Raw genomic sequence first — 69,966 nt, forward strand, 5'->3', positions numbered from 1 at the left:
CTCCATTTGCATACAGTATGTTTGAGTATTATGGACCCCTTACATGCAGTACTTGTCTCATAAACTTGTGAGGAAAGCACTTTAATAAAATCTCTAAGAGGGAAAAGATCTCAGGAGCCACCTGGTCCAACTGATACCAGAACCAGAATTTCCCCTGCAATATGCCTAAGAGGGGCACCACTGCATAATACCAGCAGTACAGAGAAACTCGAGAAACCCACTCTCCAAAAAGGCCATTCCACCTTTGGATGGCTAGAACTCTTAGGAAATTTTCCCTTATATCAGACCTAAATTCACCTCTTTACAACTGATCAAACCTAGTTTTTTATCTTCACAGCCAAGCAGAGTAAGTTTAATCCTGACACTACTTGGTAGTCCTTCAATTACTTAGACATCTCTCATTTCCCAATCTCTTCCCCCCACCCCCAGTCTTCTTTAGGCAAAATACTCCCATTTCCTTTGACTGATCCTTATATGGCAAGAACCCAGAGCCTCAAACCATCTGGTTCTTTGCACCAGCCCTCCCCATGTCTGGAAGGCACCTCCACCTCACAGAATCCTTCACTTCAATCTGCAGTTCAAGTACCACCTTGTACAAGAATCCTTAACCAATACAACTATTACCTCCTTCTCTAACTACCTTGTGATTACTACCTTACACTTTTTATTCATTTTACGTGCATGCACACACACACACATACACATACACATATATAGAGTCTCCTTTGATAGCATATAAGGTCAGTGAAAAACCACAATTTTTTTTCACTTTTTTATCTTTGTATTCCTAGTATGTAGGACAGTGACAAGCACATACTAGATAACTAACTCACAATTGTTAATTGACTATTTGATTGATCATGGGTGCCATTTTGGACACTTGCCAGGTGATCAATTTGTCCTTTCTGAAATGTGGCACCCAGAACTGGACACAATATTCTAGATGTTGTCTGATCAGGATTGAGCAGGGCAAGACTATTACCACCATCATCCTAAATGATTGTAGCAACAATGTTGCTAGCAGCTGTTGTAGAGGTGAAAGACCAACAACAAGAGCACACATGAGGGCTGCTAGCACAGGTTCTTTGGCCTGCTTTTCTAAGGAAAGCAACTTTAAGGGGTTTACAATCTCACTTTAATTAAACATACATATATCATTCACTTAGTTCAGGGGAAAAAATCAGCACCCTGAACTTCAGAGCAAATACAAACAAATTACAAACAAAGACAATATAAACAGATCAACAGACAGGTTTCTATCTGACCATAGCATACATAGTTACCAGAGAGAGAAAAGCACCAACATCTGGGTTTTCAAAGTTTTGGGGTGGGGGAGGTTCCTTGATGGCTACCCAGAGTCTCCACACCAACACTCTTCCAATGAGCATGCCCCCAAAACAAAACGCCAAGATCATATATACCCTTCTAAGGGCCCTGGAGCTTAGTACCTACTTAGCAATATAGGGCCTGGGGCTTTCTCATTTCTTAAGCATTTCATCAAAGACCTTGATTCAATCAAAGACTCCCCATTGAAACAAAGGCAAGACTCATCAAAGGCACTTGATTACCTCAGTGCTGAGAAGCACTCCAAAACAAAAGGTAAAAGGTCTCACTTTACCTGCCCTGATTGAAACAAAGGCAAAACTCATTAAAGGCACTTGATTGCCTTAGCATCCCAAAAGAGAAAACAGTTTAAAGAAAAAGACTCCCTCTTCTTACCATTACAATGATTTGCCTTTGAATTCAGTCTAATTTTGCATCTACTTTCTTAACTGCTCCGTCACACTGATTGACCCTCTGCCATGTATATTGACATCATTTCATTGACCTGTTCTACCCACAATTAACAATGACCTCTTAAGCGACAAAGCTAATGGTCACTTCTTGGTCTTTATACTTCTTGTTCTCTGTCCCATTTGACACTGCTGACTACCTTCTTTTGAATTCTCTCTAATCTGTGGGTTTTGTGACACTTCTTTCTCTTCATTCTCCTACCTTTTTGCTAGATCTTCACTCTGATATGCTGTCTAATATTGGGTATCCTCCAGTCCCCTTAGTCCTGGCTTTTTTTTTCTTTCTATACTGTCCCACTTGGTAATCACATGAGCTTCCATAGATTTAATTATCATCTCTATACAGATGACTTCTGAAGTTCAGTAGACCTTGGTCTCCTCTAAACTCTAATCTTGTATCATTGCCTTTTGATCATTTCTAATCAGATGTCCCACAGACATCTCAGACTCAACACATCCAAAACAGAACCCATTGTCTTCACCCTCCTCCCCCAAATCTACTCTTCTTCTAAATTTCTCTATTACTATTGACAGCACTATTATCCATTCAGTCACCCAGGAGTACAACTTCAGTTTCAGCCTTGACTTCTTACCCTCACCCTATATATCTTACTCATGATGCCAAATCTTGTCATTTGTTTCTCCACATCTTTTGTACATTTCCCATTCATTCTATTTACACACTTCTCTAGTCCGTGCTCTAATAATCTCTGGCCTGCATTACTGTAGTTGTCTCCTAATTGATCTCTCAGCCTAGAGTATAGATAGCACGATTTCAATCCACCAACCACACAGCAGCTAAAGTCATTTTCCTAAAACACAGGTTCAATGATCATGTTACCCCACTACTCAGTAAATTCCAATGGCTTCCTATTTCTTCCAGGTTCAAATATAAACTCCCATGTTTGGCACTTGAAATTCCTCACAACTGGCCCTTTCTGCCTTTCCAATGTTTTTCACAGTTGCCTCCCTCCATGAATTTTCTGGTCTGGCCATACTGTTCTTTTTCCTTTTCTTCATACATGATGTGCTGTCTCCTGGTATTGACATAGCATGCCTTTGTATTGGCTTTCCCACCATGCCATAATGTTCTCCCTTCTCTCTCTTCTGCCTATCAGAATCTCTGCTCTCTTTCATGCCATCTGTAGGATGGAAAAGTTAAATTCATGGCTCCAAGGTCATGAACCTGTCTGTGAGGAAGGTAGGGCCCACAATAAAAATAAGCAAGTTTGGAGGAAGCAGCATAAGGGGAAATGAAGATGAACTCATCTATTTCGAACATCTCAAGCTTGAGTTGATAATGAGACACCAAATGTGTGACTGGAGACTTAGCGTGTTTTGATTTGGGTTTTACCTCCCCTTTCAGCCCCTGTATACTTTTGGCTGGAAGGGCCAACTAGCTATGAAAAAGCCACAGGAGAGGCAGTAGGAAGAAGAAGGACCTAGAAAAATCACTAATTAAGTCATTAAAAGGGCAGGTGATTGGGAATTTACTCCTTTGTTTTGGTAACTGGGCAATGTATTTTCTCCTCACAGAAGTCCTCCACCCTGTCTGCCCACTCCCAAGTATCTTTGTTGTTATTTGTTGTTCTGATGCTTTTCAGTCACGTCTGACCTTTCATGGTTTCATTTGGAGTTTTCTTTGCAAAAATACTAGAGTGGTTTGCCATTTCCTTCTCCAGCTCATTTTACAGATCCGGAAACTGAGGTAAATAGGGTAAAGTGACTTGCCCAGGGTCATACAGCTAGTGTCTGAGGCCAGATTTGAACTCAGGAAGAAGAGTCTTCCTTACTCCAGGCCCAGCACTCTATCCATCTTCCCACCTAGCTGCCCCTCAAGTACCTTTACCCTCATAAATTAATTATATAATTATTGATCGATTGACCAGTCAATTGATCCTGGTTACCCTTTTGGACACTTCCCAACTGATCAATTTGTGTTTTCTAAAAAGAAAAAAGTAAAAATAGCCTACATTCCCCCGCAGCCATCGTCCCTCCCATGGGTTGTGGGTTAGGATTTGATCGATTGGTTGATTAGCCCTTCCGTAAAAGCTAGGGCCAGAATCTGTGGGCTACCCCTTGTTAGAATACAATTGTACCTGAGCAAACTATCCTCTGCACTAGTTTTTCAAATAACTGAATTTATGCCAGAATTCTTAGTTATCTCTCTACTGAGTCAACGGTTGCTGTTTGTCCTGCATTCTTGAAGGGGACCATAACATCAGGGAGGTGATGTCATGACATTCAAGTGAATTGGATTTGAGTGAGGGAGGGTTGTGCAAAGTCACCAGCCTCACTTTCTCCTCCAGAGCCATCTGGGTCCAGTGGCCAGATATGGATCAGGATGACTGGAGGTGGCCCGGGATGTAGTAGGAGTCCTTGGCCTTGACTGAGGCAGCACCCATTCAGTGATTAAGGCTTTTAAAAAATGAATGAAAGAATGGCATCTTAAAAAAAAAAAAAACCATATGTGGGAGGGAAAGACCCTCAGGGTTTCTGGCCAAAACAGTAACAATTGTTATTTATGTTCATTCCCAGCCAATCAGGGCCCAAACAGTGACCCAGTAGGGCTTGGTCTGCCACCAGAGTGATTTAGGGTTAAGGCTGGTCTTTAAAAAAAAGTTTCAGAGATTAAAATTTATATTCCCTTTGGGCAGAGCACCAGCAGGTATCAGGTGTGATACCTGATGTGGAGAGAGAAGAAAGAAAGAAATAGACAAAGAAAAAAAAGAAAAAGAAGAAAGAAAGAGAGAGAAAGAAAGGAAGGAAGAGAAAGAAAGAGAAAGAAAAAAGGAAGGAAGGAGGAAGGAGGGAAGGAAGGAAAGAAAGAAAGAGAAAGAAGTAAGGAAGAAAGAAAAAGAAAGAAAGGAGAAAGAAAGAAAGGAAGGAAGGAAGGGGGAAGGAGGGAAGGAAAGAAAGAAAAAGGAGGGAGGAAGGAAGAAAGAAAAAGAAGAAGGAAAGAGAGAAAGAAAGATAGGAAGAAAGAAGGAAAGAAAGATAGGAAGAAAGAAAGAAAGAAAGAAAGAAAGAAAGAAAGAAAGAAAGAAAGAAAGAAAGAAAGAAAGAAAGAAAGAAAAAAAGAAAGAAAGAAAGAGAAAGAAAGAAAGAAAGGAAAGGAGGGAGGAAGGAAGGGGGGAAGGAAGGAAGAAAAGAAAGAAAAAGGAAGGAAGGGAGGAAGACATACTAGTAAAAATTGACTGTATGTGTTTATTTCTTCTTTACCCCGGTGAACTTACCACACTTGCTGATTGTAGAGATTTAAAGTTACAGTAGTCAGCCAACCAAACATTCTCATTCCTTTTTTTCCTTCCTTGCTGAAGTATTGAATTGACTTAATGATATGTTTATGATGATGCCACCACCAAGCTCAGAGAGTTCCACCAGCATCAGCAGTTTATTAGAATGTGAGATTTGTACCAAAATGGCCCAGGGCAATGTAGAAGGTAAAAAGAGAGCTAAGAATCTGGTTGTTAAAGAATGCCCCTGTAGGGAAGGAGGGCAGCTGCTTGCAGGGGAGACTTGCTTCAAGAGCATTGACCAAGGTAGTAGTTTTCCCATCTTCGAACTTTGTTAATGACTTTTTTCCATTTGGATGGTGTCATCCTCTCAATGCCTTTCCCAATCAAGTCACTGAAAAGTATATACTGGTAAGAATAGAGGTGGTCAATGGACCGCAAACAAAATTCCTTCCTGTTGTTAATGATAAACCATTTCAGAGAAGACCAGGCAGTATCTAAAGGATTTAGGTAATTATAAGGGGATGGAAGAGGAAGAAGCTCATGCCCAATAGCTTTGGCTACTTCAGGACAACAGGAAATGCTGGTTAAATTAATAACTGATGGTGAAGTGAAAGGTTGAACTTCTTTGTCTTCTATGACTTCATTCTGCCTTCTTTCATTTATCTGTTTTTTCTCTCTGACCACAATGACACATTTTCCATAGGCCTTTTTCACTACACTGCAGAATTCAAGGAAGAGACCCTCTTCCTGTCTATTACATAGCTCATCTCTTAGGAACATTCGATATCTCCAAGGAACCCATCCTTGACTGCTTCCAGCATGTACAACACTCCATGTTGGGTTATGTGTGAAGTTTTCATCACCCAGGTTTTCTCCTGTGACAAGATGTTCAGGTATATCTGTTTCCCCTAAAAAGATGGTATTAAATCCATCAGATTGTAGGCTTCTTAGACTTTTTATGTACTGGAGACATTGCCTCCTCACAATGCTGTCAAAATGATTCCTGTGAATAACATGTTTTAAGAGAGGATTTGCAAAGCGAAGCATGGTGGTTTCTTAAGTGTTTGAGAAAGCGTGCATGGTTACATCTGCAGAGACTTAGCAAGTGTGGGATCGTGATGACCTCATAATGGTCTTTATGACTGCTGGGTTATTTCCGAGAATCACCAATGTTTTCAGGGTTGCAGTAGAATGTCTCCCTACCTGTGTGATCTTGGGCGAGTCTCTTAACCCCAATTGCCCTGCCTTCTCCCCTCAAAAAAAAAAAAAAAGACTATCTCCCCACCTGGATATCCCCCAAGCATTTTAAATCCAACGTGTCCAAAGCCAAGCTTATCTTTCTTCCAAATCCCTGATTCTCTTAAGTTTATTATGAAGGAAGCCTGTGGCACTACTATTCACCCTGACTGCCATGTTTGAAAGTTGGGCATCATTATCTCCTTTAACCACTTAATTACCATTTTCTGTCAGACCAGCCTCTGACATTTTTCACATCCAGCCTTTCCTATCTGCTTTCCTTGCGTCAATCCAGTGCAGGCCATCGTCACCACTCATATGTATTATTGTTGTAATTCCCTAGTAAATATTCTTGCCTCTCCTCTCTGTTCCTTCTATTTATCCTTCTTATCACTCTCAAAATAATCTTATGCATTAATTCATATCTATACATGTCACTTCTAAAAAGAAAAGAAAAACCTACTTATTTAGGATGTGGTGGGATGCCATATCCAAAATGACTTCGATATGAAAATAAAAGACATAAAAGAAACATTCAGATTAGGTAGGTTCTAGGGTAGTCTTTAATGGTACTAAAGTATTAATCAAAAGTATTTTGCTTAGCATTTAGGGGGTCTCTACAATAAATATTGAAGGAATTGCCTCCTCACAATGCTATCAAAATGATTCCTATGAATGACATCTTAAGAGAAGAATTGAAAAGCAAAGTAATGGTTTCACCACCACAAAGGAAGAAGACATCAGTCTATCTTTCTGTTCCTATTTATATTACTCTCCTTCCTACACCCTGTACTCCAAGCAAACTTAAATACTGCACTACTTAACTATTGGAGTGTCTAGGTAGTGTAATGGATACAGTGCCAGGCCTAGAATCAGGAAGACTCATCTTCCTGAGTTCAAATCCAGCTTCAGACACATACTAGCTGTGTGACCATGGGCAAGACACTTAACCCTATTTACCTTGGTTTCCTCATCTGTAAAATGAGCTGGAGAAGGAAATGGCAAACCTCTCCAATATCTCTGCCAAGAAAATCCCAAAATGGGGTCATATAGAGTCAGACATGACTGAAAAAATAACTAAACAAAAAAATTACTCAACCAGTTCTGAATCTAGTCTCCTCAAACTCATTTCTCCATCTTATCCACAAGGTTGACGTGAGAGGTTTTGTAAAATGCTTTGTGGATATTTAAGTAAGCTATACAATACTTAATATCATTCATTCCTCTAATCTCCTGACCAGTATAATTCGGTCAAAAGAAGCAAGCATGGGTATTCAAACATGGAGCTGATGAAGCCAACCTGGATGGTGCTTTGTGATCACCACTTCATTTTCTAGATGTTCAATGATCACCCCTCTAATAGTACATTCTAGAATTTCACTAGGAGCCACAGTTGAGCTCATTCCCATATAATTTTCAGACTCGCCTCCCTTCTCCCTCTTTTTAAAAAAATCTTGATCTTTACCCTTCTCCAATTCTAGGGTACCTCTCCCATATTCAACAGTGTGTTTCAGATATCACTGACAGTGATTTAGCAATAACATCATCTATTTCTTTCAAAGTCTCACAGTGCTGTTGGTCATACCTAGTGACCTGAACTTATTAAGGGTGACCTCTTCTCATCTCCACATTTACTTACTACTTACTCCCAGCCTGAATAACCTCATTTATATTTTTCCTTGTTTTTCTGAATTCATCATATTCGTCACTTCTTATGGTAGAAACATTTTTCATGTTATATTTCTTAATTTTTGTCTAGCCTTTCCCTAATCGATGAATAGCCTTTTTGTTTCTTTTTTCCTTTCCTTTTTTCTTTTTCTTTTTTTGCTAACACAAATAGCTGCTTAAGATGTCTGTTAATTTTTAACATTGCTTTCGAGCTTTGTCCTAGAGTATCATTCGTGACCAATTTAATCATCAGAATGGGATCATAGTCATCTGGTTGACAAGTCCTACAAGGGGGGTTCTTTATCATGTTTTTGATACATGCCTTATCAACAAGACAAACCTATGTACTGTTCTGAAGGCAACATGTACTTGCTTTAGTATTGCTCAACAGCAAGTTACTAACAACCACTAATGTCTCTTCTTCCTCTGACCCTTACTGGTGATAACTCACCTGAGAGCACCTGTACATCATCATTCCTTAGAAGACAAAGAGCTACTTCCTCCTAACAACATCAAGCTTTCTTCTCTTTGGGAAGAGCCTCATACCTTTTACTTCGCTTCAAGGGCTCAATGGTTACCTTTTATAAGAACACTGGGGGAGGGAATAATTTCCAGCTCAATACAAATGATCAAATTTATTAAAAATGACTTCTATATATTGAGGAACTAATGGTAACCTTAGAGACATGAGTATTCTGTCAGTAAAGAACAAACCCTAAAACCTCAAAAAAGAATTGTATTGTCATTTGGCCAAGGATAGAGAGCTGGAATACATGTCTCCCCTCTTGAGTCTCTGTGAGGTTACATTACATAGATATCAAGGACAGACAGACAGCAAGTAGCTGTTAGGAAGTTTCCAGAAAAGGTAAGGTTGCTTGAGATGTATATCAGCAGGTAGGTATAAATTTTCAACAAAATTTGGGCAAAGCCAAAACACAAACTACTGGGGAACCCAAAAGCTCTTTGAGTGGACCCAAGATCTGGGTGGGCAGACACAAAACAATGCTCAGGTAGGAACTAAGTATTCCTTACTCTGGCTTCCCTAGAGGGTTTCAAAGGTCAGCATGACCTCTCCAGTTAGCCTTGGGTTAGATAATTTCCAGCCACATAAAGCTAGGTTCAAGTTATATTAATAAGTAATAAATTATTTTCCCCACAATGCCTATAAATAGGATGAAATTGGGTTATTTTGACCCAAGGCCTTGCCAGATCCTAGAGAGCAAGACAGAAAGCATTGCTGTTACTGTTTTTTCCTTCATCCATCAGGAAGAGCCTAAAAGGAAAATAAAAAGCAGCACTGCCTTCCTACCTGCTAGGAAGATAACCAAGAGAAATCAAGCAAAGAGGAGACACCCCTCAGAATACCAGTCTATCCTTCAGCCATACCCACTTACTTCAAGCCTAGCCAGGTAACATGCAATTATTATCTTTCTTCTTAGCATCTCTACAACCTATTATTAAGCACCTCCTGAGGGTAGTTCTATGTTAGACCCAAGGTCCAGTGCTAGTCCCTACCTTCCAATGGATAAACCAGTTTTGAATCAGTGAGGTCTATTAACAATAGAAAGCTATCGCATCCATCTATGACTCTTTGCTATCTGTTTTTTCAAAACTTGCTGTTCTAGCTGAGGCTAAGCAGAGGAGGAGCAAGTTATTATCCCCTTCCCTCCCTATTTCAAGGAGTTGTCAGCTGATAATTATGATATTACCAAGAAAGGCTAAGTATACAGGCTCAGTGCTATGGCACAGACAGCTCTCTGACTCCCAAGTTGAGGGGAAGGTGCCAAACAGCCCGGGGAGAGGGAGTTTCCTTATTCAGAAGTTTCCTATATGGAAGAGTTGCTGGGGGTACTCGGTGGCTGGGGTGCTTACCCCTCTATCTCCTCAGGGCATCACCTCAGCCCTGGAAACACCCTGTCCCCTTTCCTCATCACCACCCTCCCCCCTCTCCCCAGTCCTGGATGTCTATATAGAGAAGCTAGGCATTTTTCTTGGACTCTTTGAATTTTTATATACACCTCTACTTCAAAGCCTTGAGGAAAATTTCTTAAAGCTTAGATTTGGTTCATCACTAAGGTCTCCTGGGAATAGGGTGAGGGAGGGGGTGTAGAAAGATACTCAATGTACAATATAGATCCAGTATGGGACAGCTATTTTATTTCCTCTACACAAGAAAGGCTAAAAACAAAGACTTACAGGCACACATTGACAAAAGAGTTAAACAAGCACCAGCAGTTATAACTGAACTTCTCTCATACTATTCCAGGTTGAGATTTAACATCAAAACATGATGCAGGCGCAGCTAGGTGGCGCAGTGAATAGAGCACCAGTCTTGGAGTCAGGAGGACCTGAGTTCAAATTCAGCCTCAGACACTTGACACATTTACTCGCTGTGTGACCTTGGGCAAGTCACTTAACTCCAATTGCCCTGCCTTTCCCCCTGGGGGAAAAAAAACATGATGCAGTTTGTGGGACTGCTGAATAAACAATTTACATTTCATCTCGCTCTGCACTGTCTGAACTGCTCCTAGACAGGAGTGGAACTCTTCTGCTTGCCCATGCTCACCTTCTCTGATGCAGAAATTCTCCTGATGCCAGTCAGCCCTTACTGATGGATCTTCATGCCTCTCAGACTAACAATATTGCCTCCAGGGTTGCCTGCATCTCAAAAGCATGGTTCAATCTCAAGGGAAAGAATGTAAAACAAAAGAGGCAGCCAGGGTTTAGAAGTTCAACTATGGGTTTGTCTAAGCCAGCACAAGTGGCATCTGCCATGTGATTTCAGTTTACTATTTCTGCTGGAGTAGGGGCAGGGTAGTCCATTTTCCATCCCTCATGGGAAGCTCAAGCAGGGAAAGCTACTTGTCACACATTGACTCAAAGGAAGAGAGACAGAGAGGGCTTTTTAAAGTATATTGAATAAGTCACTTCTCCTGGCTCTCTGACGCCTCTTTGAAATAGTGTTCCTCCTACTTCAGCCAGCCATCATGAAGTAGAGAACAAAGCAACACCACCACCCCACTTCCATTCCCCAAGCTTTGTTTATTCATCCCAAATCGACAGTCCCTTAGCTTGAAGTCAAGTTTTTCCAGAAATGACCAACATTCAGGTTCAGCACTCATTGGAGTGTGCTAAATAATGCTTGTCTGACTTCTTGGTGATTTTTCTGTTTAGGGTTGTTTCCCTAAGCTGTTGTTTCCCTGCTTTGGTCCTAGGCTCACCTGGATTTGCTCCAGAACATCACTATTATTTATTTGTCAAGTCTTGAAATAAATCAAAGCCAGGAGTTGAGGAATAAAGCCTCTTTAATTGAAATAATAGGGTAGCAAACCTGCCATCCTGTCCCCCTGTCCTGTGTATGTCCCATGAGTGCAAATCATGTTGGATTTATCATTAACAAAGTTGAATAATCATATATGTCAAGTATAAGAATAAGATTCAGAATTTTCTGACTTTTCAGTTTGTATTTGAATTTCCTAAGTATATCAACATGACAATTTGCTAACCCACATCACAAGGCAAATATAGGTGATAAACTGAAGTTCCTTCCTTTTCTGGAATCTGAATTTGAGGCCGATGAATGAAATAGATGAATGCCAGAAGTTAAATGATAGTGGAGTCTGTGCCAATTTAAAAGGCACCTTTTAGCCTTAGCTTATATAACTATGTTGGCAGATATCAAATTCATAACTAAAAGGACAAATTCTAAAAATCATATTCTCATAGATTCTTTTTAGATTCTCCTTTCAGCCTGTTGTTGGTAGCATCCAAATATCTAGTTTAGATAGGGATAGGAGTAGCAAGGAGTATGGAAAAATGTAAATTCTCTAGTCTAGAATTTTCCAATTTGATGTTCTTCTCAGAGCTATAAGGTTTGAGCTAGCTCTCAGTACCTGACCAGGACATTGATAAAGCAAACTTGAATTGTATCAAGATCTATTTTGCAGGAGATTTTAACAGAAAAAGGAATATCTGCAGGTAACCTGAACTGGAGACGCAAATCTGCTAAGAAACTGATCTGAGACACCACCCATACCAGGGGACGAGCCATAGGATATGTCACAAACCAGATAACTTTACAAGATGTCCAAACCCTAAGATACGATGGACTGATGAAATGGACAAATGGGAGTCCATTGCTTCTGATGAAACGGACCCTTCCCTTTTTACTTCTTTCCCGTGTTCCTCTGTTGGGTGTTCTGTTCTGCTTGTTTGTTGAAAACTGCTCCCACCAAGCTGTTGTCAATGTGTTGATCAATCTCTCATATTATTGAGTGTCATAACAGTTAGTGATTCACTGAGAAGAATCAGAGGGGAGAATGACAGAAAATTGATAATATACCTGTTAATAGCAGAAAATTAATACCAAATGTTACTTGCCGTTCCCTTAATGATCTTCGTAAATGTCAGAATTTCAGGAATGTCCTTACATTCCATCTAGGTCCTTTCATATACAAATATCCTTAAGATAATTATTCTTGATTGGGTTGAGTTAAACCATACCCTCAGTCTCCCCACCCAGAGATTTTACCTTTTAAAGGAACCTAGCTCAAGCTGAATCTCAGCTTCTTCTTCTTTGCGCCCTTCCACTGGGATTCAATGGCATGAAGGGCAAAACAGCCAGAATGAAGTGGTTTTCCTTGCCTGGACTGCCAAGCACCACTAGGGTCTCATGACCAAGACTTGCTACCTCATACTGCCTCCTCCTAAAGGTAGAAGAAGCTTTTGCATGGGTCTTGGAGTTGGGAAATCTATTAAGCTTTGTACTCATGTGACATCTTCCAGGTTGGCAGGTTTACTACCCTGTTATCTCAATTAAAGATGCTTTATTCCTCAACTCATGGCTTTGATATATTTCAGGACTTGATAAATTCATACTTAATGAGCTGTTTTTGGTGCTTTTATCTTGGAGCTTTTTTTTTTCAGCTTGACTGTGAGATTTGGATGATAAATATCTTCCAAGCGCTTTTCATTCTGGAGGATATTGCTGGCCAACAAAAAGAAGAATATGATGCCATATATACCAAAGATGGTGAGGATATACCAAGTGGCACTTGTCCCATCTGGAAATGTCAAGGCTCTGGTGGAGTTAGTATGGTTCTTTCCTTCTGTGAAATTCTCAGTCAAGTGCTGTAGTACGGCATTGATTTGGGTCTTGTCCAAAGCTACTTGAGGGATCCATTCAATCACTAGGAATGATAGAGACTGAAATGAGATTATTTCTTTGGCTACAGTTTAATGACTTCTACATCAGTAATCCCTTATGTGGAATGTTTGGTGTATTTTCTTTAGGGGGATCAATGAGCAGAAAAAGGGCATGTGGATTATTATTCTAGTTTATAGATAGAAAACTGAAGCACTGGTAGGTTTAGGGATATGTTAAAGACCACAGAGAAGACATGGCCACTGTGGATAGAACTCTCTTCTCTTTCCATTTCACTTGTTCCTACTTGTGCTCATGTGCATGTGCACATGCACACACACACACACACACACACACACACAAGCACATGCATGCTTCTGTGTGTGTGTGTGTGTGTGTGTGTGTATGTGTGTGTATTTTTTTTCTCTAGGAGTAAATTGAGTCATTGCCTACTTATGGATTCTCCTGTCTTGAGGCCTCTCTCCAATGGCACCAATTTGGACTGATATCACACCCCATAGATTAATGGAGGTAAAACATAATTTTGGTTTCAACTTACTTCATAAGCAAGAGTCATTTCTCCTACTTTGGTTGTGTGGGAATTTTCCCGTGGAAGTTTTCAGATGTTCAGATGGCAAATAACCTAGCAAGCATAAATGTTATTAGAACAATGTTTTCAAGTGAGCCAGTAAGACTTGATTTTGAGCAACATTAGAAACAGTATAGTCAGTATATAGTATTGTAAAGAATCTGCCAGACAGATTATAGTCTAATTGCCCAAATGTATAGTGAAAATAGTAGATTCTTAATAAATGCTTGTTATGTTGCCTTCTTTAAAAACAAACGAACAGCAAAAAAAAAAAAAAAAACCCTCAGATAAACCAGAATTACTATATTGGAGATGATGTGCAGTAAGCAGTATACACACACTGACAGTAAAGTTAATCATGTGTCTATTTAATGAGACAAGATGTGGAATAAATAACTTTCCATTCACATGGTTGGCCAGTGAATATCTTCCTCTTTCTCAAAACAGCACCAACCAAACAATCCCTGAAATTAGTGAGTTTCCCACTATACCACTGTGGTGAGTAAAAATATTGGAAACCCAAAAAAATGAAAAGGAAAAGACAAAAAATGTCCAATCACTTATTGCTTGTTGCATACTTTTGTTTCCAAAAGTCTACAATTATCTTGGGACATACGTAACATTTATTTAACTTTTTCTGAGTTGTAGAATAAAAGCAATTCTAGGAGATACATCAGCACTCTCAACATTAATAGAGATGTTTTTATACACTGAATTTTAATTTTAAAACTAGGGCATTCTTAACATGATAAATCATCTCTATATTAATGGTAGCAATACAGCATAATTACCTCAGACAAATATCAGTTCAAACATAAGTTTATAGGATTTACAGCTGGAAGGAGCTTTGAAAATCTTTTTCGCCAGCATCCTTGAGATGCAGAAACTTATCCAGGGTAACACAAGTCATTAGAAGCAAAGATAGGATTCAAATCCAGATCTTCTGATTTAGTCCTTCCATACCTTCTGCTACACCATGTACTAAATTCTAAACTAATACTATATAGTACATGAGAGGTAACGTACAACTTGTTCTTTATGTCACATACTATTTATGATACATACAGATGAGAATACTGTTGATAATAACAATGTATGTAATGAAAAAACCCAATCAATATCCCTTTAAGATAAGTAAGAACATTTTCATTCCATTTCTGAATATTTTCCCTTAGCCAGCTTCTCTTTTGAAGTTGAGGATTAGCAATAATACAAAGACAAGAAGATTAAAGAGTGATTTGTTTTTTCTCTTATGAATAACTGCATTCATACTACATGGTTTCCTGAGCAAGAAATAACATGATACTCCTAGAATCAGTTCATCAAGTGACTAGATCAATTTGCATAATTAGAAGCTAGAAGACTAAATACTGTTCCCTCTAAAAGAAGGAGGACAACTTTCCCATTCTGGGTCTGAACTAAGCCAGAAACAAAAATAATGTTAAAACATACTTGTCTTAAGCCATCCCATGTCTCAGCCTCAGGTTTCAGTGAAGTGAAGCTTCACTTCTCAATATGGGGATGCTAGACTTTATAACCAGGATCTTTCCTGAAATTCCTCAATCCAACACATGTCCACAGGTGTAGTAAAGAAGGTACTGAGGTTTATATCACATATCCTAGCAATGCTCAGGATTGCTCAGGAAAGATGTTTGCATGGAATGTGGAGTTTGGTAGTCAGGAAAAAGAAGTTCAATTTAATTTATCCTGCAGAATGGCCTGAAGATCAACTCTAAGACAGAGTCAGTCTCCTCCCGCCTCATTTACCTAAGACTACAAACATACTTAACTTTCCCCTCTTCTAGGACATAAGACCTTGACCTGATATATTCTCACTCTTGTTTGCTTTCTGTATTCTAAGATGTTGGATTTCTAAAGCTGTCTCTATTCTCTGGATCCTCCTCTTTACCACCCACCCATTACTGAATTTCTTATAATCTGCAGTAGTTTGGTACTATTGACCACCCTCTCTTCCTCTCAAATGAGGATTATAAGATCATTTAGTCCATCCCTAATCTATAAATCAGGAAAATAAGTGCCAGAGAGCTCAAATTATTTAACCAAAGTTGTGCAACTAGAAAGTATCAGAGCTGGGATGTCAACCCATGCCCTTTGCTCCCCACTGTACCACACTGCTTCTATGATATCTATTTTTGTGATTCTCTTCTTGCCTCGGTCTGCTTCTTCATCATCCTTGCATCATGTCTCTTCATCATCTACTTGTTAAACAGAGGTGTTCCCTGAGGTTAGTAGTCTTCCTTTATCTGTCTCTACACACAGTCCTTCATTAATCCTGTCTACTCCCATGGTTTCAGTTTATCAGTTTTATGCAGAAGACTATCTCATGTACAGATTTCCTTCCCAAAATTCAAGTCCCATATTTCCAACTGCTCCGGAAATTTCTGCCTAGATTTTCCCATCAGTACCTGAAATTCAGTTGGTCTAGAATTGAGCTCATCATTATCTTCTCTGATCTATCCTTCAAGTCATTTTAAGCTCCCTTGATTCACCACCCTGATTATATACTTGAAAACCTTCAGTGGGTCTTCATTGTCAACCAAATTGATTACTAAAGTCTCCACAATCTGGCTCTGATCAATCTCTCCAGTCTTATCTCTTCCCCTTCATGTGTTCTGTAGTCCAGACAAATTGGACTCCCCCCCCCCCATCTCATCCTACTCTTTTCTGTATTCCTGCTTTCGCTCAATTTCAATCCGTCCTCGTTCCCGAAATGCACTACTTGCCCACTGCCATATACAGAAGTCTTTCTATTTCTTCAAGGTCCAGCTTCTGATAAGAGAAATTTTAGTGGTAGCCTGTTTACTGGACATCCTGCAGGACTTGGAATCTTCAAAACTGGATCTGAATACTGCCTCTGACACTTATTTTCCACGTGACCCTGAGCAAGTCATGCAGCTCACTCTCTGAGCCTCAATTTCTTTATCTACAAAATCTACCTCCCACAGGATTAGGAGCAGCTAAGTGGCATAGTGGATAGACTGCTAGGACGATAGTGAAGGAAGACCTAAGTTCAAAGTCAGCCTCAGACACTAGCTGTGTGACCCTGGACGAGTCACTTAACTCTGCCTCAGTTTCCTCTTCTGTAAAACGAGCAAACCACTCAATGTCTTTGCCAAGAAAACCCCAAATAGGGTCATGAAGAGTCAGACATGACTTAAATGACTGAACAACAAAACCCGCAGGGTTGTTGTAAAGATCAAATGAGATAACTTAGGTAAAATTATCTACAAACCTTAAAAAACTGTGTAAATATTGGCTATTACTAGCTATGTCCTTCAAATCACACCACTTGACTTTTCTGTTTCCTTACCTATAAAATAAGGGAGTTGGACTCAATGACTTCTGAGGTCCCTTCCAGATCTATGATCCTATGAAGTTTACCATTAAACTTTCCATTATCCCTCTAGTCTAGTTGAAAGTGATTTCTTACCTTCAAATTCTCATTTCACTTGGGTTCTGCCTTTTTAAAAGCTAAGATTTTTATCCTTTGTCTTGAATATGAGTTTAAGCAACTTGGATCATAGATTTCAAGCTGAAAGTTAATTTGGAGGTCATCTAGCCAAGGCTCTTTGTTTTCAACAGATGAAGAAAATGAGGCTGAGAAGTTAATTGGCTTACCTGAGGTCACACAGGCAATAAGATGGGATTTGAAATCAGGTCCTCTGACCATAAATCAAGTTTTCTTTCAACTATACAATGCTCCCTTGAAGTCTACCATAACTTTTTTTTCCATAGCATCTTGACTTTCTTTGTCCTCACCATAATCTCCTTATGACACAATTATTTATATATATGGTTTTGTACTCCCATTAGATTGTAAAAATGTGAGAGTGAGATTTGTGTTGCATCTATCACTGTTTCTCCAGAATCTAACACAAAGACTTGTACATATGAATAAATAAATGAGTGAATGGATGGGTGATAGATTGCTAGACAGACAGATAGATAGATTGATAGATACAGTTTAGGGCCATAGTTGACTTTCCGTATAGGTAAAATACTATTGACTTAAGAACACTTTGATGGGGCTATCATTCTCTTACAGCTGCGAGTGAAACCTTTGATAGAGATAAAACTCCCTTGAATAGTGTTCTTCTAATGGAAAGAAAAAGTCTAAGGTTCTATACAATAATAAGGAAATTGGGGAAAAAGTGTTGTTGTTCAATTACAGGAATATCTTTTCCCTTTCCGTCTGACACACTCACTGTTTATAAGGTTGGGAAGCTAGATGAGGTCAGGAGACGAGTATGCATCAAGTAGGCATTATTATGCATTGCCTTTAATACTGGCTATTTATTATCAATGCATGCTTATATAAAAATGGAATCATACAACTCATATCATACTAGAAGGCCAGGGATTTCTTTCCGACAAGTGTAAGCTGCATTTTTCCAAAACCTATTCAGATCTTCTGGTTCAATCTAGATAAACACTGACTTACTCTCATGTAAGCAAAGTCATTCACATAGCAGATATTTAACTGAGCTGTTAAAAAAAGTAGAAAACTATTTAATATCCCCATAAATCTTTCCCTTCTCCTATACTGTTAACATAAAGGCAATTCCTAAAAAAAGAAGACTCCAGCCTATTTTGTCCCACAGAAAATTAGTGAATATATGGAAGGCTTCTAAATTTGGTATAGATGTAACTTCAAGCTTGGAGTAAAGTTTCTATTTAATCACTGTCAATCTATGTACATATATCCATATTGTGTAAACAGCTCTTTCTGAATATGTGTTTATATATGTGCATACACATATACACACACATATATATACATATACACACATATATGTATACACACACACACCTACAAATGTATGTATGTGAATGCTTCAAGGACCTATAACTTCATCAATGTGGGAACTCCTTGCACTGGGGCACATAGCCAGTCATCTATTACATATGGCCTTATAGAATTGTCTGAAGCTGAGAGATTTTAGGTTATGCTTCCATATTAAAAGTATTTGAGGTAAGATTTAGACTAAGCTTTTCCTAAGTACAATATTAGCAATACATTCATGACAGTATAATGCCACTCTAAAATATACATGTGTACACTCACACACACACACACACACCCATAACAACAGACTTAGTGCTGGCCTTCTGTGAGGCACCATTTCCCACTAAGGGGCCCCAAGGCTCCGGTGCAATGTAGATCAGGTACTGGACAGCTATTTATTTCCTATATGCAAAAGAAAGGCATAAAACACAAAAGATTCATAAGTATACATTAATAAAGTGATAACCTGTAACTCCTTTCTCATTCTCTTAGGGGTCAATACTTAAAACATCAAAACATGAACAAATGGCTTTTGTAGGACTGCTGAATGGCCATTTCATCTTGAGTCTGCATAGTGTGAACAACTTTGTCAAGTTCTATATTTTCGGGCAAACCAGAGCATAGATTGGCCTTATCTTCATATTGGTGGTCATCTTCTCTCAATGTAACTGCAGAACATACTTCCTGTTGCCAATCAGCCCTAACTGTAAAATTCGGGGACTCCCTACCTCTCAAATTTACAAGGTTGCCTTTAAGTTTAAAAATAGACATCTTGGGATCACTATTCAGTAATCTATGCCAAAGGAAAGAAACACAAGCCAATAGGGCATCAGGGAGCTGAGGTCCAGGCTCGAGTTCTCCTAGGATGCATGTGTGTCCATTGCCACACGTAAAATGTCATCATAGTTTGAATCAGGGGTGGGAAAATCCAAGAGAGAAGCTCTTCAGAATATTCAAATTCCTGTAGAAAGGAAGAGAGAGAAGAAAAAAGAGGAGAGGATTTTGGTAAGATGGCAGTGTTTTAGGATGCAAAAGATTCTAGATTCTCCCCCATCCCCAAACAAATACTCCATTCAGAGCTTAGAGATATATCACTCCAAAAGGTCATAGAAAGAATCACCTTTAGACACACCCACCCAACCTAGGAATACACAGAGAGACCCCTTGAATTCTGCAAAGATACCAGGATAGACAAGCTAGGGAGGTCAAGAGTCAAACATAAAGGATAGAGCACAAGAAGTAGCTCTTGGTGCTTTTGGGGCAGTCCGAGAATTCCAGGCCTGAGCACCATAAGAAGTGACCTTGTCCAGCCAACCTGGAGCCTTCCCTGAGGCTGGTGGCTGCAAGAGGACAACTTTGGGATATTCTGAGTCATGTCAGCATGCCACTCCCTGCCTACACTGGGCAAACTAGTGACTGGCTGAGTAAGCCTAACTGAGGAAGGAGCAGCCCACGGGCATTATAAGGAGGTCTAGTGTAGTACCAGGGCAGCCAAGCTGTGCGAGAAAGACTCTAGGGGGAACCTGCGGCCTCAAGGCCACTATGATCCTTTGACTGAAACCAAACTTCACAGAACAAATCCTTTTATTAATCCCTTTTATTAAGACCCTGTGAATCTAGATAAAATCTAGCCCAAGCAGTCCCTGAAGCTTGTGGGTGGGAGTCCAGCACCAGAGTTGAGGGGTGGTGGTGATGGTGGGGAGAAAGAGGAAAGATCCTAGAACCCTGTAACAAAAGGGAGTCCCTTAAAGGAAGGGCCTAGTCTGGCCCTGTATTACTGAGGACTGGGAAGGTTCTGCATACACCATTTAGTTTCAGAGCTTGACCCTCAAGGATAGTTCCTGCAAAACAAGAAAAACTGACCACTGTGAAGAAATATCTTACTTTGAAGAGATATTCAGGGTATAAACTCCAAAGAAAATAGCAATCCTCATAACAAATTCAGGAAAGCCTTAGAGGAAAATATAAATCTTGGCCACAGGAAATGCAGGAGTACTTCAAGAAAATGATACAAGAGTTGCAGAATGGAAAATCAAGGGAGGAAAGAATAGCAAGAAAATCTGATATCTTAGAAGAGATGGTGGAAAACCTCACTCAAGAACCAAATGTCCTGAAAATTAGAATGGGTCATTCAGAAAATGATTCACCAATACAAGAACCAAATCAGAACAAAACCAAAAAATTGAAAGAAAATAAAACCTAAGAAATAATATTAAAAACCTTGAAAATAGGTCACAGGGAGACAATCTAAGAATTGTTTATCTGAAAATTTGATTTAAAAAAATCTGAAGACCATATTTCAGGAAATTATAATGAAAATTGGCCAGAGCTTCTTACAATCAGAGGGCAAACTGAAAAATAGGAAGAATCCACTGGGCACCTACAGAAAGAAACTCTAAAATAGGGATGTCAGGAGAAAGAAGGGAGCTGATATTTCAGTCTTCAGCTGGCTGGTCACTACTAATCAGTGTGGCAGATCTCTGGAGTCTTGCCTTCTCCACCAAGGTAGGAGAAGGATTCCTCACCCCTCCTTCCCACATACATACTTTGGGATGCAGACCATACCCCCACACTAACTTCATGAGAAGGCCAATTTACATATTAGGACAGCCCATTAGTGGGGAAATCCAGAGTAGCTCAACAACTAGGGCAAAGCAAAAGGAACAAGCATCAGGAAGGAGGAAAGAAATAGAAATAAATTCTTTATGAAGAATTTCTAACTGCTTTCCCACCACAGGCACAGAGGAGGAACATGGGAGATGGCTAGTTCTAGTATGGAAGTTTCACAGCAGATCACAGAAAAGGAAAGGAGTATCAGCAAGGAGAAGCGAGCACATTTAGAACAGAAATAACATATGGTGAGATAAATTAAGCCTACATAACCAAGGATTTTTCCAAATTACCGCAGTAATTTATCCCTTATTTCTTTAATACTCCAAATTCCTTGATTATTTTTTTCCCTTTTATTCTCACTGGCTAATCATTTGGGCCCTCTCCCCTTCCCCTTTTTTTGGTCTGAATTCATGGCCAAGGTATCAATCATTCAAATTAATTAAGTACCTACTCAGCTCTAAACTATGTGTATAATTATTTAAATTCGATTACATGAAAGATGTATTTCCTGTTTTTTAGGAATTTATAATCTAGGTGAGGACGCAAGATTATATGCATGAAGCAACTGGAATTAGAGCTTTAAATGTGTAGGAATTCAGAGATGACAGGGCAAAATGGGGGACAACATCATAGAAAAAGTAGGACAGGAGCTAGATCTTGAATCACCAGGAGAATTTAGATGATTAAAAAGGATGGGCAGAATATTGCAACTAAGAGAAATGGCATGAAAAAAGGGAGGTGGGAATCAGGACAGTCATGCATGAATAACTGTTCTTATCTTAGATGGACAGAACCACAAAACTGGAGAGTTGGAATGGACCTCAGCAGTCATCTAGGCCAACCAACACTCAGAAGGAATCCTCATCATAAAATATTACACAAGTTGTAGGCTAGCCTCTGATAAAAGACCTTTAAGGAAGAGTGACTCTCTCGCTCTTGTGGAAGTCCATTTCCAATCTACTACTGGACTTTTCCCATGGGAGCCAGACAAAACTGGTCCCTTTGCAACTATCATGCAAAGTTTCTAGTTCTTTGGGACCAAGTAGAAGTAGTCCAATCTCTGTCCAACAAGGCAGACCCTTCAAGTACTTGAAGATAGCTCTCATGTTCCCTTGAAGACTTCACTACCCCAAGCTAAGTATCCATTGGTTTCTCACATGATCCTCATATGACATGGACTCAAGGACTTTCACCATTTCACCATCCTGATCACTCTCTTTTGGACATTCTTTAGCTCATCCATGTCATTCTTCAATGATGGCACCCAGAACAGAATATATTCCTCCAAGTCAATACAGTGAGACTATGACCTATCTCCTGCTCCCAGAAGCAGTGACTCTCAGTGTAGCCCAAGATCATATTAGCTCTTCTGATTGCCATAATACATTGCTAACTCACTTTGAGCTACTAAAATTAAGACTCTATTAAACCAAGTCTACTAAACCCAAGAGATCTTTTCCAGAACACCTGATATCTCATTGTGCTTTCCCCATCCGGTTCTTGTAAAGTTAAACTCATCAGATCCTCATAACAACTCTGGGAGGTAGGTGCTATTATCACCATTTTACAGAGAAAGAAACTCAGGCAGGAAAAGACTAAATGACTTACCTACGGTCACACAGTAAATGTCTAAGGCAGGATTTGAACTCAGGTCTTCCTAACTCTGGGTCTAGGACTATATCCACTGTGCCACCTGGAAAGAGTCTTAAATCTCTTTTTAAACTCTAATTGTATAGCTGTCTTTTTCTTTCTTTTCTTCCCCTTGTGTAACTCTTCAACTCTCCAACATCCTGAGAAGAGCCAAGTCTCCCCTTCTGAATCTCACATTGCCCTTTTGTCTCCCTCCATTGAAGCTTTACTTTTCTTTCCTTTCAGAATATTTCATTGTTTCTAACAACATGGAATGTGGAGTGGCATTCTATGAATCACTTCATCTTCTTCTCCAGGAGGGAAGTCAGCCAACACAGATAATAGCCACAGCTGTGGCAGAAATGCAAACATCACACACTTAGAATTTCTCTTATTCTCTATACTGCTTTAAAAGTTTAAGCCTTTTGTTTTAAAAACCTACTTTGGATTGTTTACACCTAAAATTTTCCCAACCAATGTCATCTCTTAATAACACCATTAAATTTCCTTTCTTAGTCTCAACAATCCTTGTCTCAATCATAGTCACACCCCACTACTTCCGAGCTTCTTAGAAGAGCACAGCACTGGGCCCAGAGTCAGGAAGACCTGAGTTCAAATCAGATACTTACTAGCTGTATGACCCCACTAACCTCTGCTTTCCTGAGTTTCCTCAACTGTGAAATGGGGATAATAATAGCACCTACCTCTTAGGTTTATTGTAAGGATGAAAAGACATGCTGTTTGTAAAATGCTTCGCACATAATAGGTTCATGCTTGTTCCTTTCCTTCCCCTTCAGCCTCTCATTATTTGTTTCACCAGTTTGCCCTACCCTTTCCTCTGCCTTCCAATTTGCCTTTTATTACCTTTCTCACCTGTTAGATTCTACCTTCTTACCCCTCCTTAATCTTCTTTAGTCCTCCTACATTATATATATATGTATATATATAATATACAACATATATTATATATATTTAGTCCTCCTCTTTAATTATTCTTGATCCTGAGCCTCTTTCAACCTAGAAGTAGGATCTGAACCAATATCTAGTCTTGGGCATTGCTACTAAAATTTTTACTTTCTTTCACATTTCCCTTCCCCAAAGCATACCTGTGCTTGAAACCCCCTACAGCATCTCCTTATTATATTCAAATCCTTCTCTCTTCTCTCACTCTTTCTACAATCTTTCCCCACGGAAGCCAGAAGTAAAATGTCCAGTGTGTCAGCTTCTGTCCTTCTACATACTGCAACCCAGCAGGATAAACCTCCAGGTTTGTCATTTTGAACAAAGATCTTCAGTGACTTTAGTCTCCACTTAAGCATCTTCATTGGAATACTGGAAAGTGACATTCAATCCTGAGACAGAGTTATGTAGTACCTTCTTTACCTAATTAGTAGACACAGCGAGGCACAGTGGAGGCAGTATGTACTAGGCAAGTCAAACCACCACCACCATCTTGGCCACCACCTACCCTCAAACCCTGATGGAGAGAGTCCAGAACCCTGAACTCTTCAGATGGTCCAAATGGTCATTTCGTCATCCTGACTGCCATCCTCTGGACAATTGTTAGCTTATCCACATCTTTCTTAAATGGTGGCACCCAGAACAGAATATAATCCTCCAAGTCAGTACAATGGAACTATTACCCACCTCTCTGCTCCCAGAAGCAGTGACTCTCAGTGCCGCCCAGATCACATCAGCTGAAGCCTTTGGAATAGCAGTGATTCTGGCTCAGTGTCAGATGGTTCAACATCAGAAACTAATGATTTTATCAGCAGAGGAGAAACATTACCACCTGCTATGCTGCTGCAACCTAAAGACTATGGGACCTTTCCATCTGATTTGCAGCTGAAACCTTTTCTATATGACTTCCCTATTAGAATGTGAGCTCCTTGAGAGCAGAGACTATCTTACTCTTCTATTTGCCTTTGCATATAGTAAACAGGTAATGTTTTTTCATTCATTCATTAATCAGTTCCCTCCATTCATTTGCTAGTGTCCATTCAACAGAAGTCCTCCTATATCACAGCCTTGGATGCAGTAGAGCAAAGCTATTATCAAGGCAAGAATGTCAGCTAGGTGGACCTATAGTCAGAGAGAGAACTGAGTTCAAATCTCGCCTCTGGCACTTACTAGCTATGTGACCCTGGACAAGTTATTTAAATTCCATATGCCTCAGTTTCCTCATTTGTAAAATGATGATAATAATATCACCTATGTCTCATGGCTATTGTGAGTCTAAAATTAGAAACTATTTGTAATGTACTTTGCAAACCTCACAGCTCTATATAAATGCTAGCTATTATTAATTTCTCTGTTGGAAACCTAGCTGCAGTTTGTAGTACCCCAAATGAGCCCCAAACTAAGGGCTAGTTGTCCCTTAGGCAATCTTATACACTACAAATATACTCCACTAGAGTCCAGCTTATTTTCTTTTTATTTTATTTCAAAAAATGTTTTAGAGATCCCTGTTGTTTTTTAACAGTCACTTCATAATATATCCTTCAACACTGAACCCTCCCTCCATTCTATCAAAGAAAAATCATTAAGCAAACCCAAGTACAACTAACATTGTATTTAACATTCTGAACCTGTAGTCCCTCACCTGTATATTGAAAGGAAGGAAATAAATAACATCATCTCTTCTCTGGGACCAAAATTGATTGATCATTGTAAGTAATTTGAATTCAGCTGTCTTTTATCATTATCTTTATTTGTACTATGATTGTCTTTGTTTATCTCTTACTTTGTTTCTGCTTTCTTCATTCTATATCAGTTCACAAATCTTTCAGTGTTTTCCCAAATTACCCACAGTAGTACTTTCTTATGGTAAGGTAGCATTCCGTTGCAGTCATATACCATAAAACCCCTTGTCAGTGGTTACCGACTTCCCCACCCCACCCCACCCCAGGTTCCTCCTAGCTTAATTTCTAATAGTAATTATTCAATATTTGCTGTACCCCATTCCCTTTTATTGCCCTCTCATTTTTTCTGGGTAATTTCCTCTCACTTAGCCCTTTGCAGTCATAAAGAGTCATCCTGGTAGTCTTACACAGAAACCTCTATTCTCATTCCAAGAGAAGCACCTATGATTTACTCTTACTCTTCACCTGGTGCTTCCTCTGAGTGCAATCACATTTCCCTCTTGGGGACTTAAGTTGACAGCATCAAAGCCTGATACCTTATACCTAATTCCTTATAGTAGAAAACACAGACACACATATACCTAATTCCTTATAGTAGAAAACACAGACACACATATACCTAATTCCTTATAGTAGAACATACAGACACACATATAATGGAAAGCAGTTGATGATTCAGATTGTATCACTGCCTACCATTCTTTTGATTCCTACACTGACTACTAATTTTCTAAGTCATCTCATCTGTGGGTGTCCTTCAAGTTTCTAAAAAATACCCTGTATGCTCATGGACCAGATCCAATTGTGGGGACCCAATCCAAGAGAGTCATTTTCTCTATCTTAATGCCTCTCAGCACAATAGCTGGCACATAGTAGGCATTATATAAATGCTTATTCCCTTCCCCATTATTGGCTAGTTGACTTTACTGGGAGTACTCGAGGAAAATCTCTAAATCAGAGGTTCTTAGCCTGGGGTCTGTGAACTTGTTCTTTTAAAAAAAATTACTACTTCAATGTGATTTGTTTCCTTCATTTTCCTATGTATTTTATAGAAATATTATTTTGAGAAGGGGTATGTAGGCTTTGACAGACTGTTAAAGCAACCTATGACACACCCCAAAAGTTTAAGAATTCCTGCTCTAGACATAATTATATCTTGTGTCTAGGTTTTTCTAAATGTGGGTGATAGGGGTACCTATCACCACACCTAAGATACTAAATGCATCATAGATATAGGACAGTTTTATTTCACCCCACCCCCCACAGAAATGCAAAAGGCACAAAGGATTCACTTATCTCATAAACAGATAGAGAAAAACACATAAAGCAGTCAAATAATTTATTACCCTCCTCTGCTGCCTCCAGGCCCTCCACATCACTCAAAGGAAGGGACCTGAATAAAAGGTTGCTATTGGGAGAATACTCTGACATTCTAGTGACAGCTCTCTCACACACAGGATCTTACACACACAGTCCCTTTCAAACTCGTCATCCCACCCTTGGGGTTTAGACAACCACCAGAAGGTAAATATACTTTAGTAGATGCTAAATAATCAAATCTCTTCCATCAGGACTACACTGCAACATAACTAACCGATTTTGTTCTTAAAGTAGAACTCTGCATTCAGGAACCATATGGACCTTCCTCATCTTTATCCAAGGAATATAACACAGTGGAAAATCTTTTTCTAGAAGATCTAGTGGTCAAACTCTAGATCTCATAAACCTAGAGCTATCCATAAGGCAATTTCCAAGGCTGCCCAGCAAATTTCACTCCTCCAGTTAGAAGGCAAGATTCTAGGATCATGCTGCTCAGAGAATTCAAAACCCTTATTCTTCCACACAGGAGCTGGGGTCTATCCATCAAAAGGATAGATTTTTTAATCAGTGGATCCAGTTTCAAATCCCCCAACTTAGTATATGTTCACTTTAGGGCAAGTCATTTACCCCCTCTGAGTGTTGATTTCCTTATGAAGGTCACGAAATATCAACAAACCTGTGATCTTATGATTAATTGACCTCTAAGTTCCCTTCTAACTTTCAGTCACCCTCTCAGGCCTCATGCCAGCAATTATGCCTCCATTTGCTTTGGCCATAGGTCACCTTCGACTATCCTGTTTGGGCGGGGTTGGGGGTGCTGAAGAGGAAGGATGGAGAGAGGAGTAGGGAAGAAGTAAAATATCCTCATTCCTCCACCTTGATGAACTTTGAAAAAGAAAACAAGGGGAGAAGGCAAAGAGGAAGTCTTAAACTGACTATTAAAGGCAATGGGAGAGAGCCAGCTAATTCTCAGCCAGCTATGCATCAGGAAGCTGCTGCAGTCTCTGAAACCCAATCAGTTGATAGTAGATTTGCTTACATTCCAGAAGGAAGTATCCTTCATTTGTCGCTGCTAATGATTTACACCTTGTTATTTCACTGGGTTGATTGGGAAATTGCTCAAATCACCCTGTTTTCCCTCTTTACAGTCTTCTGAGAATACAAAATACCACTCCTTCCATCCCATACTAAGGTTAAGATAAATATTGTCTCCTCTATTGAAGGTCAAACATTTAGAGAAAGATACCAAAATTATCTTCTTGTGTAATGAGTACAGAAACATTAGCGAGATTTCTAGTTTGGTTGTCTTCACCCTTTAAACTGACGCTGCTTTCAGCATTGTAGAAATAAAAAAAAAAAAAACTTTCTTTTACTCATCCTTGTTAATCTGGGTGAGTAGGGGTTATAAAGACAGAGTCACTTCCCTTCTAAATCTTTTAATTTCTACTAAAGTGGATTAGGAAAGGGAGAAAACCTGTGGTTTCACTAGTACGTTATTGTGGTCATTTTCAGTTGTGCGTCATTTTCAGTTGTGCCTGACTCTTCGTGAACCCGCCTTGCGGTTTTCTTGGCAAAGATACCAGAGTGGTTTGCCATTTCTTTTTCCAGCTCATTTTATGATGGGCAAACTGAAGCAAACAGGGTTAAGTGACTTGCCCAGGGCCACACAGCTATTAAACGTCTGAGGCCAGATATGAACTCACAAGGATGAATCTGCCTGACTCCAGACCTGGCACTCTATCCACTGTGCTACCTAGTGCAACACTGGTATGGGGAATTCCTGTGTAAGAAAGCTCCTTCTACCTATGCAGGCCAACATTTTCTCTGCAACTTAGACTTTTGGAGAATGACTTGGAAAAGTTAGAGGTTAAATGTCTTGTTGGGTGTCATACAGCCAATATTTATCAGAGGTCATAGGCACCTACACCTTCCTGGCTCTGAAGCCAGTTCTCTCTCCACTATGACAAAATGTCTCTCAATCTTCCAAAGTAACAGTAGCAAAGTTACTTTGTTATTTTTCTTTGGTCATATTATTTTTCCTAAAGCTGAAGCAGCTAAAACCTCTGAGACATATCAGTTTATTCGTGTCAGATGGGACCTTAATAATCATCTGATATAACTCCCTCTTTTTACAGATAGGAAATTGAAATGCAGAGAGATGAAATTAATCACCCTGGGTCATACAAGAAGTTCACAGAAGAAGCAGGTCTCAAAGTTAGGTCTACTAACCCCTTAGATTTCTTTCTATAGAAAGCTTTCCTTTCATGTTATCACAGCCTGGGGGAGCTTAAAGCAGATGGACCTATAAGAGTAAAAGTAGCCCTTTCTGCTGGGTTGTTTGGTTTTTTTAGTTGTTGTCTTTATATTTTTTTGTAGGGGTTAATAGAGTGTGTGCAGTATTCAGGGAGGACTTTTGAGCCCTTTTGAAGGCTGCTCATCCACCTTTGGTATCCCAACTGGTCACCCAACTCTCACCTGTGACTCCAAGAAGCTATAGCATGTGCAGCAGCCCCACCCCAGTAAACTCTCAGCAGATGGGCTAAACCAGGTTGAAGATAACCGACAGGTCTCAAACCCATCGGTGAGTTAGGGGGATGTGTACCCCAAGCCTGTGAGGACTTCTGACAGCAGAATGAGGAGATGAGAACACTTTGTTCCCACAGCCATGAAGGCAGCTGAATTAGTCGCTATGGAGTGTTTAGAGCATGATCAGACATCAAAGAGGCCAAGGTCATCCACTGCATGCTAGGCCATCACCAGTTGTCTTGACTTCAATCCTGCTACTGGACTTTGATGACTCTGGATGAGAGAATGAGGCTGATGACTGGGCAACTCTGACTCATTTAAAGCCAACTGGGCAAGTCAAGACATCACCTGTGATGTCATTGGTCCTCTTCAAAAACAAGGACAAAAAAACAACAAGGGGGTGGTGGTGTTAATGAATTGTTGCTTATCATTTCTAAGAAAAAGTTATCATGGCTAAAAATCATTTCTATTTCTAGCTTACTAATGATTAAGGTCGTTGATTAATTTGCTTAATCCCTAATATCTACCTTTTAACTGTGGTCGAAAGAGTCCGGAGAATTCTGCATGAAAGCCCTTTATTCACAGTGCTTATTACAAAAATGCTTTGGGGGTTGAGCAATTAAGTAAATTAAAGAAGGCTTTGGGGCTCCTAGAGCTAATGGCCACATTAAACCCAATCGACGTTCTGAACTCTAGGGACTGAAGTGATAGAAATGTGGATTTCTTTTGCTTGCTTACTTATTTTCCCTGGCACAGATTTGCCAAAGCAAATGTTTTCAGCTAAATTTTACCTTTGGTTTCTAGACCTGTGCTCTTCTAGGGCAAATATTTATTCACCCAGTAACGTGATAACATTAAAATTGGTAAAGTTTTTGTCATTTGATCACATAAAATGAAAGAAGCCGCCCAGGGTAATTTGCACAAGCCAGCCCAGCTGTCAAGGAAGAAAATCCAAGGTGAAAAGACAAGTAAGAGAGCATTTTGGCTATCTGACTGCAAAAAGATTCAAGAGAAGAGTCGACACAGGAGATGTACTGTCCTGGTAGAAGAGACAAAAGATGATAGACTCACTAGGTACTCACTTGGGTTGGGAGATTTGTTCCAGGGATCCAAAAAAAGAGACATTCCCACAAGCCACCTGAAGAGAATATATGTGGTGTGTAGGGCAATGGGACTCCAGTACAAAACTACAGAAATCTAAAATAGGCCTGAGTCATTCAGTGCCATAGATGTGGGAAAGAGCTATAAACTGCTTTAAGTCTACATTCCAATGTAATCAATCCATAGCAAGTATCTGGAAGAGGAGTTAACTAGCATTGATGATTATTACTGTGACTGTCAGAGCAGAGGAGAGGCTGGAAAATGAACAGTGTGTTACATGGGAAGCAAATATGGAGCCATCAGTGAAGTGGAATGCCATTGCAAAGGAGCAGAGAAAGCTGCAGGCAAAAAGAGCAACTGACATTGGCATGGAAGAATACAATTTGGCCTTCCTTTTTTCTGGGAGCTCTCTAAGTACTGTAACATATAAAAAGTTCCAGAGACATAGTTTCTGGGTAATTAGTCATTTTATTAACTATTTCTAGCAGATAATTACTAATAAATTCTTATTAATGGGATAATTAATAATTAATGGGTTGGTCATTTGGCTGTCTCTCCTGAACCAAAGATCCCTCATGGAACCCAACCAACATTCATATGCTCTTGGAAGAGTGGGTGTTCCAAGGGTTGCAATCAACTCTGAGTAGTTAACAACTTATGAGAAGAATGAATAATATAATGAGAGATGGACCTATTCTAATGAGGGGCTGGGGGATGTGACTTTGATCACCCCCAGCCTTGTGCAATCTAAACAAAGGATCTCTAACCCCGCCCCTATCCCCCAAACCTGAGTAGAACACAATGGGTTTCTCCACTTGAGTCTGAACAAGATTGAGGAGAAAGTTAATCCAATCTCATTATCAGCAATGTTCTTCAGAAGCTGGCTTGACCTAATAGCAGATTCCCAAAGTAGGCAATACCACCCCCCTGGGGGGGCACTGGAATGATCCAGGAGGCATTAGTAGCCTCTGGTGCAACTGGGGGGCATTGAATAAAAATAAGGGGGCAGTAGAAGCATAAGGAAAGAAATGAAGGCAAGAAAATTTTGAAAAACCATTTGTACATGTTTCATCTGTTGTGTAACAGAATTAAAGTCATAGTGATTACATTATTTTCCAAATAAACACACAAAATGCAAGTTATAACCACTCAGTGGTCAAGTCCATCCACAGGTCTTAACAAGCAAGTGTTGGCAGGCCAAGAGTGTCATGCATTGTCGGGAAGTCCAGCATGCATCAGCAGGAATATGTAATGACTTGTTTACAATATGATACTACATAGTTATGACACGCCACAGAGTATAAGTTTTAAATGGAGAAGTTTATTAGCCGGCGTCTGTCAGGGGCAATTAGATCAGCCCAAATCAAACAGCTCCCCATTGCAGTGGAGTTTATATAGAGAATACAGGGTACAGTGGTTAATTATCTCTTGAAATGTCATTTTGCAGGCTTGGCATGCCTGTACCTTTTATGACCATGATGAAAGGAACCTCCTTAATAGATTGTAGATACAACATATCAGATAGCTGACAAAGTGTCAACTGAAATTATAACCCAGGATCCCTGTGTCCATCTTGCCATAACTCCCACAACAAGGAAGGCTCAAGATAAGGCAGAAGTCATATAATTCAAGATAATGTCTAGGGCCAAGGCTTTCATCCTTAATGGCCATGGACAGACCAAGGGACGCTCCAGCTCAGTCTGTTGACATAAGATAGAGACATCTCTGAGCCCACTCAGTTAGACAAAGGAAGATCGTTAGGCATTAGGCTTTTCCTGGTAATTAGCTTACATTCCTTGGAAAAGTCTTGGGGGCCCAGGACACTCGCCAAACGGCAGGAACTCAGTCTGTTTTTTTTCTTATGCAAACTGGGGTTTGTAGTTAGGGGCTGGGGGCAGGGTTTTTCTAGCAATAGCTGGCGGTTCAGGTATCACAGTTACATGATATAATACTGCCTTGTCAAAATTTCAATGCAGGGAAAACCCCACAAATTTATAGTAAATTATTAAATTTAAGATGCATCATTAAAAAATTATATTTTCAAAATGATGCAAATTAAAAAATAACATTAAAGGGTAAAAGAAAGTAGATTTCTAGGGTGGTGCTAAGTAATTTTTTTTAAAGGGGGTGGTAGGCCAAATAAGTTTGGGAACCTTGGGTAGAGAATGGGGATATAGGAAGGGAAAAACCCTGGATCTCCCCAATAATTTGTTATTTAATAATCATTTCTCTCAGTACTTTACAAGTCTTGGGGTAGCAGAGTGGGTGATCCTCCTTATGGATCACCATGAGAATTTCTTATTTCTCTATGCAGACTCAGATGCAAGTCCTTTGCTTTGCAAATAAAATTGTTCTGTTCATTGAAGCTATATGACCCTGAGAGCTTATATATACCAGATACTAGTTTCCAGGTTCAACGTGGGTGGCAAAAAGGAACCAAACAGTTGACAGATGCCCAATGTGTGCATGGGAACCTCATCTTAGTAGGGACCCTCCGATATAAAGTTTACATAAAATTTCAGGGACAATTTAAAACCAAAATGTGGAAATAGGCAAAAGATTCTAGGGAGAAGGGATGTATTTGTGGGATTTTCATCCTTTCAAGTTTGGAGAATTTCTAATGGTGTCACAATGAGAGCAAACACAGCATAACAGAGTTGCTGAGGTTGGAGGGCTGTATTTGGAACTGGGAGAACTATAAAGTTGAGTTAAGACAAGTCTCTTGCTCCTCAGACTTTAGAGAAGGGTTAGAGGCAAGAGATATAATGAAACTCCAAGGAAAGAAACACAGTGAAAAGGAAAGAAATAGGAGAGAATAGAAGATAGAAGATAACAACAATAAGGAGAAAAGTAGAGAGAGTAAAAAGTTTTAGTTAACTCAATTCCTACATGAAATAATTTTACAGCTTTTCTCTATGTCCCCTACCCCCACCTTAATACATTGCATTATTTCAGTTCATCCTCACAATAAACCTAAGAGGTAGGTAGTGTATTACCTCCATTTCACAGATAAGGAAATTGAGTTTAGTGGCTTGCTTAAGGTGACTAGTGACTGCTAATAGGTCACAGAAATGGGACTAGAACCCAGGACTTTTCATTGAAATGGCAAAGGTAAATCAGGAACCTAAAATCTAAAGCCTATTTTTTATCAAAGGGGTCATCCAACCAAGGCTGATTACTCTTTGGGAATATAATAAAAGCTTTGGAAGGTAAAGACCTTCTAAAAAATTGCTGTTTAAAAAAACCCTTTTATGTATTATTTATTATGTTATATCCTAACAGCTTAGAGTAGGCTATTCAATTAGATTTAATAAGCATTAATTAAGCATCTGCTACATAGCAGGCATTGTGCTAAAAACTGGAGTTACAAATAAGGATTAGAAAGACAATCCCTATTTTCAAGGAGCTTACAATTGAATGAGGGCAAGACAATACACAAAAAGGAAGCTAAGAAGTGGAAGGGGACCAAGGGTACTAGCACAGGGTTATAATATTTGTGGAGTCAAAACCAAGTAGAGCTGCTGACTGAAATCAAAATTATATGGAGAGTTCTGAGTCCTCTATAAAGGAAGTTTTTGGGAGGAGTTTATGGCACCATCCTCTAGCCCTCCAACCAGAGGGGAGAGGCAACTGAGGGCGATGAGAAGGTGTTAAATATCAAAGCTGAGTTAATCTGCATGCTGATGGGATTTCAGGTGTTCATTTTATCTTGGTGGAGGTTAGACTTTCAGTGGGGTCAAAACCAAGCTGAGCTGTTGATCATGTGATAGTGTTGACTAGGAACAATAAGGCAAAGAAAACCACAATTGCAATAGCTAGAATAACTTTGTTAAAGCAAAGAAAAGGAGATTTCAGGGGCATTTACACTTTCAACAGCCGGGGAAGCCCCAGTAAAAACTCCTGTGGAAAGGGTGGCTGTATTAGTAGCTTCTGACTTCAAGAATTTGATCTGAGTGGAAATCTCTGTGATCTAGGTTAAGTAAGGTAGACCACTTTATAGGAATAAGAGTTTGATCTAGGAACCTAGCAATAGTTGGGTACTTGATGGGGTGCTTGGGTATCTGTGCTTAGACCCTAATTCTAACATTTCTCCTTAGCCTCTGCTTGAGTGCCTATGCCTAGACCCCAATTCCAGAACCACATCCAGTTCTAAAATGACATCTCTCCCTAGCCTCAAAATACTGCCTTAGGTGGTTCCTCTCCAGTTCAAGGGCAGCATGCCTTAGCAAAACACTTATCTTTCCTCCTGATACTGTGGCCAGCTGCACCTATGGAATTTATTAGTTTGGACTCCCTGTGTATGTGCTAATTGGCTGTGCACTGAGTCATAACAACATTTACTACTTACTGACCTTAGTGATATGTATCCTAGACATAGTCAAATGTATACTCCCTTACATTCATCTTGTCTAACAAGACATTTGATGGAAGCAGCCTGGATATTTCCAGTCAGCCCTGCCTATTAGTTGACTTAGTGATGTTTCAAGGCAAAAACCACACCTCCATGTCACCCACCCTTGGGCTATTTCCCAGTGAACTCTGGGTAAGACACCTGCACAGTAGATACAAAAAGTGCATGTTCCTTTAAGAACTGACCACCCCTTATTCACTCCCTAATCCCGCCCCAAAACACCTAATTGACATGTTTTACCCTAAAATCTCCTATAAAAACTTTTCCTGCACCCCTGTAAGGTTGCAGTTTCCCTAAGAACTCTTGTGTGCTGTAAAGCATAATAAATCTTTGCCACCTTGACTTGAAGAATGCTTGAGATCATGAATTCATTCCAGACGGCCCTGGCCCTCTCCAGTACTTGGGTCCTTGAGGGGTGCTCCCCATTAACGACCCCATCTGGGAACTCCAGTCTCAGGGTTCCTGGACCTCGTCTCTCCCAACCCTCAACATTTCAGTGTTACATAACACATAAACCAATAAGGGAATTCTATTTGCTTTGTTCAGCAGCAGCAATTGCATGTCTGAAATGGAATGAAACCTTTTGTATAACCTGTCTTTCCATAAAAAATCTTCTGTAAATTCCTTCTACAACTGGTTGCCAGAAAATCTCACTAATTAAATTATACTAATTGCAAATAGGTTGATTTGATTTGTAAAAATTTAAATTATAGAATGTTTCCAAAAGCCATTTTTATTAGTCTCAAGTACATGTAGTAATACCAAGTAAGCTAACAGAGATGTATTAGATAAGGATTTATAATCATTATAATAATTTTTACATAGAAATTCAATACAATAAAACCCTGCTTGCCCAGATCACCTAAGATGGAGACACCCACATGGGACATGTCAGGGTCCTGCTTCTGGGAGACAGGAGGACTGGTTATGCTTGTGGACATTCTGTGTTGGTCTACCATGTGGTTGAGAGTCACCACTTTCCAATGGCTACATAGCTGAATCTGCCTGCAACTTTAAAATTACCTGCCTGGGACAGGTTCTCTGTCTTTCTCTGCCAAGTACCAAAATAAAGGACTTGTTCACTCATAGAAGTGACAGCAGGATTTCAGGCTAGATTGAAACCAGTCCATTAGGCAAGCCTTGAGAAGCCAGGGTCCCAGGGGTACTTTGACCTTGGGACTATTTAAAACTAATGCTATATAAGAACTAAGCTAAGCGACTTACCTATTCTCTCCAAAGACTGAGATGAATGCCCCCATAGTGTTGGGGTGAAATGTTTATTTTTGCTGTACTATTGACATAAACATTCCTTTGTAAAAGCTAATCTAACTGTTAAGAGGTTAAATGGAAACAGTGTGCTTGGACCACTAAAATTAGCAGGGAATATAGCTGGTGAAGGATTAAGTCAGAAGCAGAGACGGGTGCTGGAGAACCCTGGAGGGAGGAATAAAATGTAACTCAGCCCCCAACAATGGGGCCAGAGTAACCCATTTAGCACCCGATTCAAGAGGAAAGGGAAAGGGAAGGGGAAGAGAAAAGGGGAAGGGGAAGAGAGAAAGAGAAGAGGGAAGGGGAAGGAGTGGAGGAAGGGGAAGGGAAAAGAGGAAGGGAGAGAAAAGAGTCCCTGCCCTCCAAGACTTTGTACTGTGTGACAGGATAATTCCTTCATGTAGGGACTTGAAAATGTTGATCTCAATCAGTTCAAGCACTGTCCCTATGTGTACCATTAATTTGTACTCTCTCTGAAGAGAGATTTTGTAAAAAAAAAACAAAAACAAAACAAAAGTAAAATTCAGTCCAGGCTCCATAATCTATACCAATAATACAAATATACAATAAATTATACCAAATTCTAGATTGGAGTGGGAGGTGGAGAGTGTGTAATTAACTGGGTGTTACAAGTGCTAAGGATATCACTAACCTAGATAGTATTTATATTTTATAGCTAGTTGCTCTGCCACCCTGTGGGGAGAAGGTGCTATAGCTCCAAGTAACCAAAATGCCTATTGCAGTAAAAGATTGTCGATTTGGAGTTAAAAGGAACCTTAGAATCTACTCCCATCACTTTATAATTGAGGAAACTGTCACAGAGCAGACCATGGAACAAAATTATCTCTGGGGTGGCATCTGTCAAGGAATTTTGTATGATTTTAACATATGCGTGTGAGACACCTTGTTGGAGGAGAGATCCTTCTGATATTTGGTAGTAGTTCTACTTGGTGAAATAATGATTTCTACTTTGGACATTTTAGGTTTTGGATGTTCATAGTATATATGGGAGAAATTCCAACAGGTTGTTGAAAATATGGGACTGGATTTCAGGGGAGAGATAGGGACTCAATAGATACACTAGCATTCATCTACATAGAGCTAATAATGAAGTCATGGGAGCTGATGAGATTACCAAGAGTGTAGACTATTGAAACAAAAAAAAAAAAAAAGGTGGGAGGGCAGAACATAGCCCTGAGGGATATACAGTTTTATTGGGTGGGAAATGGATATTTATCTACATAATAAATGATCTGATCGGTACTTCCCTTAATAGGCACAAGATTCCATTCCATGCTGACCCTTTCCCCCAACTCTCTTATTAACCTTTAATCACTCTCTTTCTACTGACTGTTTCCTTACTGCCTACAAATATGCCCATTTCTTTCCCATCCTCAAAAAAGCTCTCTCTTGACCCCACTCCAGCTATCATTCTTTATTCTCCCTTTTGGCCAAACTTTTTGAGAAGGCTGTCTCTAATAGATGTTGCCACTTCTTTCCCTCTCACTCTCTTCTTAATTCTACACTCTGGTTTCCAACTTTTCAATCATTCAAATGAAATGTCACTCTCCAAAATTATGAATAATCTCTTAATTGCCAAATCTAATGGATTTTTTTTCAATCTTCATTCTTCTTGATCTTTCTCCAGCTTCTAACACAGTCAATCACCCTCTTGTCCTTGTCCTCTCTAGGTTTTTGTGACTGTTCTCTACTGGTTCTCCTATATGTCTGACCACTCCTCAATCTCCTTTGCTGGATTTTCATCTAGGTCATGCCTACTAACCATTGGAATTACCCAAGGATCTGTCCTGGTCTCTCTTCTCTCAGCCTATGTCTTATTTCACTTGGTAATCTCATCAGTTCCCATGGAATCAATGAACATCTCTATGAAAGGGCATATTCAGATTTATTTGTTCAGCCCAAACCTCTCTTCTGACCTCCAGACTGACATTTCCAATGGCCTACTGGATATCTAGAACTATATATCCCATGGACATCTTAAATATTACATGTTCAAAACTGAACTCAAACCATCCCCTCTTCCTGACTACCCTAATACTATGGAGAGTACCACCATTCTCTTGATCATTCACATGGAATTTTTGATTCCTCACTCTCCCACCCATGCCCCATAGCCAATTTTCTGCCAAGTCCTGTCATTTCTAACTCCTCTTAACCTTTCTCATATATGCCCCCTCCTCTCTGCTGACACTGCCATGACCATGATGCAGCCCCTCATCGCCTAACACCTGAACTATGGCAATAGCTTTCTGGTTGGTCTCCCTGACTCAAGTCTCTCCTCACCATAGTCCTCTGTCCCTACAGTTGAATCAATGATGCATCTTTTGCAAGATTTCTGCCCTGATTCTGGTGTTTCCTCCAACATAATTAGAAGATGTTAGACAGGGACCATATAAGGAGACAGGCCTACAAGCTTCATTTCTAGTACACATCTTTGAAATTCTACACTGCACCAGCTCTTGGCATCAGTTTTGGATGTTTTGTCTCTCCCCTGTGGGGTCCAAAATTGTCTAATCTTCTAGAAAAACCACTAAGGCAGAGCTCCAAGCCATTAAACATTTATTAAAGGGACTAGATTCCTTCAATGAATTGGATGATCTGAGATGCCTCCTTCCTCCAGGGCCTTAGTTTTATAGTGCTTGATACCCAGTCAATACAGATGAAGCACAGAAAAACACAGAGCTTCACTGGTTGATAGATCTTGACCTTGTTCCTCCAGGAGGGTCTACACAAAATACAGATTCCCAATTGGTTGACTGAACTGATGAGAAGACCCATGGGCTGGGCTGATAAACAGATTTCAGACACAGGCAGACCACAGGCCAGCAAACAGGGTCACTTATTGGCCAAATGCTCATGGTCACTTCCCCATGTTGAGCAATACAGGGATGATGAGGGACAGAGGGGTGACAAAAATGACAAAGGGACTTTCCATATCATTGAGTCACCTCTGCCACACTGGGCTTGGTCACCATAACAAGGAAAAATAAGGGTGGAGATCCTTTTGTTAGCTTCCTATGATTAAGCAAGCGAACTTACAATCTGCAGTTCATAGCTCTGAGGTCTAATATACAGAAGTTATAATCATTACCCTTGTGGAATCCTATCAAACTGATTAATACTGATTGGAATAAAATAGGGGGTCCAATTAATCATCTACCATACCCCCCTTCTTCCATCAGGATTACTCTGCTTTCCCTGAAACTGCTAGCTACTTTAGCTCCTGTGGGCCTTGCATGGACTTCTCCCTGCTGAATGGTTCTCATCCTTATAAAACCATCACTTGACTTTACTCTCTCCTCAAGCTTCCATTCTCTACCTTTTCTTCCTTTTGCAGTCAAATTCCTAGTAGTGATATGTACCCTTATTTTCAATATTATAGAAACAGCATCAGATTTAGGTTTAAAGGACCTCGGTTCAAGATTTGTTGCTTACTAGCTATGTCACCTTAGGAAAGTGATTTTTCCTTTTTGAACCTCGTTATTTGTAATATTTTCTTTTGGTAGCAATGACCTCTCCTGAAAGATAAGAATTGGAGGAATAAGGAGACTAGAAGAGCTTGGGCATCCATAGGTTCATTCTATTCTAGTTCTTGGTGGCCAGATGGAGAACTACAAAACCTCCAGAGAGAGATGATGAGGAGGAAAAGCTGAAGGACAGAGGAGAGAAGGGTCAGTGTGACTAAGTCAGGAATGGGTGGGATTCCATCCGAGCCAGGAAAGACAGCAGATACAATACTGTGGTTTGATAGGTAGAAACAGAAAGTATTGGATAAAATTGCAAGGTCTAATAAAAACTATGCTTTTGATTTGGGGAACTATTTATTCCCATTGTTGGACTGAATATCATCTTCCAGTTTGCCCACTGAGAGAGCAAGGAAGGCTGGGAGAAAGGGAAGAGTGAAAGAGACCTAAGAAGTCCCCTTCCTAAATGCACAAATGACTGTAACCAGAAATTGGGAGCATGAACCTTTAAATGCTCCATATTTATTTTCTTTGTTGTTTAAGCTGATACTTAAACTATGTTTTATTTTCTTTTTCTGTGAATGGTGTACAAATTCACATGTAAACTGCAGGTGTAATGGTAGGGCAAGGTTTGGCTAGTCACTTGCTCTTTTTAAAATTCTCTCCTCCTTCCTAAAAACATCCTGTTATATAAATGTGGTCCTGATAACAAAACCTGGTAGGGATAAAACAGAGATGTAGAACTATAGACAGATTAATAAAACTTTTGAATAGTGTGTTATTTTAAGTAGGATATTGAGAAGTAAAATAAAGAACCCAAAATTACTCAGTTTGACAAAATTGATTTCATAGGAGGGATACACAGATGGCACAGGAATAGCAAAACTATTTAAATTTTACTTAGAAAACCCAAGGACAATGCTTTCTACATTTTATTTATTGACAACTTTAAAAAAGTTGACCTATTTTTCATAAAATAATCTGTGTATTTAATCTTATTAAATTATATGGCTTAAAATTTATTCAAATAAAATTAAAAATAATGCATTATCTATAAAAAAAAAAATTCTCTCCTCCTAAAAGGAAAAAAGAGAAGAAGATTCTTTACAGACCACACCGTTGTCCTATGGGCAACCTAGGAGTATGACTTTCTTTTTGTCTCTGCTTCTATTCCACCCCTTACTCAGACATGGGAGATTTGCTTGAGGCCTAAGACAGCTGACTCTAGTTATAATAATAGCTTGCTCTTTAGCCTAGGTCCAGGATGTTGGTTCATATGGATCTTTCCCTATGCTATTTTAGGAGCTTATAAATAAAGATTATTCATGAAAACAGTTACTTTAAGATCCTCTCACACATACAGCTAAAGGATCCCTCAGTAAGGGAAAAACACAAATGTTTTAGATGGAGATTTAGATCTATGGTGCAGTTAAATTCCGTGCAATCATTTCCAACTAGTCATTGGCATCCTCCAGTGCTTCCTTGCCAATACAGACACGCAACATAAAATACTTATGATCAATCATAGACATTTTTATATGAAACAAAACTAGGCAATAAAAATACCTTAAATAGCAATAGAAATAATGCAGAAGTGCCTAGTACTTTAGACAGTACAGGATAAAACCAGAGGGATTCAAACTTTTCATAACTTTAACTCAATTCCTACAGAAGTGGTTACAATCAGCAGCTTCATTCCAAGTCCTTTGCTTCATTGAGTGGAGTGTTGAAGTCAACCAGCTACACCAACTCCTTACTTCAAGTTATCTGCTATCCCATCTCAAGGTGATTGTAGGAACTCAATCATCACAGTACTGTGGCTGCTGCTCCTGATACAACACATTCTTACTGAGTTCTCACTTTCCTCTGTCAAAATCTAAATTCTCCCTTCAGCTTAACACTACTAAGCAGTCCCCTCCTCCCTCAGAGCTAAGAGAGTAGAATGGTGTCTCTCTGGGACTACCAATCCTAGGATCGCCCATTGGAACACTGGGGGAGACCGTTCAAATTAAAGGAATAGAAGAGGAATTTTTGCCTCCCACACAACCTGGGGGTGGAGGTAGACACAATCAGAGATATGAGAGTAAGAATGATGTTTCTCTGTAATCTTTCAAATGAATTCAGTTCTACCTCAGACATATTTAATGAGTTTAAAACATGTGGCCCCTAAGTGGAGCATTTGCATTTAATATAATTAATATGATTATTATATCAAAAATATATTATAATTATAATATAATTGATATTATAAGGGGCACATTGCATTTATTATAATAACAAGATATTTGGGCAAGATGATCTTTAAGGATGTTTCTAGCCTTAAAAAGTTCACCAGTTTCTTGGGGGTTTAATTCCTAGGTAAGTTTGCTTATGAACTTTCCACCTCATGTGTTCTCAGATACTGAACCAGCCTTTCCTCTTAATCACACAAATGAGTTTCAACTGTTCATTACAGGGTTGACATTGGAAATATCCTTCACTGGGTGGCCCCTAGATGGCAGCCATTGCCCACATGTTCCTGAGTTACTTGCTTCAGTGCCCAAGACAGGCACAGTAAAATATTGTATTTTAATTTTATTTTTTTAAGTTGTGAACCTAAACACACAAAAAAAGCATTTCCACATATGTACCAAAACACGAAAAGAGAATTGTATATGAAACTGTTAACATTCATTTCATGCCACTTGCTAAAAAATGTATATAATTAATTATACACTTTTTTATTTTTAAGGTCTACTACGCTTCTTTATTTGAAGTTTTGAGTTCTAAATTCTATCCCTCCCTCCCTGAGTTGGTAAGCAATCAATTATAGGTCATGTGCAATTATGTAAAACATTTCCATATCAGTCATTTTGTACAAGAAGATTCAAATAAAAGAAAAAAAAGTGAAAAATAGCACACTTCAGTCTGTATTCAATCAATATTAGTTCTTTCTCTGTAGGCAGATAGTATGCTTCATCAGTTTTCAGACAAAGGAATCAAAGCTATCTATAGTCATATGAAAAAAATGCTCTAAATCACTATTGATCAGAGAAATGCACATTAAATCTACTCTGAGGTACCACCTCATACCTTTCAGAGTGGCTAATATGACAAAAAAGGAAAATGTTGTTTGTTGGAAAACTGGGACATTAATACATTGTTGATGGAGTTGTGAACTGATCCAACCATTCTGGAGAGCAATTTGGAACTATGCCCAAAGGGCTATAAAACTGTGCATACCCTTTGATTCAGCAATTCCACTGCTGGGTCTATACCATCCAAAAGGAGGGAAAAGGACCTATTTTATATAAAAATATTTATAGCAGCCCTTTTTGTGGTGGCTAAAAATTGGAAATCGAAGGGATGCCCTTCAATTGGGGAATGGCTAAACAAGCTGTGATATATGATTGTAATGCAATCTTATTGTGCTGTAAGAAATAACAAGCAGGATGATTTAAGAAAAATCTGGAAAGACTTAACATGAACTGATGCATAGCGAACAGAACCAGGAGAACGTTATACAAAGTAACAGCAATATTGTTTGATGAAGAATTGTGAATGACTTAGCCATTCTCAGCAATATGATGATCTAAGACAATCCCAGACGACTAATGATGAATTATACTTTTAAAACTATCCTGTTGTTTGGGCTTCCTTCTGACTTCCTTCTGTTGTCTTATATGAATTAAAAAAAAAATTCAATGGTTTCCCCCTGCCCCCCCCCCCCTCTCTCTCTCTTGTCTTTTCTTTTGGGGGGAGATTATTATTTCTGTCCATTCCCTCATGTGCCAACTTAACTTCTACTCCCATTCTCCATTTAAAAACCTAGAGAAGAAGAGGTGGAATATCCTTGTAATAAATGAACATAGTCAAGCAAATAAACCCATGAGTGGCCATATCCAAAAATATATATCACTTTATGAACCTTGATTAAAAAATTCATCAGGAGGTAGCTTCATTCTTGTTCCTCTGGAGAAATGGTTGATTATTGAATTAATCAGAGTTTGTAAATCTTTCAAATCTTTCAAAGTTACAAAGTTTCTTTACAATATTATTGTCTTCTTCTGAAGTTTGTTCGGTCATTCCCCAATTGTCTCAATCACCTCCTTAGATTCTAGGGGTTTTTTGCTTTTCATTTCTCCCCGGTGTAAAGTACCCCTTTCAGGATCATGAAGTTTTTTCTGCTTGCAGCTATTACCTCCAAGGATTATTCTCTCATTTAACATCCCTCTCCCATCCCTGCTTATTTTCTCATTAAGTTGAATGTATTTCTATGCCAAATTCTGTGTTTGCGTTCAACCTTCCTTTGCCCATTTCAGATAAGAGTGATGCCTACTCTTCCCTCCCATTCCCCTGCCCCATGCCTTCTTTTATGTCTGTATACTCTTTTCACTTATTCAAGGAAAACTACTCTTTCCTTCTTTGGGGGAGGGGAATCTGTAGAGCTACAACATTATGATTATTGTTATTATTACTTAATCCTTAATATTGGTCAGGGTTTTCTTTCATTTATTCATCTCTTCAGCTTTAGTTCCTAAATTGGGGCTTCACGCCAAGGCCAGGTTTGAACTTCTGCTTTGCTTTTGGATATAGTAGTCAGCTCTGTTTGGTCTTACCCTGGCTCTCCTGGATTCCAGTGCTGAGTTCCATTTCTGGTCTTAGAGCCATTTGAATCATTGAATTTCAGAATCCTGAATCTCTGTGGCATCTCAGGATAGACTACTACAGACCGTGCAGCTCCTGCGTGGCTGACCTCTCCAATCTGAAAGCTGCCATGGTGCTCTGGTTGCTCCCTTCCCCCAGGGCTTCCAAGGTCCTAGCTTTCTGACCTTCCCAGGGTTTTCTCAGAAAGCCTTTGCTCTTGCTGCCTCTGTACACAGAGCCTTGCAGGATACACATCTCTGTTTTCCTGCTGGTTGGCCTGAGAGTCTGGGTTTTGTTTGCATTGGTGGGTTTTTCCCTTTCCTATCGACTGTAGATTTCTGTTGATTTGTGCAGTTATGGAGTGGAAGAAATCATTTATTATATTTTCTTGTTGGATTTCTTAATCATTATTTAGTCTGATTTGAACTTCAGGTTTTTACTGGAGTAGATATGTGGGAGATCTGGATGGTGTCCCTCCATTTAGGCAGCCATCTTGGCCAAAAGTCTCTTCTACTATTTTTTTCCTCCAAGGTAGTTGGTACTTGGCAGGTCATAATCATCTGATTGAACACTGCAATTGACAGGCTTATTCTACTCTGTCTCTGACCTCTTTTGCAGTTAGATGTGGTTTAATTAACCCATAAGCCTGCTCACTTGTGCAATACTACCTTGCTAGTGTGATGGAAATAGAACAGGATTACAATCAGAAGACCTAGCTTTGAATCCCAGCTCTGCTACTGAATGACGTTGTGTCCTCTAAGGTCTCGTGTTCCAAATGTTATAATGTGTGCTCAAAGAATCAGGGAATATTAGAGCTAAATGAAACCTAGAGCTCTCTAGTTCACTCCCCTCATTTTAAAGGCAAGAAAATCATGTATTTTACTCATTCCTCATCACCTACCCTTTATTAGCCAATATTAATTTGATTTAGTTATTTGATATCACACTGAAACCTATAGAGAAACCACTAATGTGTATTTGAGATAACATACTCTCACAGTTCAAGGACAATAGAGAAATACACAGAGCATGTAAGTAGGCCATGGGTTATTACCAATGGAGATTTGTATTTACCAAGTCTAGTGCTGCAAAAACTTGATGCCTTTCCTACCAGGATTAACACGGCCTGGACTAGTGTAACTCTCAGCAGGCCTAACCAAGAGCCAAGTGCATTCTCCCTATGTGTAATATCTTCCAAATATGCCTGATCCTTCTTGCGATAATTAATAATAATAGTGGTATAACTAACATTCATGTATTGCTTTAAGGTTTCCAAAGCACTCTATATGTATTATCTCATTTGATTCTCACAATGACCATGCGTGCGGAGCTGACCCTCTATATGAATTCAATCCATTTGCTGTAGACACAAGTTATTTACTTGGCAGCCAAGTGCACAGTGAATAGAGTTCTGGACCTGGAGTCAGGAAGACCTGAGTTCAGATCTGACCTCAGCCATCCATTAGCTGTGTGACCTGGGGCAAGGCATTTAGCCTGTTTACCTCTGTTTCCTCATCTGTAAAATGGGGATAATAATAGCACCTGCCTCACAGAGTTGTTGTGAGGATCAAATGAAATTATTAAAAGTGCCTAGAATGGTGCCTGGCACAGAATGAGCACTCTACAAATGTCAGCGATAATAATAATTATTATTATATTATCACCATTTTTATCTCCAGACTCTCAGTCTGAATTTCCCATTGCCAAGCATCAGAGAGTGAATGCCCACCTCAATGCCATCCTTCATTATTATTCAACTTGAACACTGCAGCTTCCATCAAAACACATTCCTCACACTACACCTAGCCAACTATTTATTACCATCTGCTTCCATAATCCTTAAAACTCAACGATGACATCTGCTAAGCAGAAACCTTATTTACCACTACCTTTCCCTATACTATCATCCCCATCAAGGTGATTTCTACCCTTCCTTTATCTTTTCCTTCCAAAGTGCCATTGGAGCTTCATCCCTATAGATACCACACCAACTTCTGTCTTAGATCTCATTTCATACTCTTTCCAACTTCTTGTCATCCGTATAAACTGGTCACCCTCTCCAGGTTACTCCTTCTCTCACACCTCTTACATACACACTGACACAGCAGAAAATATTGGCATGCTTCTTGCTCTCCATTGCTACTTTTAGAACCTACCTTTGCCACTATTACTTAGTAATCATTATTCTTTGAGATGCTTTATATCCATCCACCCATCCATCCATCCATCCATCCAGGTTCTCATTGCTATACTTTACTGACCTCCAGGTCACTCTCCCTTCTTTCTTAAGGAGTTCAATAGGTTACTCATGGTGTTTCTATTTATTCCACAGCCTTCCTTCATATTTGTGGGATTCAAAAAACATGTTTATCTGCATAGGCTGGGTCTGACTCAGGCTGATCTGGCTCTTCAGGTTCAGAATTGTAATGAAGAAGACACTTATAGACCATCCAGCAGTTAACAAAAGGAAGTTTACTTAGCCATAGCATGGAAAGAATACTTAGCAAGGATACAACAGTTATTCATTTGAATAACTCCTTGTCTGTGTCAGCAATGATGACACACTGGTCAAACCTGAAGGAGTAGCAACTAATTCCTAACTGGCTGACTTTGTTCTTTGTCCAGCAGGAAGCTATTTTATGGCTAAGAGTTTGCCTTCAGGGCCAATTAAGTCTCAACGACTGTTATAATTCATTTAAAGGAAAAACACAGCTTAGCCCATGTGGAGTAGATGTTGTTCTTATGATACCTTGCATTTTTTTAATACCATGACCTCTTAGTTCATCAATATCCTCAAATACTATCATCTATACCTTCTTCTTTGCCACACACAGGCATTTTCATTTGATCTTGGATCTAATCATTAGATCTTAGATCTTGCCATTGTCCATAACTGTGCTACCTTTAGTGACCTTGGGCACTGACATTTCCCTCTGATCATAATATCCTATCCTTCCATTTTTCCCTCTGCCTCACTCCTCCTAAGTCTGTTTTTTTTTTAATTTTTCATCACAATCTTCAGTCCCTCTAACCCTTTGTGTTCTCCAAGTCTTGCTCTGACCTCCATTTCTTCTCTTTATTCTTAATTGTTGACTCTAATTTACAAGTTCAAGTGTTCATTTTCCTCCACCCTCTTTCTACACTGCTGAAAGACATCTAGCAACAAATTTAGGTCACCTAATTTCAACTAGACCTCCAATAATTAATGACAAAGCTTTTATTCTTCTTTGACTAGCTGTGTCTATCTTGGTCCTATCAGCAGCTATCCAAAATCTTCCCCTCTCTTCTCACGCCCCTCTACCCACCTATTTCTCTTGCCTCCTATTTTATTGAGAAAATTAGCCCAGCTATCATAAGTGCCACCATCCTTTGTGTTTCACAACACAAAACCCTTCTGTTGCAGTTTCATGATGTGTTGCGGTAGAACCATCCCAAAGAACTCAAGAGTTAGACCACCTCTATTCTAAGTATAGGCATTTATTGAGACTGACGCCTCTCATGAAGTGGGCTAAGTTCCAAGAGGAATCAGCAACTTTAGAGAAAGCAAAATGGATTTTTATAGGGTAAAGATGCAATTACATAACAAAAGTTATGAATATTAAAAAGGCAGGGGGTGTTTGTTAAGGGATTAGATAATAGGGGAGGGTTCCCAGCCAGTAGAACTGCGCATGCCATTACCTACAATGCATACAGAAAAACCCATTGGGGAGGTACCTATGTACAATAATGATATTATAATAAGCCTCTAGGTCATAAGGTTACTCTAGGTCAGTTCTTTACTATTACTGCCCAGGTGCCTACTTAGGGAAAGTCCCTTCTATTGTTTTGGGATTCACATCCTGCTTGGGCATCCTGGTGGTGCTGTTTTCTGACTAGCTAAGTATTGTGGTCCTGTCTAAGGCTAGATGGATGTGGTTATGGTTGAGTGCATGGACACATCTGCTATTTTTGTGGGAAATATAAGGAATGGGTTTGGGGGCAGTGGCTAGCTCGAGGCAGTGACTGGAATCCCATCACATGAACATGCTGTTCTGTGAGAAACATGAGTTCATGGACACACCTGTTATTCTAGTGAGCAGTGAGGCATATATGAAGAAGTTAGGATATTGAGTGTGTGTTGGGGTGGGGGGCATGAGTGCCTAGGTAGGGGCAGTGGGCCTGCTGTTCAGTGCGACCTATAAGGAAATTAGAATATTGGGGCTGGGGGCAGCTTTATTAAGATTCCATCGCTTCTCCATTGTAATCCTCCTTTTCTTCCCTACTACAATTTCTGAGGAAGGGGGGTGGAGGTGGTAGACCTTCTCTTTGCCAATCACTACTTGTGACTTCAATCCCATCTCTTCCGGTAGCCTTCTTGAGCTTGTCCCACTGAACGCTCATTTTCACTGTCTCCCCATCTACGGACTCCTTCAACACTACTTGAAAACAAACATGTATCTCATCTATCCTTAGACAACATTCACTTGATCTTGCCATATGCTCAAGCTATCATCCTCTGTCTCCAGCCTTTTATTGCCAAACTCCTCCTACCATTGCCTCCATTTCCTCAGCATCCACTCATCTCTTAGTTGTTTGCCATCTGGCTTCTGATTCTAACACTTGACTGAAGTTGCTCTTTTCAAGGTGACCAATGACCTCCAAACTGCTAAATCTGATGGTCTTTTCTCTTTCCACATTCCCTTTGTCCTCCCTGTAGCTTTTGATTCTGTTGACCACATCTTCCTCCTGGATGCAGTTTCTTCCTGATTCTGCTTTCTTCTTTCCTCATCTGTAAAATGAGGAAAATAGACTAGATGGTCTCTCAGATCCATTCCAGCCCTGTGACCTTATTATCCTCCTAGTTGTTAGACTGTATACAGCAAATAAAGCACAGTTAACAAACAAATGTAGCTATAATATACAAAGAATCCTAATAGAAAATAAATAAGCATGAAGAGAGGAAAATAATAAAACAGAAATCTACTAAATGAGCATATGGGATGTTTCTGTACCCTAAGAATCTGTATAGTTGAAATAGGTGTTGCCTCTGGGTTCACTCCTCTCCCATCATTTGAACTAGTTGTTGGGTATATTCTATATCATCCTCTTCACTTGAAATGTCCATTTCTGAGACATCTGGGTCAGACAGTCTTTGCATGACTAGGAAGCAGTCTCTTTCACTTAGCATCTGATGAGGCACATGTCCATCAATATCTACTTGTTTAGTTGAGGTTCATTTTTACCAGGGCCCCACTAATCTCCGGGGCTATTTTGTAAAGAAGCACTTTGCCCAGTCTCTTCACAACGAGAGATGGAATATCTTTTTCATCAATATGTTAATTTGTGTTTCCCATGAACACTAAGATTTCTGTCATCCTGTGAAGGTCTTGATAAAGAATTCAGATAACATGCCATTTTATATTTCTTTCAGCATCAAGGGGCCATCCCTGGATTAACTTCTTAAAGAGGCCCATTCAATGAATGCAAGTTACCTCACTCAGAGTGATAATGTGAAAAGACCTTAGCCTGAAAGGACCAGGGTTTCCCAATGCATCCTGGGCCATCTCCAGTCATCCTGGTGAATATCAGGCCACTGGACCCAGATGGCTCTGGAGGACAAAGTGAGGCTGGTGACCTTGTACAGCCTCCCTCACTCAAATCAAAGGCAACTGCAAGTCATGGCACCATTTCCCTGATGTCATAGTCCTCTTCAAGAATGAAGGCCAAACACAACACAATTTCTTTCACTATTTCTATGGACTGAAATTGTAGCTAAGTGTTGCTTATCTCTGAGGTAAGACAGGTATTAGCTGTTAGTGTCTAGAGTCTCTCCATCTTCAGAGACTCTAAAGCATAAGTCAGTAGATAAGCAAGTTTTGTCCACAAACAACAGGAAGTAGTGTATAAAGTCAGTGGTCTAAGCTTCCTGAACAGAGGGCAGATGACCCAGCTCCTATACACCTTCTCTAGTAATAATTTGAAGTTCACTCTAGAGTGAATACTTCTCAAGAAATTCAAAGAGAAACTATAGTAAGTGACTTCTACCCAAAGCCTGAAGGCAACAGGAAAAGGGATTGCCAGCAAAGCCAGTACAAGCACAGAGAGGGCTCCAACTGCCAGACACCATGTCCAGTCAGGTAGTCAACAAACATTAAGTACCCACCAAGTGCCTGTTACTTTGCCAAGCACTGGGGATACAAATGATAAAAAGATAGTCCCTGCCCTCGAGGAGCTTACAATATTTTGGGGAGGATAACACTTAAAAAGAAGCAGAAAAGCAAGGGGTTGGTAAAAAGCAAGAGACACAGGGATATGGTGGAGTTCATTTCAAGAAGGGCAGTTGGTGGGAAATGAAAAGGCAGTAAGAATAGAGAGTGCCCCCAAAAAAGAAGTCCAGCATGATCAGAAAGCCTTGGTGTTAGAACCCTGGAAGTGACAGGAAGTGTCAGGAAGTGTCAGTTGCCAGTAGTAGCAACTAGAAGCATTTAGACTGAGATATCCCAGGTCCAAGAGATCTGAGGTCCCTAGCAACTTACCCTGAAACAACAGGACGGACCTTGAAGATCTAGTGCTCTGAACTGGAAGTTCAGGGGCCCTAATACCAAGAGGTGGAGGTCAGCCCAAAACCCAAGCCACTCAGGAAATGATCAAGGAGGGTTGACAACCCCACCCAAAGCTTATCACAGGGTAGCACCTAGCCCTGACACAAAGACCCAGTTAAGGTAATAAAACTTGAGTGATGAATAGATCAAAGAAAATACTGATCAATATAAAAAAATCATTGCAAACTGAGAGAGTGACTGTAAAAACTGCAGGCAGAGACTCAAAGGGAAAAAAATAACAGATTTTCCACAAGGACTATATGAATTAAAAGAAATTAAGCAAGTGCTAAAAAAAACATAAATAAATAGATGAATAAATGGATAAAGGCTCTTAAGAAAAGAAGCAGAAGGAGAATAACTAGCTTAGAAAAGCAGCAAATCCAATCCAAGTAATAGACTCCTTGAAAACTAGAACAGACTAAATAAAACCCAATGACTCTATGAAGCAGCAAAAACTACTTGAACAAAAATCAACAGATTGAAATAGAATATGCAAAATATTTGCTATATAAAATAACTGATCTAGAAATAGCTTAAGACACAATTTATTAATTACTGGAATTCCTAAAGATCATGATTTATAAAACAAAGGCTAGAAACCAATTTCAAGAAGTCATGTGATGAAAACTGCCCAAATAACCACTTGCCAAAGTGAAGATAGAAAGAATCCATTGATCATTCCTGAAATAATCCCCAGAGGAAAAGTCTTGAGGAATATCATAGCCAAAATTCAGAACTCCCATGTTAAAGAAAAAATACTACAAGCATCCAGAAAAGAAGCAGTTCAAATACCAAGAGTCTAGTTAGAAGTGCCTTCAGAGCACAGACTGCCTTTTGCTTTTCTTTGTATACTAAACCCTCATCACAGTGTCTGCCATTTAGTAAATGCTTTTTGACTAGGTAAGTTGTTGTGCCTGAAAAACTAATTGCTTGGTGGTAAAATCTCTGGCATTAAGTTTTTCTGACCTTGTGACCTGCTAGGCTGGTTTCTGAATGACAGGGATCCTGTGCGTGTCACTGGGTTCACTCACACTTAAACAGCCTTTCTAGTATGGTAGAGCTTCGGAGGACTTGTGCTCTGCTGGGATAGCCTTAAAGAATTCACCATCACTTCCACACCAGAATGATACATCAGAGAAGGACTTTTTATTGGCGCCAAAAACAAGTGTGGGAAATCACTATTTACAAAAAAGAGTGAGGAGTAAAATCACTCTCAAGCCATATTTTCCTTCTGAAGGAGAATCCCAGTGCCTAGATGATGCTTTTTATGTCTAAAGGCATTCAGGCTGACTTTCATCATCTTGTGAATTATATATCATCCTAAAGGACAGCAGTCCCAGTTTTTTTTTTCTGGGATTTTAGTCTTCACAAGAATCCTGTGTTGCTGATAGACTGTTGAGAAGTGGGGTCACCGTTAAAGGTCAACTTAATGGCTTCCCTTTTCATAATTTATATTTATCTTTGGTCAGGGTCATGCTGGATAAAGGATTTTTTTTACATACGTGGTATGACAGCTCCTTCCTGCAGCAATCCCTCTCCCCTTCCACCCTCAGAGGCATTTTTTTGAAGTGGAGTGTGGGAGGGGTGTGGGTTGCAGTGTTTCTTCAGATAATGTCTAGTATTACGGCATGCTATTTAAATAGGGACTGCCACCTCTGACTCAGCTCTTCTCAGGTCACAGTAGAATAAATGCTATGCATTACAATGGTAGAGGAGTAAGTAACTCCCAACTATCATACCCACTGAATTGGAGCTTCTTTTTTCTCTAGCACTCATCTCCCCTCCCTGTAGGAAGAGGTCTTCTGCCAGCATAGCTCCTATTCACATATATTTTAATATCTACAAAGTGCTTTATAGATGTTGTCTTATTCACTTCTCATCACAATCCTGTGAAGTAAATGCTATTCATATTTTTATTTTAGAGATAAAAAGATTGAGAATTTAAATGACTTACTCAGGGTCAAATGACTTACCTATGTTTTCTCCAGGGTAGTAGTTTTCAAACTTTTTAGTCTTAAGATTCCTTTATATTTTTTAAAACTGCTGAAGACCCTAAGGATCTTTTGTTTATATGGGTTATATTTATTGGCATTTACATTATTAGAAATTACACTTGATCAATTTTTAAAACATTAATTTAAAATAACATTAATAAAACCATTACATGCCAACACAGATAACACATACTTATGAAAATATATTTTCCAAAATAAATATTTATTGAGAAGTGTCTTTGTTTTACATATTTTGCAAATCTGTCTTTTTTACATTTAATTTTAATTCCTTCTCAATTACATGTAAACAAAATTTTGAACATTCAGTTTTTTCTAAATGGAGTTCCATATTCTTTCCCTTCCTCCTTCCCTATTCTCCTCCTTAAGGAAGGCATGAAATTTGATATATTTTATACCTGAGCAGGCATATAAAACATTACCATATTACCCCTGGTGCAAAAGAAAGCACAGACCAAAAAAAAAAAAAAAGAAAAAGAAAGTAAAAAATATAGAGTGCTTCACAAATTTTCATGTCCTCCTTAGGCAGGTGCCATGCCAATCTTCTTTGTGTCATTCCAATTTTGGTATGTGTGCTGCCAAAGCAAGCCCTCTATCAATGTCTTAATAGAAGACTTGATTCTCATAGAAGCTGGATTCTCATACTTCCTTCTGCACTCAATCCCTTGTAATTTTTTGTATTGGTTGGAGCATATGAAGAAAATCTGGCCTCACAAAGATATATAATGGAAAAAAGGAGGTGTATTTTAATAGACAAATAACATTTTCATATTATGAATATAGTTTTGACCTCATGGACCCCCTGAAAGGGTCTCAGGGACTCCCAGTGGTCCACACATCACCCCTCAAGCATAGTTGCTTTGGGGATTTTTATATGACTTGGGGGTGGGAGGTCAACATGAGAGAGTGGGAATGTTTTGACAGAAGTACCATGGTCCCAAATTTATTGGCAGAGATAGGTTGCAACTTCAGCTACAATTTTATAAGTAGTTTAGAAACAAAAATACAAAATATCTTAACCTTGCTTCTACCCGTTACCCCTCAAACACACAGGACTACTAAAAATACAAATTATTCACAGGGATAGGAATATGAGAATAAAAATGCTGAAAATAATTTGGTCTGAAGTGCCAAATTTCAGGTCCGATAGTCACCCAGAAATGAAAACTGCTTCCAAATAGTTACTAGTCAATAAACATTTATTAAGTGTCTACTATGTGCCAAGCACTATGTGGGGCGGGGTACAAAAAAGAAAAAGAAAGTCTACCCTTAAGGGGCTTACAATCTAGTAGGGGAAGACAATACACAAAAGGAAGCTGAAAAGGCTAGGGAGTGGAGAGAGGGCTACCATACAAGTACCTAGTGCCAGGGCATGCTGTGGAATTGAAACTGAGTAGCTTACAGGAAATGAAGACAGCCGGACAATTTTGAGCCCTCTATAAAGAGAGTTTTGGGGGGGGAGTTTATTACTCCACCCTCCAGACCCCAAGCAGAGAGTACTTAAGTATCCAAGCTGAATTAATCTATAACATGATGAGGTAAAAATCTCACCCTTCAGGACAAGGGCTTTTCTTCTGGAATGTATATATTGGGCTGTTCAGTCACAAGCTGGTTTTCAATGGTATAGCATCCCTTGCAGCTTTCCAGAATCCTGGCTCGGAAATCTGCTCTGTCCTTCTTGTGCCATATGTCTGACTCAATGTATACGTTGAATGGATCATGGGAATGCTCCAGTTTTTTGGAGCGGATATAGCTCAGCATGATGCCCAAGGTGAAGAAACCAAAGAAACCAAGCACTATGAGGATGTACAGGGCTTCCAACTCCGCATCGGCACTGTGATGTACAGCACTCGAGGAATGGTTACCTCTTTGGACGTAGTCTTCTAATGGTTTTGAAAGGAAGGGGTAGGAGGCAGTACTGTTAGTCAGGGCAGTCATTGTTCTCAGTGCCTGATAATTTTCTTCCCTAGTAATTTCTAAAAAAAAAACCAAAAAAGTAAAAAGATAAAACAAATACTAATTTTTATCCAAAGTATCATATAGAATGGATTCATTTGCTATTAACACTATGGAACAGGATGATGGATTTTAAATCTTATTTGTTTTTTCTTCTTTCTTCTCTGCCTCTGCATATCTCTGACAACCTTCTATGGGCCTAGAGAAGATGTGTGGAAAACTGTCTCACTACCTTCCCTACAAGTTTAACTTCACAAAACTACACAATCTCATTTGGAAGATCTCATCGGTCATCTAGTCCAACCCACATCTGGACCAGAATCCCATGTACAACATCCCTAGCAAGGGGTCTTCTGGCTTCTACTTCAAGAGGAACTCTGCCTCCTGTGGCACCCTATTCTGTTTTTAGAGAGCTCAATTGTTGAGAGGTTTTTCCTGACATCAAGACTAAATCTCTCTCTGAAGCTTCCATCCTGTGCTCCTTGTTTCGAGTACTTGGGCCAAGCAGAACAAGTCCAATATTTATTTAATAAAGGCCACAAATACTTGAATATAGGTCTCTTTCCCTTCCCCTGACCCTGAAGCACGATGAAGAATATGTTGACTATGAGCTGCTCCTGCTCATCACCCACACCTCATATCAGAAGGAGTCTGTGACGATCCTGAGGTGTCATCATCTCTGTTCTAGCTCTTACATTCTTGGTGCTGCTCTGGTTCATCATCACCACTCTACATTAGGAGACTTACTGTGAACTTCAAAGTTGTGGCATCATCTACCACATGGACCAGACTGTGAGACTTTGCGATTTAGTCTTTCTGAAGGAGGAAGGAAAAGCTTAGGACTTCTGGCTTTTGTATTCTGCAACACTTTTTTTTTTTGTTCTTGTGTTTTGTTTGTTGCTGATCCCTCCCCTTTCCCTTCTTAGTACTACCCATTCCAGGAGCACTATTGCATAAAAGACTTGATACTTGGTTCTTCCAAAGGGAGGAAGGGAAGACCCACAATTCACCTTTTTTTGTTTTCTCCTTTCCCTCCCTTAGACTTTAACTTAAAAAGGCCAAGGTCTCCCACTGCATCCTGGGCCATCTCCAGCAGTCCTGTTCTATATCTCACCACTGGACCCAGATGGCTCTGGAGGAGAAAGTGAGGCTGGTGACTTTGCACAGTCCTCCCTCACTTAAATCCAATTCACTTGCATGTCATGGCATTGTCTCCCTGATGTCATGATCCTCTTTGAGAACAAAGGACAAACAACAACAACCCTTAGTACTACCTGTGACAGAAATACCATCTAGTCATTTAAATGGTGAGAGATCTTCTAGAAGATCCTTAGGATCTTGCCACCAAGGGTTGGTATGTAATAGTAGCAATAGTTTCTTGATACAGCTTCCCTGACTCTGGCACACCGCACACTTCCTCCTTCCCACTCCCACAACCTAATTGACTCCAGTTTCCCTGATGCAGCTTTCAGGGCTAGAGGTAATAAAAGGTTCAAACCACATGTAGTCTGTCCTTTTCAGACTTAGTAGGTGACTAAGACTATGTGAGTCACATATCCTGACCAACTGACCAGACGCGCTTCCAGAAAGAGACAAAGTGGGACTGCGTCAAGAAACTGCTGGTCTTACCACATATGATCAGATTTGCACTTTAGGAAGATCAATTTGACGGCTGAGTTTATTGAAGTTATTGAAGGTCCGTGTTGTCCTGGCCATGTATTGCCTGGATCTATGTCTCATTGCCAGTATTACTTTAAGTTTATTTTGTTAAAGTTACATTGCCAGTATTGCTTTAACTCTTCCTGTGGATGTGGTGTGCATTTGTGAGAGACCTCAGGTTTGGGGCTGTGTGTGTGTGTGATGCTTTGTACCTACTGTTTTCAGTCTGCCATCATACTAAATTCTTTACTTTGCGCTGTGTTCATTAAAAGAAAACTCACCAGTGGGGGTTTGTGAGCTACACTCTTAGGAATAGAGACCCACAAAGTACCCTTTAAACCTGACGGTAATAACTGTCCTTTGGGGAGATAGGTCAGAGTATGTACTGCACTCTTAATACTGCCTAAGATCACATCTGGGCAACTAAATGGCACGGTGAATAGAGCACTGGGCTTGGAATCAGGAAGACTCATCTTCCCGAGTTCAAATGAGGCCTCAGACGCTTACTAGCTGTGTGATCCTGGGCAAGTCACTTAACCCAGTTTGCCTCAATTCCTAGAGAAGGAAATGGCAAACCAGTCCAGTGTCTTTGCCAAGAAAATCCCCAATCTGGGTCATGGCTGAAATGAACAAACAACAAGATCACATTAGCTGCCATATTGTACTATGGACTTATATCGACCTTGTCCTCCACTAAAGCCCCAGATCTTTTTCTTTCCCCAGATAAATCATTATCTAACTATATCTTCCTCATCCTGTACTTAAAAGGCTGTTTTTATCCCAGTCTAAAGTTTTACAATATCCTTTTAAAATTTTACCTGATGAGACTTGGCCAAATACAATGTTCTTGTCAATCCAAACCTTTGTTTTTCAGCTTGATGACCATTCCTCACAGTTTTGTGCTTTTCTTCATACTGTTTGGGATTAGCCTCCTGATCGAGGATGAGTTGTCTTGGATGAGTATTCCGTTCTTGAAGACACAAGACAGTTAGACAGCATTTTAAAAATTGAATTTCAACCCCTGAAACTGACTGACTTTATTTCACTCATTTGTTGGCACCCTCTCTGCACTGAGTCCTACACTAAGCAAAATAGAGTTTCTGTGCAATTCATCTGAAGATGAGTTTAGCCTTATTCCTCCAATAGTCAGTATAGCATAAATGGCATATGACCCAAATTTGGATATGATTTATGAGTTTAAATCAGCTTAGAAATACTATAATACTTCAAAGATTTGGAAGGTCTTGAGGGCTCATGTTGCAGATCAAACTTCATCTATAATTTATCAGATGTAATTCAAGATTTGTTGTGACCAAAACATTTATCACAGTTAGGACCAAGTGACAATGAGCTTCTCTAAAACTTGGGCTTGTCCTTGGACTACAGCATATACTCCATTACTGGCCTATACTTGAAACCTTTCTAGTTTGGCAGTACTTAATGAAGCTTGCAATCTGTTATCCTGGCCATTTAGACCCCAGGGTATCTTCCATGCCACAATAAGTATTTGCATATGGTTTTAAAGGGAGGCAGCTGAGAAAGAGTTTCCCAGAATTTCTCCATCACTTCCTGTTGCCTCATCTCTAAATTCATTTTGCCCTTAGAAGTCCCTCCAAATACTTCCTTGTCTCTACCGGATATTCCACGGGCATCTCAAACTCAAAATATCTAGAACAGAAGTCATCTTCCCCCCCCCCCCCAAAAAAAAACCTCTTCTAGTTCCCCATTTCTTTTGAGTCCTCACCATTCTTCTAGTCACTCAGGTTTGCTATCTTGGAGTCACACTCAATATTTCCCTTTCTTTCATTTCTTCTCCCTCACATTCAAACAACTTCCTGTTCTCATCGATTTTACTTCCACAATATATAACTGGCAACTCTTCCCTTCTCTCGATTCACTCTATTTCAGAATCCCATCACCTCTCATCTGGACTATGGTAATAGCCTTCTGATTAGTCTCCCTGCCCCTCTGATCTCTCTACCTTTCCAATCCATGCACCATACAGCTGTCAAAGATCTATTTCACTCTGTGGCTTAAGAAGCTCCAGGTTCTCCAAGAAAAACTCTCTCTTGCTTCTGGGATGAAACTCCTCTCTTTGGTCTTTTCAAGATGGCTCCAGCGCACCTTTCCAGGTTTACTGTACATTACTCTCTTTCACGCATTCTATATTCCTGCCACACTGGTGTGCTGGTCCTTCTTTCCTGTCATTTAATTTCCTACCTCCAGCCCTTGGCAAAAGCTAACTCTGAAGCCTGAAATCTATTCTCTTTTCAGTTCTGCATCATGTAATTCCTACAGGAAATCTATCCTGATTCCTCCTCACCACCCCCCACCCCCCCAACACACACCTGTGCAAGTACCCTCCATTCAGAAATTACTTTTGTATCTACCCTGTACATACTTTAAATTTAATTTTTCAAGTACGTGATGTTTCTCCCCAATAGAATGTAAAGTCCTTAAAATCAATGATTTTGGGGGGATTTTTTTTGCCTTTATATCCATAGCACTTAGCACAGTGCCCGGTATATAATTATAACCTAATAAATATTTGTTGTTGTTCTAATGATAAGCTCCATCAAAGGTCTCAGTTCTGTACTAATATGATGAGATCTAGGAAATAGTTGGAGGGCTCTTAGTTTTTGCTTTTTTGTTAAATTGATAATTTGCTAAACCTCTCAACAAGCAGAATTTTAAACTGAGGCGATGTGATTACCTGCCACCTATCTACCTGCACCTTAGAGCAAAAGACCCCACCTAAAGACAAAGGGGAAGGACAGAAAGGGGTGTGTTGTGGAAGCATACACTCTACCTCTTTCCAGAAGGAAGGGGGAATAAAATGGAGCAAGTACCAGTTAGCCAGCTTTACCCTCCATAGCACTTCCTGCTGTCTATACACACACACATACAGATAAAGAGATACATACCTACATACATGAATGCATGCATACATACTTTTTTTGTTGCTCTAGTATTTTACAAAGAGGCAGTACATGCCAAGCAATTCCTTCAGCAGCTTTCAGTACTCTAAAAATGATGGAAATCAATCCTATAAACAGTGATACCAGACAACTTGATCTCCTGCAAGTGATAGAATGCCTAAACAACTAGGCAATGGCCTAAAGAAGACTAGAAATTTTGTGTGAAACTCAGAACTTCCAATCACCCCCAGGAAGAAGGAGAAAATGGTATGAACCTTGGAGAATTTAAATAAGTTGCTCCGCAAAGCCAATACCTAGTACTAAATGTTCCCCTATTACTCCCACACTAACGTAATTATCTACACTGATAATGGACTAAAAGCTTTTAGAACAAACATTCTGCCAGAACTGGCACCTTCCTTCCTATCTTAAAATTGATTCTAAGTTTCCTTCCACAGTGGGGGATCTAGTGGAAAGGGAACTGGGCAGAGAGCCAGCAGATGTGAATTCCAAGTCTGGCTAGTCATTGATAAATTGCATGACTTGAGGGTATCTCAGTTTGCTTATGAGTACAAAGAGGATAATAAATACTATTATCACACTCACTAGCACCATTTATATGGTATATTGGGAAGAACACTGTGTCTGGAGTCAGGAATCCTAGCTCTGCCACTTCTGCGGCCAAGTTAAATAATCTATTTTATCCAAGTTTTCCAAGAATAATAATGGAGAGACATTAAGAAATAGAACAAAGAGGTGAATAAAAGTAACACCTATGTACAGAAAAGATTCAAGAAAGAGGCAGAAAAGGGGGAAAACCAGTCGTTTGGATGAGAATCTTACCACCTATATGAAAGATGAGGGTCTTCTTGTTTCAAAATAACATTTGGCTCAGCTACCTCGTAGCATTGTTACAAGTTAAAATGCTTTATAACCATAAAGGGGGATGTTATGTGGGCTATTGTGTTCCCTTTTGTTTATGGTGCTAAGGTAAGGTGCTCAACTAGACAGATTGGCCAAATGCAGGATTTTTTGGTTTGGTTTTGTTTTAGAAAGATATCTAGTTTTGATTTTACCATTTGGCTTTGTTTAGGAAAGTTGTAATAAAGCCCATGTGTGCCTGGAAATTTTTGCAATGTATATTTTTGGTAAATACAGTTTTATTAAGATGTATAAAATGAAGAAGGGCATCCTAAACTCTAAAGGATTACTTTGCAGAATTTATGTTCTTAGGAATAGAGATACCTTGTGTTCTTAAGAAAGACCTTGTCAACTGATTGAATCAATGAGGCTATTGACTTTACCTCCTTTTTTTCCTTTGCTATCTCTTTAAGTTTGTGGTATATAGGTTCCTATTCTCCACTTCCTTGTACTATATTTGTCAATTTGCCTATTGGAAGAATGGTAACAACCTACATTTATATGCTATTGTGTAGTTATACAGCACTTTAATACATTATTCCATTTACTTCTCACCCTACAATATGGTGAATCTGTGCTTTAATGGATATGTGCACTTTACTCACCAAACAGATTATAAGCATTTATACAAATGGTCTAAGAACTTGTTTGATTCTTTACAAGGTACAGAGGACCATGTTGCACAGTCGAATTATAGGGCCATACAATTAGATCTAGAATAGACTTTAAAAGACTATGTAGTAAAGTCCTTCATTTTATAGAGCGAGAAGATGAGGGCCCATGTTATTAAGTGTTTACCCAAGACCACACAGCTTACAAAGAACAGAAGCAGAATTTAAACTCAGGTCCTTTAATTCTAAAGCTGATGCTTTACTGTATCACACTGCAATGATTTTTTTTGAAAACCATCCTTTAGTGGCCAACATTCTGATAAAGAACCTCTCCATACCTAATTATTCTGATTTTGGATAGCAGAAATGTCTGTTGGTTTTTCCTGGGTCAAAAACTTTTCAATTTGGTAGGACTTCTCAAAACTAGCACTCTGTGCTGAAATAGCTTTCAAGAACCCAGGGTCATCCCTGTACCAAGATGAGGCATAAGAATAGGGATTTTAGGAGAGGGTTGGGTAGATAGTACAGATGTTAGAATAATCATTTTATAAATAAGTAAAGTAAGGTCAGAGACTTGTCCAAAGTTTCACAGTCACAGATGATTCAGTCAATGCCCTAGAAAGGCAGAAGTATTGTACAACAAACATTAGGTCACTAGACTAAGAATCTAGAGACCTGGATTCTTTGCTCTTGGCTTTGCAACTAGTCATGTAACATCTTAAGCTGCAATTTCCTCATCTGTATATAATCTTTGATACTTCTTCCTGTCAAGGAAAAATGCATGCTGGAGATTAAAAAAAGATTTAAAAAAATGCAGGCTGGTCAGAACAGCATTATTTGCTTGGTTATGGACAGATATAGTAACTGAGTCTTAAAGAGCTAAAGAACCAGATTTTTTTTTTCTTCTCACCCTGGAAGGGAAAAATCCAATAGACTGTGAAAGGTAAAGAAGAGTATAAAGATTTAGAAAGAGTTCCTGTACAGTGACAGGTTTTAGATTTCTCTTTTTGTTTGGTATTCAAGCAAAAGGATGGAATGGAGAAGATTCAGAAACAAGAGACTAGTAGTGAGGAGTTGGAGGCCACAGTGACTTTTCTCAGATAATCTAATGCTAAACAGGCGTTCCTGGAGCATACTGATCACTGCTAAACAACTCCTTTCAGAGAACAGATAACAGACCTTGATTTTGCCTATTCTTCCTTCACTCTGTCACCCAGTCTTGTCAGATTTACATTAAATTTAAAGCTTATCTGATATTTTAAGGTTTTTTTATGCTTCTATTTAATTAACGCAAATTCCTATTCATTGAATCAAAGATGGTTCTGCTTTCTGTGCTTCATTGTTGTGAAAGAGAAGGCAGAAAGAAAGAGGGAGGGAGAGGGACTGGAAAAATATTCAGACACAAAAGAAAGAGACAGAGACCACAGACTCTGAATTGTCAGAAGGAGAAGTGACTCTCCCCAGATGGGAGCTCCTGAGCTAAATGAGAGAGAATCTTACTGCCATATTTTTATATTTAAAGCTGTGTGGGCTCCTAACCTTTCTGGGCCTTAATTTCCTTATCAGTAAAATGAAAGGACTGGACTAGATGGCAATTGAGTGGTTCCTTTTGGCTCTAAAGCTATGTTCTGATCCTATGATGTCATTTTTAAAGAACAAGGCTATTCTATTCCATTTAGCAGGTAAGAAAAATCTAGGCAACAAAGAACTGACCCAACATTTCTACTGTGAAAAGAAGCTTGTCAGTCATACTCATTAAAACAATTTGGTATTGGGCAAGAAATAGGTTGATCATTGCAGCAGTTTAGGCACACAACATACTGTATAATATATGCTGTATAATAATATATACCGTATAATATGTACTATATTATATATTATGATATATAATAATACTGTAAAATATATACTGTATAATAAATACTATAGCCTGTTTGACAAACCCAAAGCTTTGGGGTCAAAACTTATTTGGTTAACAAAAAACTATTGGGAAAATTGGAATATAGCAATTGGGAAAAAGCAATACAGCAGAAACTAGGTGTAGACCAACATTCATCCCACAAAGCAAGACAAATGAGTACATGATTTAGACATAAAGGTAACACCATAAACAAATTAGAGGAACAAGGAGGAAATTGCCTTTCAGATCTATGGATAGAGGAATAGTTCATGAGCAAACAAGAGGTACACAGGAGGTGAAATGGGCAATTTTGATTACAGAAAATTTTAAAGTTTTTGCATCAACAAAACCAATACAACTAAGAATAGAAGAGGAATAGGGGGAAAAAACCCTTTGCAACAAGTTTTTCTGATAAAGATCTCATTTCTAAGCTATATTGGCAATTTAATAAAATTATAAGAATAAGTGCCGTTCCCCAATTGATAAATGGTCAAAGAATGTGAATAGGAAGTTTTCAGAAAGAGAAATCCAAACTATCAATAGCCATATGAAAAAAATTCTAAATCATTAAAGATCAGAGAAAAGAAAATTAAAACAACTCTGAGGTACTGCCTCATACCCATCAGATTTACAAAGCTGACCCCAAAAAAGGAAAATGACATACTGGAGTAGCTGTGGAAAAGCAGCTACATGGTGGAGCTGTGAATTGTTCTAGTCATTCTGAACAGCAATTTAGAACGATGCCCCAAAAGCTACTAAACTGTGCATACCCTTTGACCCAAGAATACAGTTACTAGATTAATACATCAAAGAGAACAAATAAAGAAGAAAAGGATGCACATGTATAAAAATATTTATAGCAGCTCTTTTTTATGTTGGCAGCTTTTTAATAGTTGGAAACTGAAGAGGTGCCCATCAACTGGGGAATGGCAGAACAAGTTATGGTATATGAATGTGATAAAATTCTATTGAGTTATAAAAAGTGATGAAGGGAATGGTTTAAGAAAAACCTGGGAAGACTTGTATGAACTGATGCAAATTGAACTGAATAGAATCAATAGAACAATGTATACAATAACAACAATACTATAAAGACAAACAATTTTGAAAGATTTACACAATGGAACCAACCAGAATTGCAAATAACTCATGATGTAACATGCTATAGAGAGAGATGATGAACTTAGAGTGCAGATTCAATCTTTCTGTTTTTGTACATTGATAATGTGGGAATTTGTTTTGCTTGACTATACATATTTGTATTTTTTTTTTTTTTGCTTTTTCAGTGGGTGAAAAAAGGGGAGATAGGGGAAGCCAAGATGGTGGAGTACAGGCAGCAACCTAGCTGAACTCTCCCAACATTTCCCTCCAAACAATTTTAAACAAAAATAAATTCAAATCAAATCAAATTTTGGAGCAATAGAGCCAAGAAAATGTCAGAGTGAGTCATTTTTCCATCCTAAGACAATTTAGGAGGTCAGAAGGAAAGGCCTATAATATCAAGGTAGGAGCTAGCCTGGAGCACAGCAGCAGCACAAGTAGTGGGCCTTGGAGGGGGCCTTGATAGCAGTAACTGCAGTGACAGCTTTGGGAGCTCTCACCCCAGAGATGGTAAGGAGTTTGGAAAACTGGTCAGAAGAAGATGACAGATAACTCTTTGCTGGCACTAGTTGCAGCCGGCACTGATTGGAAACTCTATTACCCTTAAGTACATCTGAGTTATAGTTCAAAGGAAAAGAGGAGCACTAGAACTTGCAGCTTCAGGAGAGCAGGGGCCCTGGTCACAGTTCCAGAGTTTGCAGCTACAGGTGAACAGGAGATCTGGTTACAGTTCTAGAGTCAAGAGGAACACTGGTGCTTGCAGCTGCAAGGAAGCAGGGGTCTTTCCTAGGTAAGACCAGAGCACAAACAAGGATAGCAGTGGCCACACTTCTTCCTGGTTCATGCTACCTTGTAAACATTGAAAATTAGCAGACCCCTAGAACTATCTCTGAAAACACCAGCACAAAAGAGCCTAAAGATTGGCACAGTGCTTCCCCAATCCCAAGAGAGCAGAGCTCAACTTTAATATAAAGTTCAGAGTCAAGAAATGGACTAGAAAATGAGGAAACAACAACAACAAAAAAGAACTTGACCATAAAAGGCTACTATGGTCCCAGGAAAGACCAAAACATAAATTCAGAATAAAATAACAATGTTACAACAGCTATAACCAAAGCCTCAAAGAAAAATGTAAATTGAACCGAAGCCCAACAAGAATTCCTGGAAAAGGAAGGGGTGGGGGGCAGAGCCAAGATGGTGGCTGGAAAGCAGGGACTAGCATGAGCTCCCTGCCAAGTCCCTCCAAAAACCTATAAAAAATGGCTCTGAACCAATTCTAGAACTGCAGAACCCACAAAATAGCGGAGGGAAGCAGGGCTCTAGCCCAGGACAGCCTGGATGGTCTCTGGGTAAGGTCTATCCTGCACGGAGCTGGGAGCGGAACGGTGCAGAGCCCAGTGTGAGCGGCATGGACCAACCAGACCAGGAACCGGGCAGAGTGTGCCCTAGCGCCCTGAATCAGTGAGCTGCAGCAGTTACCAGACTTCTCAACCCACAAACACCAAAGACAACAGAGAAGGTTAGTGGGAAAAGCTGCTGGGGACAGGGTGATAGAGTTCGCGGTTCAGCCACCACCCCCGGGGCCAGCAGAGGTGGGGCAGCTACAGAACTACAGCTATAGTTGCTTCCAGCCCCAGGCCCACCTGGTGGGAGGAATTAAGTGGCAGATCAGAGCAGGTGTGCAGAGCCTGCTGAAGATCTAAGTCCAGTCCGGGTTGGGGGTTCTTCGGGAAGGAGGAGTGCTGGTGTGGCAGAGCTGGCTGTAATAGCTCTGAAATCAACAATGCATAGCCCCAAGCTTGGAACATAGTACTCTTTACTCTACAAGCAGTCATACCCCACTGAAAAACTCGAAGGTCAAGTAAGTTGGCTGGGAACATGGCCAGGCAGCGAAAACACACCCAGATTCAGTCTCAGACTTTGGAATCTTTCTCTGGTGACAAAGAAGACCAAAACATACAGCCAGAAGAAGTCAACAAAGTCAAAGAGCCTACAACAAAAGCCTCCAAGAAAAACACGAACTGGTCTTAGGCCATGGAAGAGCTCAAAAAGGATTTGGAAAAGCAAGTTAGAGAAATAGAGGAAAAATTGGGAAGAGAAATGAGAAGGATGTGAGAAAACAATGAAAAACAAGTCAATGACTTGCTAAAGGAGACCCAATAAAATACTGAAAAATATACTGAAGAAAACAACACCTTAAAAAATAGACTAACTCGAATGGCAAAAGAGCTCCAAAAAGCCAATGAGGAGAAGAATGCCTTGAAAGGCAGAATTAGCCAAATAGAAAAGGAGGTCCAAAAGACCACTGAAGAAAATACTACCTTAAAAATTAGATTGCAGCAAGTGGAAGCTAGTGACTTTATGAGAAAGAATTCCTGGAAAAGCCAAAGAAAGAGATAAGAGTGGTAGAGGGAAAATTGGGAAAAGAAATGAGAGTGATACAAGAAAATTATGAAAAGAGAATTAACTGTTAAAAGAGGCACAAAAAATACTGAAGAAAATAACACCTTAAAAAACAGAACTGGCTTAAGCGTAAAAGAGGCACAAAAATCAATGAAGAAAAGAACTCTTTATAAAGCAGAATAGGCCAAATGGAAAAAGAGGTACAAAAATTCACTGAAGAAAAGAACTCCTTAAAAACTAGAATTGTCCAAATGGAAAAAGAGGTGCAAAAGCTCACTGAAGAAAATAATTCCTTAAAAATTAGAATTGAGCAAAAATTAGAATGGAAAAAAATAGAAGAAAATGAAAAAAATTAGAAAAACAACTGACTCGGAAAATAAATTGAGAGATAATTTAACAATCACTGAACAACTTGAGAACCATGAACAAAAAAAGAGTCTAGACATCATATTTAAAGAAATTATCCAGTAAATATATTAGATCCAGAGGGTTCAATAGAAATTGAAAGAATCCACTGATCATTTTCTAAAAGAGATTCCAAAATGAAAATTCTCAGGAATATTGTAGCAAAATTCCAGAGTTCCCAGGTCAAGGAGAAAATATTGCTAGCAGTCAGAAAGAAACAATTCAAATATTCTGGAGCCACAATCAGGATCACATAAGATTTCGCAGTTTCCACCTTAAAAGAGAGGAGGGCTTGGAAATTACATCTGGAAGGCAAAGGAGCTAAGATTACAACCAAGAATCACCTACTCAGCAAAACTGAATATAGTCTTTCAGGTGGTAGATGAATATTTAGTGAAATATAGGATTTTTCAAGCATTCCTGATGAAAAGTTCAAAGCTGAATAGAAAATCTGACATTCAAACAGAGGACTCGAGAAGAATAAAAAGCTAAACATGAAAGAGTAATCATAAGAGATTAAAGTTAATTTTTTTATATTCCCATATGTGTAACTCCTAAGAACTTTATCATCATTAGAGCAGTTAGAAGGAGTCTACATAGACAGAGGGCATGAGTGTGAGTAAAGTAGGTTGAGATGACCTCTCCAAAAAAAATAAACAAAAGAAGCGTTGAGAAAGAGAAGTGTATTGAGAAAAGAGGGAAGAAAGAGATAGAATGGCAGAAATTCTGTCACACAAGAGATGTACAAGGAAGAACTTTTATGGTGGAAGGGAAAATGGCATGGTGGAAGAAGGCAATGCTTGAACCTCACATCAGAATTGGTTCAATGAGGGAAGAATCTATCTACATATAAGTATCTATATGTATTTATATGTATATATAATGTGCATACATGTATACGTACACATTTTATATATACATACATATATACATGTATGTGTGTGTGTATGTATATAGCAAAGTTGGGCATAGAAATCTATCTTACCCAATAGAGAAATGGGAGCAGAAGGGGCTAAGAAGGTAAGGCAGATGATAAAAAGGACAGTGGATTGAGGGAGGCAGTGGTCAAAAACAAAATAGACTTTTGAGGGAGGACAGGATAAAAAGAGAGAGAAAAATAAACAGAAGAGAATAGAATGAAGGGAAATAAAGTTAGTAATCATAAAACCGTGAATGGAAATGGGAAGAGCTCACCCACAAAACCAAAGTGGATAGAAGAATGGATTAGAAACCAGAACCCAACAATATGTTGTTTTGGAAGAGACATAGTTGAAACAGAAAAACACACACAAAGAGTTAAAATAAGGAGATGGAATAGAATCTCTTATGCTTCAGCTGAAGTAAAAAAGGGAGGGGTAGCAATCATGATCTCAGACAAAGCAAAAGTAAAAAGAGACCTAATTAAAAGAGATAATCAGGGAAACTACATTTTGATAAAAGGTACCATAAACAATAACAATATCAAAAAAATTTCCAGCAACTTCCTCTCATAAAGTCTTCATTTCTCAAAATATGGAGAATAGGGTTAAGTTTATAAAAATAAGAGCCATTCCTCAACTGGCTTTCAAAAGAAGAAATCAAATCTATCTATAGTTATATTTAAAAATGCTCTAAATCACAACTGATTAGAGAAATGCACATTAAAACAACTCTGAGGTACCATCTCAGACCTATTAGAAATGGCAAGTGTTGGAGGGGATGAGGGAAAATAGGTACACTAATAAACTATTGGTAGAGTTCTAACTGGTCCAAACATTCTGGAGAACAATTTTAAACTATGCCCAAAGGGCATAACCATGAATACCCTTTGACCAGTAATTCCACTACTAGGTCTACATCCCAAAGAGATCAAAGAAAAAGGAAAGGACCATATATACAAAAATATTTATAGCAGCTCTTTTTGTGACAGCAAAGAATTGGAAAGTGAAGAGCTGTCCATCAATTGGGGAATGGCTGAACAAGTTATGGCATATATGATTGTGATGAAGTAATATTGTGCTATAAGAAGTGATGGCTATAAGAAGGGGATGGTTTCAGAAAAAAAATGGCAAGACTTATATGAACTGATGCAAAATGAAATAAGAGATCATTACACATAGATTCAGCAATGTTGTAATGATGATCAACTGTGAAAGGCTTGGCTACTCTGACCAATCCATGATTCCAAGGAACTCATGATGGAAAAATGCAATCTGCCTCTAAAGAGAGAACTGATGGACTCTGAATGCAAATTGAAGTATAATTTTCTCATTTTATTTATTTGTTTTTGCTCTTTTTTTGCCATATGGTTGATATGGAAATAAGGTTTTGCAAGATTTCACATGTATAAGTGATTGCCTTCTCAGTGGGTTGGGGAGGGGTGGGAAGGAGGGAGAGAATTTGGAACTCAATTTAAAAAGAAAAGAATGTTAAAAATAAATAATGTTATTTTGAAAAAGAAGAGGAGTTGGGAGGGAGAGAAGTTAGAACTTAAAATAAAATAGAATTTTAAAAATATATATTTTTAAAAAGGCAGCTTGTCATAGCAGATAGAGAGCTCACCTCAAAGCCAGGAAGACAGGTTCATGTCCCACATCTGATACATACTATATGTGTAATCCTGGACAAGATGTTTTTCTTAGACTATAAGTTGCAGAGCTGTTGCTAATCAGTATTGCTGTCATTTTAACCACCCTCCCCGCCAAAGCTAAAATAAATGCAAGCTTAAAATTGTAGTCTGGCTGTGGGTAGGGTTGGGTTTTTGCTGGTCACTCCATGGTTTACTCCACGGTTCTGCTTTAAGTACAGTAATACCCACTATTCAGGAAAGGGGAGGGGTGGGGGTGGAAGAACAGTGACCAAGGAATAGGTCATGATAAGAACAGAAAGGAGTGGCTATACAAAACAGGCAATGCTCATCTTTCATGGGTAGCAGTCAGAGAAAAGGGAGTGAAAACACCTTCCTTTAGCTGTCCAGTAGAATAAGTTCACCTTATACTATGGAAAATGAAAGCATTGAAGTAGATGATCTATCTCTAAGGTCTATTCCGGCTTTAAAATTCTATTATTCTTTTAGGTTGAAATGCTAGTTAATCAGACCAAATATACTCTTATATCCAATCATATGCTGTTCCTTTCTACTTTCTACTTTCATACCCCTCTCTCCATTCATATACTTACAACCCTATTTTCAAGCCTTCATTAATTCTCATATAGACTGCTATAATGTCTCCAGATTGGTCTCCCTGATTCCAGTCTCTCCCTTCTCCAAACCATTTTCCATCTGCCTGCACTCCTCTGGACCTCTCCATCATGTACCAAGAAACTTTTTATCATGTAAGATCACTTGGGCTTTGTAACTCCCACCTCATCAGTATCTTGGGGTCCCTCCCTCTATTGACTGGAGGGGGAGACCTCCTCTCA

The 69,966-nt window shown here is 39.3% G+C and overlaps 3 protein-coding genes and 1 non-coding gene across 4 annotated transcripts; all 4 read right to left on the reverse strand.

Annotated features, from left to right (window-relative positions):
- Positions 1–5,317: 5,317 nt before the first annotated feature.
- Positions 5,318–6,079, reverse strand: FAM243A (family with sequence similarity 243 member A). The gene has a single exon (XM_036742988.1). It carries the CDS (start codon positions 6,077–6,079, stop codon positions 5,318–5,320), a length of 762 nt encoding a protein of 253 aa, XP_036598883.1.
- Positions 6,080–12,814: 6,735 nt separating this feature from the next.
- On the reverse strand, positions 12,815–44,229 carry SMIM34A (small integral membrane protein 34A). Its single transcript, XM_036744141.1, has 2 exons — positions 44,184–44,229; positions 12,815–13,125 (listed from the first exon to the last, which is right to left on the reverse strand). Exons 1-2 carry the CDS (start codon positions 44,227–44,229, stop codon positions 12,815–12,817), a joined length of 357 nt encoding a protein of 118 aa, XP_036600036.1.
- An 8,945-nt stretch (positions 44,230–53,174) lies between these two features.
- On the reverse strand, positions 53,175–53,277 carry LOC118840488. The gene has a single exon (XR_005009678.1). It is a non-coding gene; the product is annotated as a U6 spliceosomal RNA (small nuclear RNA).
- Positions 53,278–54,229: 952 nt separating this feature from the next.
- KCNE1 (potassium voltage-gated channel subfamily E regulatory subunit 1) lies at positions 54,230–54,628 on the reverse strand. Its single transcript, XM_036747610.1, has one exon. It carries the CDS (start codon positions 54,626–54,628, stop codon positions 54,245–54,247), a length of 384 nt encoding a protein of 127 aa, XP_036603505.1. The 3' UTR covers positions 54,230–54,244.
- Positions 54,629–69,966: the final 15,338 nt, after the last annotated feature.

Source organism: Trichosurus vulpecula, chromosome 2 (genome assembly GCF_011100635.1).
Source record: "Trichosurus vulpecula isolate mTriVul1 chromosome 2, mTriVul1.pri, whole genome shotgun sequence".
Taxonomy (NCBI): Eukaryota; Metazoa; Chordata; class Mammalia; order Diprotodontia; family Phalangeridae; genus Trichosurus; species Trichosurus vulpecula.

What these genes read in the sequence shown, in the direction of transcription:
- FAM243A (XM_036742988.1), bottom strand. Translation starts at nt 6,079, where the DNA reads ATGCTTCGCTTTGCAAATCCTCTCTTAAAACATGTTATTCACAGGAAT.
- SMIM34A (XM_036744141.1), bottom strand. Translation starts at nt 44,229, where the DNA reads ATGGCAGCTTTCAGATTGGAGAGGTCAGCCACGCAGGAGCTGCACG. An exon ending in AGCCACGCAGGAGCTGCACG is followed by an intron (nt 13,126 to 44,183) that starts GTCTGTAGTAGT and finishes TATCATTCCTAG; the next exon opens with TGATTGAATGGATCCCTCAA.
- KCNE1 (XM_036747610.1), bottom strand. Translation starts at nt 54,628, where the DNA reads ATGACTGCCCTGACTAACAGTACTGCCTCCTACCCCTTCCTTTCAAAA.